This window comes from Nothobranchius furzeri, chromosome 4, assembly GCF_043380555.1.
Source record: "Nothobranchius furzeri strain GRZ-AD chromosome 4, NfurGRZ-RIMD1, whole genome shotgun sequence".
NCBI lineage: Eukaryota > Metazoa > Chordata > Actinopteri > Cyprinodontiformes > Nothobranchiidae > Nothobranchius > Nothobranchius furzeri.
Genome location: NC_091744.1, coordinates 2,046,308 through 2,117,424, shown reverse-complemented (window position 1 = coordinate 2,117,424; position 71,117 = coordinate 2,046,308). Strand labels below are relative to the sequence as shown.

The 71,117-nt window shown below is 41.5% G+C and overlaps 4 protein-coding genes across 5 annotated transcripts in view; 3 read left to right on the top strand and 1 right to left on the bottom strand.

The window, feature by feature from the left end:
* The window catches only part of prkcaa (protein kinase C, alpha, a), a 205,196-nt gene extending 176,047 nt beyond the window's left edge, over positions 1–29,149 (bottom strand). For both annotated transcript variants that reach the window (XM_015968942.3, XM_070550006.1), the window contains exons 1-2: positions 28,793–29,149; positions 27,605–27,636 (exon numbers count right to left, since the gene is read on the bottom strand). In XM_015968942.3, the coding sequence (XP_015824428.1) occupies positions 27,605–27,636; positions 28,793–28,959 (199 nt within the window). In that variant the 5' untranslated portion in view covers positions 28,960–29,149. The remainder of the gene's footprint in view (positions 1–27,604; positions 27,637–28,792) is intronic.
* Positions 29,150–32,981: 3,832 nt separating this feature from the next.
* Positions 32,982–37,395, top strand: LOC107391632 (beta-2-glycoprotein 1). Its single transcript, XM_015969026.3, has 8 exons — positions 32,982–33,135; positions 33,228–33,407; positions 35,108–35,204; positions 35,287–35,363; positions 35,472–35,657; positions 36,250–36,429; positions 36,885–37,082; positions 37,170–37,395. Exons 1-8 carry the CDS (start codon positions 33,066–33,068, stop codon positions 37,277–37,279), a joined length of 1,098 nt encoding a protein of 365 aa, XP_015824512.1. The 5' UTR covers positions 32,982–33,065; the 3' UTR covers positions 37,280–37,395.
* A 4,098-nt stretch (positions 37,396–41,493) lies between these two features.
* Positions 41,494–58,083, top strand: LOC107391641 (beta-2-glycoprotein 1). Its single transcript, XM_015969037.3, has 8 exons — positions 41,494–41,657; positions 46,873–47,049; positions 47,397–47,493; positions 47,719–47,795; positions 47,973–48,161; positions 57,067–57,246; positions 57,375–57,572; positions 57,939–58,083. The coding sequence occupies exons 1-8, from the start codon at positions 41,597–41,599 to the stop codon at positions 58,001–58,003; spliced, it is 1,044 nt and encodes a 347-aa protein (XP_015824523.1). The 5' UTR covers positions 41,494–41,596; the 3' UTR covers positions 58,004–58,083.
* A 326-nt stretch (positions 58,084–58,409) lies between these two features.
* nol11 (nucleolar protein 11) lies at positions 58,410–66,992 on the top strand. The gene is made up of 18 exons (XM_015968932.3): positions 58,410–58,592; positions 58,976–59,089; positions 59,386–59,442; positions 59,582–59,730; positions 59,976–60,033; positions 60,141–60,282; positions 60,369–60,575; positions 61,074–61,150; positions 62,077–62,200; positions 64,346–64,437; positions 65,033–65,098; positions 65,185–65,369; positions 65,489–65,614; positions 65,735–65,968; positions 66,058–66,136; positions 66,217–66,309; positions 66,399–66,506; positions 66,592–66,992. The coding sequence occupies exons 1-18, from the start codon at positions 58,446–58,448 to the stop codon at positions 66,703–66,705; spliced, it is 2,172 nt and encodes a 723-aa protein (XP_015824418.1). The 5' UTR covers positions 58,410–58,445; the 3' UTR covers positions 66,706–66,992.
* Positions 66,993–71,117: the final 4,125 nt, after the last annotated feature.

Sequence of the window (71,117 nt, the reverse complement as noted above, 5' to 3'; positions counted from 1 at the left end):
TTAATCACTGGCAACGAGTGAATAGGTAAATGTGTAAAACAATAATGTTTATAAATGGTGAAAGTTTTGTAACCGTTTGTTACAAATTAGGAAATGCACTTTGTCCTCATGGGCTCCCATAGAAGGAAACATGGCATCTAATATGTCGTCGCCCAAAGACCTAAGCCAGCTCCCATGCATTATAGGCTCGATTTTTATGGTTATATGTTACAAAACCGCCAATATTTTTCAACAACTGGGCATCATTTAATTAATTTTCAACAACATTTCGATGAATATTTCCAGAGATTAACGGTAAAAACTACACATTGTAATTTAAACAAATGTTTTGAATGTTATTGCCAGCAAAGTAAAAAGATACAGTTAATCTTATCCAGTGTTGGGAACGTTACTGTAAAAAATAATTATAGTTACTAATTACTTTGTCAAAAATTTGCTTAGTTACTGAGTTAGAAGGTTAATAAAAGTAGCTAATTACCATAAAAATAACAATTTCGTTACTTTTAAAAATGTAAATATGCTATTAAATCAGATCTCCTTTTAATAGACCTCACTGCGTTTACTATGAATTACTACAATACTAAACATAAATGACAAATAGACTCCAACACAATGAAAAGATATGTCCAATTGTTTATAATAAAAATGAATTATTTAAACAAATGAATACCTAACAGGAGGAACTACATACACAAAATATTACACTAATTTAAACTATTTAAATATCACTGTGTGATATGAAGCAAGACCCCAATCAACTAAAATGTATAGTTACAAATAGGAAACACTGGCAAAGGGTTCCTGAGCCTTTAAATGCTCTCTCGTTACTTTACTGAAATAAATGGAATTTTGCACAATATTCAAATATTTTCAAGTTTCATGTATAATTGTGTGTTTTCATCAGCATTTCTATTACTCATAACTAAAATGCTTAAAAATGACACTAGAACCAGTACAAACTTGGGTCAGACCCAAATTTGAAAGTGCTGAAGCTGGGTGGTACAGACACAGTTCTGGTAACACCATCGACATACATATATGGACAATGGGTTTCCATAGACTCCAATAACACGTTTTTGTACTAAAATGGGAGGTGGCCACCACCGCCATTTTGACCGTGTCACAGGTTTCATCAAGCCCAGACAATTCCATAAAAGGGAAGAGAGGAGGAGCTGAGGGTGGGGCTGTAAGGCTGGGATCAACTGACGACACCCAGTCGAACTAGCTCCAAGCTAACCTGAAGCTAACCCAAAGCTAATGCGGAGGTGGGAGCTAAGCTAACGGAGGTAGCAGCCTAGCTACAACCGGAGTTAACTGTGCACAACACCAGAGCTTCTGAGTCAGAGATACGCCGGGCTGACCGCTGGGTAAAACCGGGTGGAACACATTGGTCTCCGAGACCTCCACAAGCCATCAGCCGCACAGCAGACTAGCGCCGCTGTGATCTGAGATGCGTAGAGCTGCCGCTGAGGAGAACAGGGAGGAAAGGTTTCCATCCCAGAGCTCCACAAGCAGTCAGCCCGCGCAGCAGACAGAAGCCGCGATCAGACAGAGATGCACCGAGCTGCGGGGAGGGGAGCAACGGGTAGAAAACATCGGTCTCCCGAGAGCTCCACAAGCCGATAGTGGGAACCCAGCTCCACCAACATGTTATATTTCAACCCATTTTCTAAAGTGCAGCATTATGTTAAGTGCACTGGGTTTTACCCTATTACATTTAAATTTCATGGTTAAACAGTACATGTTAAATCTAAGCTCAGCTCGGCAGTGACCTAAAATACATTAATATAATTTTACTTACCGAAAAAAATGAAGTGGAGACTCCTTGGACGCTCTATTAGTGCAATTAATGCCACAGCAAGTCATTTTGTACAACAATTGCACAAAAAATATCCAAAAAAATAACGCATAGACGGCACAACTGACGGTCTAAGTTGAGAGACTGAAACTGACGGAACAGTTTTCAGGTGAGGCCGAGGCTCAGGCTGAGGCCTTTCCCCGGAGCTAGCTCTGTGGTCACGTGGGTCTGATGCTCATTAATTATACAGAATTTTAGGCTTTTAATACACTTAAACAGAAGAGTGAGAAACAAATTCACCCCCCTCAGAGTTGTCATGAGTGTAAACTAGATCATTTAAACCAAAAACATGTTTTGGTACCAGGCTGTAAACATGTTTATTTCTGCTGTGAAATTGGTATTTTTAACATGGGAGTCAATGAGGATTTGCTCGCTTCTGACACCAGCCCCTAGTGGATGAGGGTGGAACTGCAATTTTTGGTACTTCCGGGTTGAGACCAATTCTAGAGCCGCATTGTGGGGGCTTGGGTAACACCCATATGCCCATGACTTATTCTGAGACTAATTTGTGACACAGCACGACTAAAGACATGATCAGCAACACCAACTAGTTCCAGCTGGATGACTGGAGGATGATCCAGGAAGATAGAAGATAGTGACGAGGAATTAATGATCTGGCGTTACAGCGGTGAACAGGTGAGCGGATCTTCCTTACATGGAAAGTCGTGCTGCAGACTGATCACGTCTTCCTTGTTTTTTTTACTGGCCGTGATGTACTTGGATGTAACCATCCGGCCCTTTAGCTCCCGATCAGCTGATGACAGCTCAACACACCTCACTGCTGAATTATAGTCACACACACATTTTCTTATGGAAAACAGATGCAGCGTTATAACCAAAGAATACTTTAGTTAATCAGATCAGACGTTACTGAAAAAAAACTTCCGTTAGTAACACGATTGTTTTAAACTCTGTTATTCCCTTCACTGATAATAACTGTTAAAATGCAACAACGCTTGCAGAAAAATATTAATAACTCAAACTGTTTGCAAATGCTAACATAAAATGTCACAAAGACATGTTCAAATGTACTCTCCTGTGAGAAAACTGGGAAGATGTTTAACTCAAAATTCTCCACTAGCTTAGCGAGTCAATTTGCCACACATAATGGTAAAAACTAAATAAATCCTAAAGAGTATTAGTATTGATGACTTTCTGCACCACATTTTTCATCACACTGCTGCCTGTCTTAAAGGTTTGCCCATTTCAGTGTTCTTTAAGCCTGTCATTTGAAGCTGACGGGAAAAATGCTATTAATTAATGTTAGATCTACTCAATGTGCAGTTGCATGGATCCACAATAACACTAAATATGGGCGCTGATCAATAAACAATAAGAGCAAACTTTGCTTAGCTGTTTATCCCTGGAGGTTCCTAACGGCTGGTAGCCATCTGTTTAAAGCAGGACACTTAAAACTGAGTGCTTTTTGGTAACAGCAGACACCAACACCCAGCTTAAGGACAACACAGCTGACCAAAAAAGGCTCTTTTTTGCATGCAGACATGTCTGTGCAGTAGCATCAGTTCAAAAGTCCTGGTAAGACTGGTTTCCTGCTGCTCGTGCTCGGACCAAAAGGTTACTCACAGTAAACCTGCACACTTCCTGCAACAAAAAGACTGAAAAGTAAAGGATTGTTTTCTGATTTACAGAGAAGCTTCCTGTGCTCAAACACCTATTATGCACTAATGCCCTTAAATTATATTAAGTGAGGGTAAATTTAACAAAAAATGCACTTTTTTGATCTGTTTTGTGTTTAGTGAATTTGTTGTTGTGCATTTCAATTTGTTGCGCGTTTAGTGATTTGTTTTTGTGTTTAGTGAATTTGTTGTTGCGCTTTTCAATTTGTTGTGCGTTTAGTGATTTGTTTTTGCATTAAGTGATTTGTTGTTGCGCTTTTCAATTTGTTGCGCATTTTTTGATGTTTTTGTGTTTAGTGAATTTGTTGTTGCGCTTTTCAATTTGTTGTGCGTTTAGTGATTTGTTTTTGTGTTTAGTGAATTTGTTTTTGCGCTTTTCAATTTGTTGTGTGTTTTGTGATTTGTTTTTGCATTAAGTGATTTGTTGTTGCGCTTTTCAATTTGTTGCGCATTTTTTGATGTTTTTGTGTTTAGTGAATTTGTTGTTGCGCTTTTCAATTTGTTGTGCGTTTAGTGATTTGTTTTTGTGTTTAGTGAATTTGTTTTTGCGCTTTTCAATTTGTTGTGTGTTTTGTGATTTGTTTTTGCATTAAGTGATTTGTTGTTGCGCTTTTCAATTTGTTGCGCATTTTTTGATGTTTTTGTGTTTAGTGAATTTGTTGTTGCGCCTTTCAATTTGTTGTGCGTTTAGTGATTTGTTTTTGCGCTTAGTGATTTTTTATTGCATTTAGTGAATTTGTTTTTGCGCTTTTCAATTTGTTGTGTGTTTTGTGATTTGTTTTCGCATTAAGTAATTTGTTGTTGCGTGTTTCAATTTGTTGTTGCGTTAAGTGATTTGTTTTTGTGGTTTGCACTTCAGGGCCACCGTACTGGGCAATGCCATGTTTCCTTCTACGGGAGCTTGTGAGATCAAAATTCATTTACTGATTTGAAACAAACGGTAACAAAAGTTTCACCATTCATAAACATTGTTTTACACATTTACCTCTTCACTCATTGCCAGTAATGAAAGGGAGTCTGATGTGTGTGATTTTGCTGGAGGTTGCACTCCCAGGGATTTTTGACCCATAAGGCCATCCATTGGTAAGGTCTTACTTGAACACAAAAATACAGCTTACTTGCAATGATTTAGGTATATACTGCCCCCTATTGCCAGGGAAAATACACACCATCACTTTAAAGAGATATTTTGCTGTTTTGGCTTGCCTTTAGCACCCCCTAGTGTCAGTTTAGTGAAACCAAAAGTGAAACTTATCTCCTCACTTAATGTTAGTCTTTTTAACATTTTAATCTAACTGCTGAAATGTCTCCTTAGCCTTCATTGGTGTCTACAGTAGCAGTCATCACTAATTGAAACAAATCAGCTTTGTTCACGATCTAAAATATGCAAGAAATGGGTTGGAAGCAGACTGCTATGCCAGGCATGTCAGCTCCATTTTACTAAGTCCAACAGAGATCTGAGTGGCACTCTGAAGTTGCAAGTGTGATCTTCTGTCCACGGGGGCAGTCATTTCATTTAACCTTGTAAAGGCAATTTGAGCAAATAATGGCTCAAGAAAATGATTTAAAACTATGAAAAAGCATAGTATGCCTTTAAAGTGACACTGTGTATTTTTCCTGGCAATAGGGGGCAGTAGACCTAAATCGTTGCAAGCAAGCAGTATTTTCTGTGTTGGAGTAAGACCTTACCAACGGATGCCCAATAGGGTCAAAATGCCCTGGAGAGTGCAAACTTTAGCAAAATAACAAGCACATCAGACTCCCTTTCATCACTGTGGACAAGTGAAGAGGTAAATATGTAAAACAACAACATTTAGGAATGACAAAAGTTTTGCAATCATTTGTTACAAATCAGTAAATGCATTTTGTCCTCATGGGTTCCCGTAAAAAGGAAACATGGCATCTAATGTAGGGTCGCCCAGACCCACTCTTTTATTTTAGACCTGATTTCTATGGTTATATGTTATGAAGCCGCCAATATTTTCCAACAACTGGGCATCATTTCATTCATTTTCAACAACATATTTATGGATATTTCCCAAATTTAATGGTAAAAACTACACATTGTCTCTTGTGAAGCACTTTGTGATTCTATGTCTGTGATAAGTGCTATATAAATAAAATTTACTTTCTTACTTACTTACTTTAAGCAAAATATCAACAAAATGGGGTCTGAGGACTAGAAATGACCCTCTAAGCAAACTCAGTGTGGCTCTTGTTATCTTACAAAACACTATTTGAAATAAATTCACAAAAAAACTTGATTTACTATTGCATATTGAGAATGTTGAAAAAAATCTCTGTATCGTCTTTTTACCAATTTACAACCAAGAGAGCCTTCTGAATCAAAGCTTGTCTTCACAAGCTTGGACAAAATTCGATGTGCCAAAAAAAGGAAACTGGATTTTGTAATAAAAATAGCGCCTGTAAACTAAAAGAATGTTGTCCAATTGTGGCAACTATGCTAAACTTAGCATCAAAATCGGGATATTGTGGCTTCTGGTATTTTAGCCTTAATAAAATTCTTAAAAAGCACTAACTAATATAAAAACATGGAACAAATGTTGGTTAAATGTTGTCATAAAAAATTATAAATGGCCTGTATTTGATACGGCACCTTCTAGAGTCCTGGAACCCCCCAAGGTGCTTTACAACACAATCAGCCATTCAGCCATTCACACACATTCACACCCTGGTGGTGATGAGCTACATTGTAGCCACAGCTGCCCTGGGGCGCACTGACAGAAGCAAGTCTGCTGTACACAGGCGCCAACGGTCCCTCCGTCCACCACCAGCGGGCAAGGTAGATTAAGTGTCTTTACCAGGACACAACGACAGCGACAGATAGAGAGGGACACACCCCGGACACAACTTTGTGTGTGTGTGTGTGTGTGTGTGTGTGTGTGTGTGTGTGTGTGTGTGTGTGTGTGTGTGTGTGTGTGTGTGTGTGTGTGTGTTTGCAGATGATGTGATGTTGGAAGCAAATGGCAAATGTTTCAATTTTATTAGTTGTCCTCCAATCCCATGAAATAAATCAAAATGGCCTTTACCAAAACATATATATTTTCCACTTGTGACTAAGGTTTTTATATTTTGAAAGAGACCAAATCTCTGATGCTGGTATACTTTTAAAATGCTGTCAGTGTTTGCTACAACGATAGTAGAGAAGTGCATCCATGTTCAACAACCTGCATTCTGTTTAACTGTCTGTTTCTACCATAGTAAAAATGACCATTGTCCATTATTTCACTATTATCCCTAAAAGATTTCAGTTTATCCATGAAAGTTTCTGCAAAAAATGGCATTAGCAATTTTATGGATTTCTCTTAATGCTGGTGTTTTTTCGGTTCTGCCTCGAAGAGCTTAATTTTGATCAGTGGTGCAGATATTTGAAATTCTATCAAGCACATTGATGCACCATCTTAGGCTAAAGTGAAATACAATTTTTGAATGCTAACTGACAAAATGACATCAGTTTAAAAGCTTCATGAAGCCCATCATCATGAATCCTTACTGAACATATATCTGAAAGGGGCTTTAGATGTCAATTTAATATTCTAAATGGACAACCAAGAAATTAGTGAAACAGCAATGAAGGGTCGGTCTAGCAGGAAATATTTATAATTTAAGTCCATAAGGTAGAACATTGGGAAAAAACAATCTGGTTGAATGGATAACATGGAACACTATGTAGGGAGCCTAAGTCACATCCATCTACTTCTGCACCACGGGTCCCTGGAAGAACGAAAAAATAAATGCAAGTCAACGGGGCTAAAAACGCTATTTTCTAATTCTGCTTGTTTTGTGCCATGGATTTCACATATGATGTCCATCCATGAATTTTAAAGACCCATTTTGATACCAAGAACGCACTTATTTTTGAACAGGGGGGGAACCTTATTTTAGGTTTTGTGTGAAAATAAGTCCAGGACTACAAATGCGCTTCACGAAAGTGACATCATCAAACCAGACAAGGAGAAAACTGAGGGAAAATGGCTGTAAGTTCAGCAAACTTCCCACAGGAGGAAAGAACCACCATAAATCTGGTCATTTGGTAAGTATCAGCTACGCTAGGGGAGAGGAGATTATGTGGTGACGTCACATATGCGATGTGGCGGTTTCTAGTTTATAGTCATGATATTTATGAACTTTTACAAGCTGATAAATCTCAAAGTACGTGACAGGCGTGGTCGAAACACCCATCAATAGTTTTAATTTAAATTGCAGTACAACGTATATGTGATCCAGGGCGTAAGGCAAAGCAGATTAGAAAATGGCTCTTTTAGCCCCGTTGACTTGCATTCATTTTTTCGTTTTTCCTGGGACCTATGAGCCGACCGGCAAGGAAGGAGACTAGGTTCCCTATAGCTGCAGTTCTTAGCTGCTATACATTTAAAAAAATAAAGAATTGTTGAGTTTACTTAACCAAATTATGTCAACTGGTTCCACTAAACTTGCTTAAATATAAAGCATAGTATACATTGTTACGTTAAAAGTAAATGTATATCACTCTTTACATTTAAGCAACTAGGTTTAGTGGAACCAGTTGACATAACTTGGTTAAGTAAATTCAACAACAAAATATTAAGTCATGATTCTTATTGAAAATGCAGGATTTGCAAAGTATAATGGTAAATCAGTTAAAAGTTATATTACCTAGTCTGAAAATGGGATAAACGTTGACAGTTTAGTGTGGTAATACCATGAAAATACATCATAATGAGCTATTTCATTTATATTCATAACAGAGGGATCATGTGTGATTTGTGAGCCCTTGACGGCCCAAAATGAGATAAGAAATTGTTCAAATAATTCAGGTTTACATGAAATGGGTTTGCAAAAAAAAATTCATGAATAAAAAAACTAAAGGAATAAACGAACTAAAGACCAAGCATGATGAATGTATGATTTGTATTCTGGTCTCATAAAACTAGCTAGCCACAATAAAAATAAATTACAACCACCCTTTACGAGCCAAAGTGGAAGCTGAGACTGAAATACTTTGGCTCACCGTGGTGCATCTGGGCCGCTCAATTTGAAGCCATCATGGCCCTGCTGCCAAAAACATCCTCCTGCAGGAGCTCAACATCTCCATGCAAACACAGAACAGGCAGCACAACACAAATCTGCCTGCAGAACATTCTCTGGTCTGCTGGACTTTACACATGTCAGCATTAATATTAAAGATGTATTTGGAAAGCATGGGCTTTAATCCATTACAAAAATAAAGATGTATTTTTTTTTCATTAGGTAATGTTTAAGATTCAATTCAGGAAAGGCCAAACTAGGATGTTTTCCCCACCGTATCTTTGTCTTCCATCTGAGGAGATAGCATCAGGAAATTCTAACTGCTCAGATTCCAAGTGACATAAGCCTCACAGCCGGAACTCAGACGTCATCCCACCCGTGATTGCTCAGTTGGGCCCCTTCCTGAACTGAAATACCCTTATCATGCTGTGAAGCAGATATGACCAGCAATACCATGCAATCAGGAACCAAACAGAGATGTAATATCCCATAAAATGTAGATGCTCGTGGATGCAGCTCCCTTTAGCAGAAGCTGTCCAAGAGACAAACAAATGTGCATCAACGCCATCTCTGCAAAGGCACAAAATCAATCTAATTAAGATTCTATAACAAGGAGGGACACACTAACAAAATCAATTAAAAAGTCTTAATTCAGGGTTTCATTTAAAACAAATAAGACATCTGCATTTAGGGCTCATTTCATAAAAACTGAAATTTATATATTCAAATAGTGTCTCTTAGGTAGCTAATATGACTAAGAGCACAGATTTTTCTAGAACTACAAGGCATACTTTGAACCCAGCTCTACATTCCCCCCAAATGCACAGAAGGAAAGAAAGTGATGAATAATGCAGGCCGTCATAATGGATTAGTCTAATCTCAATGCAGTTGCTCTTAATTGATTGTTGCGAAACCGGAAGAGAGGCGAGAGGCTTTCAGGGAAATCCAAAATGCCCAAACACTTAACAGTGTTGGTTAAAACCAAGCTGTTAGCCTGCAGCGTCAAAGTGGAGCTCTTCCACGAGGTTTTATTTTTTATTGCACCTAAACAAAATGGGCTTCCCTTCCATATTTGGAATTCATGCCGAACTTCACAGTTCTGTTTTGCGTAGTCGTAGTTTATAATACAAAAAAAAGTTATAGTAGTAATTTAAACATTTTATTTTGTTAATACGATGTCACATTGTATAGCTTTCTGGTTTCCTGGTTTTCTTCTGTCATAAATGACATGTCTCTTTCGTTGTGTCTCTTAAAAGGCACCAAGGTCCATTATGCAGGTTGTGATCTTTAGGAAGTGTCAATCATGGTGACAAAAGCCGCTTATAGATAAAAGTCCATCTTCGTTTAAATGAAAGGCGTGCTGACCCATGAAGGGGAAACAAAACTACTGATGCTGACTCTCAACTTTCTTACATGCTATTTTTAAAAGTCTCCAGATTCTCATCAGATGGAGAAGAGAAATAAAATTTAATAGCGATCTTTTAAGATGGTTGACACCTTTTATTTCTTTAACCAATTCAGTATAGCGTAAAATGTGTATTTTAATCAGACTAGAAATCCAGCCAAACCGTAGCAGTAGCAGAAGATCCGCAGATCAGTCTCCTCGCTCCACTGTAGCCTCGGGGAGTCTACCGCTGACAAAGAATTTTGTGTCTAGCCAATCACAGCGCTCTGCGTTTGTAGAGAGATGTTGGGCAGGCTTATGGTGCGTACGATTTACCTCGGAAATCTGAACTCGGAACTGGAAATCACGTCACAATAGAGTTGACGGCGTTCTGGTTGTCTTCATCAGAGAAGTCGGGATTCCAATATGGCAACGTCCACAAAAAAGTGTGGTTTTGTCAGCACTCTACGAAAACAGATGAATACTAAACACAAATGCATCTCATCTGCAGCTTAGAGTTGCAGTGCTACACGCACCATTCATTTTAAAGGCACTCTTATAAGTGTGTCTTGTAAAATTAACACATTTCAGCCCAAACTTACTGTGGTTGATACAGAGAGCGGCCATACTGATGTCAAAGTCGGGGTTTGAAAGCTTTCCCGACTTTCCGACAGGGGGGTCCGATTTTTTTTGGGGGGGGGGCTTTTAGTTTATTTTTCCCACTCGGAAGTCGGGATTTCTGAGTTCTGAGTACAAATCAACGAACCATTAGCACCAGAGCTGTGACAGAATGGCGATCATTTAAAAGGGCTTTGGCATCAACTTTGGACAGTTTACACTTGGACTTCTCTCTGAGACATGAGCAGATAGATGTAGTTAAGTCTGTTGTCAAACTGCTGAATCTTGCTTGTGGTCTATTTATTAGCCTGAAATTATGCATTTTAATATCAAAAATTCTATCATTTTATTTTATTCCATCCTGTCTTGTCCTTCATTTCACTCAATTCACTTTCAATTTTTGTTGTTCGTCTCTCGAGTGAAGCATTGCTCTTTGTGGGTCTGTATAAATAAAGCTTTAATGATTCACATCCAATGCATTATAAAAAACGTGCAATCAGCAAAATGTATGCATTCCCTTTGTCAAAGGCTAACTAGATGCATTGCACTCATTTTTAATTCATTAGAATTGGGATTACTTCTGGTGGTGTCAGCACAAGCCCAGTGTGTTTTATTTACCTTTAGACTCACTGTACAGGTCAGAGGAGGTGCTTCTATTAGATAAACGTCTAAAGCACCAATTACAGGACCTCAATAGCTTCAACTAACTATTTACAACATCAATAAGTGGGAAAGGTTCCCTGTTAAACCTTTGGGATATTTTAATGTCAACATACGAGATAACAAAGAAGCAGAAACAATTCATTTTGTCTGTACTTGCAGGAAACCCTCTCTTGTTTCCTCACATCTGCAGAACCGATGTGTTCCCTGACAATGTCTTTCTGTAAACCAAATGTGGACATCTACAAAAACAGAACAAATGTCCTCCTATAAACAGAATGCATGAAATGCATGGCTGTGTGTATCTTCAAGAAGCTTCTCTAAATATAGCCTGTGCCGAACTCTGCTCCCGTCACTCTCAGTCTCGTGGACACACACTGTGTGACATGGTGTCTCCTCTCTGCTCCTCCATTCCAACTATTTGAATCCTCGTGCATCTCCACGGCTGTCAAACTCTGAGATTATGGCATTAAAGTTGATGTGAGGGATGTTTAATTCCAGATGGCACAATGGTGCATTATGGCTTTAGAAGAGCATCCTGCAACAACAAATGCTTAACTGATGATTTCCTGTTTACAATCAGGAGATGGAAGTGTGCGTGTGTGTGTGTGTGTGTGTGTGCGTGTGTGTGTGTGTGTGTGTGTGTGTGTGTGTGTGTGTGTGTGTGTGTGTGTGTGTGTGTGTGTGTGTGTGTGTGTGTATTGTTCTGTGCAAGATAGGAAAAGTACCTCTGACTTTTACCCGGGGGTACAAGTCAGACACTGGATTTTAAAAACATACATTAAAAGGAAAGATAAAGGCTTTTTTGCTGCAGACTATGTGTCAAAGCAGTTTGCAATGAATCTGTTTTAGTAGCAAATAGGCTTCAGAACTAAAGACAAAGAAAAAACTGAAAATTACTGCGAAAGCAGAAGGGATAAAGCAACAGATGTTGCAGTGTGGGCGTGGTTTCTGTCCTGACTAAAGCTCAAAGCTTATGGGTATCTTACAGTTTATGAGTCCTTCTGGTCCTGGGATTCCCATAAGCTCTGGGCTTTAGTCAGGGAGCTAAAAGTTAATGTGTGAGAAAAAAAAGTTACAAAGCAAAGCAAGGAAGATAATTTGTTGAAGTCACTTCAGCCTCCTGGCAGTTGTTTTTTTTTCTAACTTAAAATGCTGATGACAAAAACAGCCTCTTTTGTTTTAGTTTTGGGTTGATACTGCCAGCTAAAACGGCACAAATGGAACTTTAACAAACTACAGATGCATGTGTTTAGCCCTGAGTTTCACAGTAAAGGGAAAACATCTGTGTGGGTTTCTGCAGCTTCAAACTGTAATAAACTTTGCTCTCACCCACAAACACACAGATTACAGTAGATTACAGACGTTTAGCCATCTGCAACAAACTGGTTATGTTTCTGCACCCTCGGTTGAACGACCAGGAGAATCACTGTTTTTTAAGCCCCCCTCCCCATCGGAGATCAAAACGCTGTAAATTACAGTGTAATGGGGAGGTTCCGGTGCATTTTCAGCTCTGGGAGTTTACAACAACAATTTTAAAGCAAAGCCAACACTGTCTATTTTCTTTCCTTCCATTCGGCTTTACCAGAAACTCTTCCAGTTTTTCAAATGCCAGGTGTTTGGCGACGTATGCTGATGTCATTTCCTACTCAGTTACATCCAGTCAGCTTGAGTTAACCACAAGTCCCGCTCAGTGACTCTACTGGGTTATTTCCGAGTACATACCACAGTTCAGGTATCAGCGGGTCCATGAAATGGCTCGGAAATTGGTCCTTTCAGGCTGGCCCAGTGAAATCGAGACACCCACATACAGGGAAGGTATGACCTATAGAGGGTTGTGATTGGTCGACCAAACCGAAAGAGTGCTGTGATTGGCAAGACACAAGTCGGGCCAGCTGAGGTTCTAATGGAGCGTGGCTAGACCGACATGCAAAATCCGTTTCCTTCTGCTACGGTCTTTACACATCAAATACTCTCAGATGTTAAAATTCACACTTTGAAAAATATTTTTCACGCGCGGTCACGTGTGTGGTTTTATTTTTTTCCCCCCTTTAAGGCGGTCATGGCAGCCATCTTGAATTGAGATGACTCCAAAGCCCCCTTCAGACAGGCCATGAAAAACGGAAATGTTCCGGACTCTGTCCGTAAGACCTTTGTGTCTGAATACAAACATCCGGATAACGTGTTCCGGAATTTATCCGGACGAAGCCCCTAGTAACAGGTCCGGACTTGTTACGGACAGGGTGGCTGCTTCAGACTGGTGAGGTAGAGTTCCGGACAAGGGGGAGGGGGAGGAGGAGGGGACCGGGGGACGCTGTGCGCACCTAGATAGCTCGCTCCTGTAGCATGCGGTGAACCACGGCAGCTCGCCTCCTACGGTACCGCCTAGACGTGCGAAGAAGCGCTTCACACCGCTTCAGTGATTCCTTTAACCATTGAGCTTCATCATCCAGGTCTCTTATGCGTCTTCGTGTGCGCAGAATTATGCTTAAGCGCCTCGTGATTTTTATCTTGAGAGGCGCTATAGAAATTATATTTTCTTCTTCTTCTTCTTAACATAAGTCCGATTCTCCCCCCCACCCCCCACCCCCACCCCAACCCCCGCCGCCGTCAGACATCTGGAACTTTTCCCTGCTGTGTGAACGCAGCCGAAAGGACAAGTTCCGGTACAAAAGTGGTGTGTCTGAAAACAGTTCCGGTTAAAAACCGGATTGAATTGTCCACAAATGTTCCAGAATGTCTGTCTGAAAAGGGCTCAAGAATGAATCAGTTAAAACATTTAATGGTTTCTTCCTGACGGTTCAACAAAAACCCGTCACAGAGTAACAGGCAAAAGCATTAACACCTGTCACTGAAAGGCATCATCTCATCTTTTAATTTAACTCTTTTCTTATCGACGCTGGTGTTGGAGGGCTGGAGATGGGTTTTCTTAAGCAGAAAAACAATGTCCTGGCTGTTTTAACACGTTACAGTTGTAAATTTAGCTAAATGAGATGTAAAATTCATCAATCTCTTCTAAACTATGAAGCTGATGAAGGCGCAAGCCTGGATTTTGGTAGGAGAGAAAAGATGTAGCTCTTTTTACTATCAAAGTTTGACATCACACCCCTGGATATTAAAAGATGAGAGCCTTATTATCGTCTAACGTTATCAGTCAGTTCTGCTTTGCTGGGAGGCTTTTATGCAATTTTAAAGTCTCGTTACAGCCCTGATGCAAAGTATTCATGAAACAACAAAGGGGTCATTGTGCTTTACAAAACAACATGCAGGTGTGTGTGTGTGTGTGTGTGTGTGTGTGTGTGTGTGTGTGTGTGTGTGTGTGTGTGTGTGTGTGTGTGTGTGTGTGTGTGTGTGTGTGTGTGTGTGTGTGTGTGTGTTTCATTCTCTTGAGGGGCCGGGTTCTTTCAAAACAGCAAAGCTCATTAGCTCCTCACACCTTGAGAGAAAATTAAAAGGCCTCAGGTGAATTTGGTAACGATAATTCGCCAATAACCCACTGAGAAACACATGCGTAGGCCATTTTCATGAAGTCGTTACTCGGGCTAACTCAAGCAGAAATCCAACAAATGATCTGTATTAGAACCAGCGGTTTGTTGAGCAGAAAATGGGATTCAAGCGACTAAAACATCACAGACTTTTTTTGAAGCCTTCTGGTGTTCCAACATCTCTTACCATTTGCTCATTTTAGGCTTAAAAAAGAAAATGTATCTGAGAAGAGCTGAAATGTTAATCAACACAAAGATGTTGTTTGCAGGATTGATTTTTGCATTTGTGGTCGTTTGAGCCAAAGGATGACAGAAAGACATCTTTCTAAGCAAGGCGGCATCACCCAGCAAGCGTTTTTAGATGGATCCAGAAGCAAGTGAGAAACATAATTGTTGAAAGGATCAATAATGAGAGACGAACTCTAAAGATCGTTTCATGTTTTAGCTCAAAGCCACTGGAAACAATTAGTCTGGCATGGTCAGACAACATGTGATGTCAAATTTAGTCTCACTGAAGGATCCATTTTCAATACATCTGCGATAGAATAGAATAGAATGCCTTTATTGTCACTATAAAGGTGTAAAGTGAGATACAAAGCATCTCCTACTCAGTGTAAAACAAACATACTTGGGGGGGGGGTACAGTTCTGCAGCGCTATGTACATATGGAAAGTAAGTGTTAAGCCGGGCGTACACTGTGCGACTTTTTCACTCGCAGCGCTCAGCTTCAGCTCAAACTGTACGACTTCCTCGTAGGGCAGATCTCACGAGTCGTGTGCTCACACTGCACGACCCAGTTCTCGGATGCGACCTGACTGCTCACACTGTACGTCTGGTAGCAACACGTCGGCCCTAAAAATATGCTAAAAATAGCAGTTTTTACTCAACACGTCAGACTTTTTTGTCTTGCCTGTTGTCCTTCGGGAGTGCTGCAGGAGGACACACAGGGATTTATGGGGGTTGGATGAGTAAAACGAAATAAAGAAAGTGAATCTGTGTTTTGTGATCAGTTTAATTTGACATGAACACGACAAACACGCTTTCTTGACAATCTTTGTGAGTAAAAAAAAAAACGTGTGGAAACAAAAACGAACAGCGTGTGTTATTAGGGAAATAGCGAGCGACCGGCCGGCGTTGATGCAGGATTGCGCATGCGCCGTGAGCGGTTCTGATACTTTTTGGATCGTAGCTGCTCGCTGCGCCGCTTCAACAGTGCGATACACTCACGAGGGACGAGCGAAATATTAAACACACCAGAAGTCCCTGCGACCTCACGACTGCTGATCGGCGGCTGGTCACGTGGTGTTAATCGCCTCTCGTAACCCCCTGTACACTACACGACCGCTCGGCGCAAAACTCGCCCCGATGTCGTGGATTCTCGCACGACTGGAAAATCGGCTCAAAAAAGTGAAAAAGTCGCACAGTGTACGCCCGGCTTTATATACAAATTATTGCACAGTATTGTTACAGTTCTGCAGCGCTATGTACATATGGACAGTAATATTATGTATATACAATTTATGGGCTCGACACACGGGAGGCGACATCGCCTCTCCTCCATTCATTTTCAATGAGCCATGCGCGACAAAGCGATAATCGCGGGTCTCTCTCCTACCAAGCGAAACGCGAAAAACGTGCGTGTGAAAGTTTGCACTCGTGCACGTGCTGTGCACGGACGACCCAGCGACGCGATCCCAGAAAGTTTAAACATTTTCAACTTTTCATCGCCGTCGCTCGGACGAGGACCAATCAACGGAGGTTTCATTCACTGACCAATGAGCGGACAGGATGCTCCGCACATCTCCGAGCAAACATGGAGGAGACGTTGATTATTATTATTTTTTATATAGTAAAATCAGAAGTAAGATTTCACATAACTCTAGCAGCACCTTGTGAAACATCATATCTACCACTTTTTTTTAAACTCTGAACCGCTTAAATAACCTTAATTCCCTCCAACCTGACACAGCCAAACAAAACAACGGAAGTTTCGATTTCGCCATGGAACAGAACGCGTAGACGGTTTTGCCGCTGGCCGCTGCCGCGGATCGCCTCCCGTGTGACAGGTAATAAAAGCGACAGCGACAAATTTCGCTGATCGCGGTCGTTTGTCGCCTCCCGTGTGTCGAGCCCATTATTGCACATGGAATTTGGTATCAATAGATAGTGGTGGTCAATGGAGGAAGTGGGAAGTGGGGGGTGTGAGTTCAGGGTGGTTATTGCTTTGGGGAAGAAACTGTTTTTGAGTCTGTGGGTTTTTGTATTAATGCACCTGTAGCACTTCCCTGAGGAAAGCAGTCTGAACATGTCGAAGCCAGGGTGGGAGCTGTCCTTGATGATGTTTGCTGCCCTACTGAGGCAGCGGGAGGAATAAATGTCCATCATGGAGGGGAGAGGACAGCCGATGATCTTCTGTGCTGTCTTTACCACACTCTGAAGCCTCACTCTATCCGCCTTGGTGCAGCTGCCATACCATACCGTGATGCAGTAGGTTAGCAGGCTCTCAATGGACGAGCGGTAGAAGGTCAGCAGCAGGTCGGAGTTTAGTTTGTACTTCCTGAGGACTCTCAGGAAGTGCAGCCGCTGTTGGGCCTTCTTGATGACCGCTGAGATGTTTTCCGCCCAGGAGATGTCATCAGAGATGAGGACACCAAGGAACCGGAAGGTGTGGACCCTCTCCACACACTCCCCGTTGATGTAGAGAGGGGCCAACTCGGTGCTGTGTGTGTGTGTGTGTGTGTGTGTGTGTGTGTGCGCGCACGTGTGTGTGTTAAGCCCCGGATCTTCTTCAGTCCTAAATCCGCCCCTGCTCCTGATTGTAAACAGGAAATCATCAATTAAGCATTTGTTGTTGCAGGATGCTCTTCTAAAGCCATAATGCACCATTGTGCCATCTGGAATTAAACATCCCTCACATCAACTTTAATGCCATAAGCTCAGAGTTTGACAGCCGTGGAGATGGTCTAGATGGTCTCTAGTATATGTGCATGCCTTGTGAGTTCATCTCTGTGGGAAAAAAGCTCTGGCGCTCCTGTTTCAGGAAGTAAATGTTAGTCAGAGCAGAGGTAAGCTGAAGACGGCAAGTTTTAAAGTCTTATTTCCTGTTATTTGGACATCTTGCATCTGATTGGCTAACCGCAACACAACTCTACCACTGACTATACTTACCTTGCAGCACATATGTTTTATCTCCACAAACAACACAAGCCTGAAGGAGTTCTGCTGTGTTGTGGACTTTCTGCTGCTAATGGTTAGCTTCTAGCCGAGACATGCTCTGCTTTCTCCTGCACGTTAAAACAACAGCAACCTTTCCCTCCACAAGCCAAGATGGCTGAGTCTACGAATGCTAATCTTCAGTGTCAAGAAAACTTGTCTCGCTTTTCTAATCTGAGTGTTTCATTGTCTTTTTCTGATTTGGATCGGTGACTAATCCAGAAAATAGAGGTAGAAGACTATTTTTACTATGTTTCACATAAACTATTTAAACCATCTAGCTCCTTTAAAGCCATACTAGGCAACTTTTTTCTATTTTTAAATCATTTTCTTGAGTCAGTATGTGCTAAAATTACGCTTTATTTGGTTGTTGAAAGGCCACCCAGCCCCTATCGCCCCCTGTGGCCAGAATATTCCACTTGCAACTTCAAACTGGGACTGTGTTCAGTGTGTCCTCCAGCAGTCTAAGCCTATAGCAGCATAACTACAGAGATAGCTCTGGATAACCTAGCCTTTTAGATGGAGGCATGTTGGAAATTGAGAAAATTGAGCTGACATGCCTGGTGCTGCTGTCCGGTTTCAGCATGTTTCCTGCATGTTTTAGATCATGAACACAGCCAATTTGTTTAATTTAGTGATGAATCACTCTTGTTGACACTAAGGAAGGCTGTTAGCTGTTACATTTATGGGCTCGACACACGGGAGGCGTCAAACGACCGCGATCAGCGAAATTTGTCGCTGTCGCTTTTATTACCTGACACACGGGAGGCGATCCGCGGCAGCGGCCAGCGGCAAAACCGTCTACTACGCGTTCTGTTCCATGGCGAAATCGAAACTTCCGTTGTTTTGTTTGGCTGTGTCAGGTTGGAGGGAATTAAGGTTATTTAAGCGGTTCAGAGATAATAAAGTGGTAGATATGATGTTTCACAAGCTGCTGTTAGAGTTATAAGAAATCTTACTTGTGAGTTTACTATATAAAAAATAATAATAATCAACTTCTCCTCCATGTTTGCTCGGAGATGTGCGGAGCATCCTGTCCGCTCATTGGTCAGTGAATGAAACCTCCGTTGATTGGTCCTCGTCCGAGTGACGGCGATGAAAATTTGAAAATGTTTCAATTTTCTGGGATCGGGTCGCTGGGTCGCCTGTGCACGACACGTGCACGAGCGCAAAATTTCACACGCACGTTTTTCGCGTTTCGCTTGGTAGGAGAGAGACCCGCGATTATCGCTTTGTCGCGCATGGCTCATTGAAAATGAATGGAGGAGAGGCGATGTCGCCTCCCGTGTGTCGAGCCCATAAGGCGTTAAAAAGACAAACGCACAGCCAGAAGATAAGTTTTGCTTTTGGTTCTACAAACGAACACTAGAGGGTGCTAAAAGCAAGCCAAAACTGCCTCGTCTCCCTTTAACATCATTGGAGACCTAAGTCAGTGAGTCTTGCTGAGTGTGTTTATATTAGCTTGCCAATTAATTTTTAGCATTTTCATTGATTTTCAAGTAACTTCTTTACATGAAAAAATAATAAAATAAGTTACTTGCTAAAGTTGCTCATCATTGGGTAGCATATATTGGAAAACATTCAGATATTTGAAAAAAAAGTATCAAATTTGCTTCATACAAAAATAGTCTAATACTCTTGACAGAGGAAAAAGAAGGATCCCAAATGCATTCTGACCATGCAAACGAAACGTCAGCTCTTAAAGTTTCATAATAATCCAATCTTTTCCTCCCTACAGAGGCAGTTTGGTGTAGAACCCTTGATAGGAACAACTTGTGCATATTATAGTCACACGTCTATCAGTTATTACAGACACAGGTGCTCTGAAAGAGAGCACTTGACCCTCTAACCCTTTGGTTGCTCGGTCCTCGGCTGAATTCAGCGACTCCCCGTGAATATATTTAGCTGACTGAATATGAATCAGGTCACAGAACAGGATTAACTCTGGAGGATTAAACCTCCATAAATCAGAACTTCACATAATAAAAAAAAAAGAAATACTTCATCAACCCCAACAGCCTGACTTTAACTGTCTCTGGATATCGAGATCTGAAAGGTAAATCGGCTGATGGACGTGAGTACAAACTGTGTTTCTGTGTTACAGAATCATCAGAGAGCAGATCTGAGACACCCTGCTGCAGAAAGACAGCCAGCTGGGCGCTTCAAACAAGATCCCACAGATAAAGTCACTAGAAGAAGACAGACGCTGTTATTTCCCTGTTTTCGCAACATTAACGTTGCTGTAGTATGTTAATGTGTCATGTTGAGTGTTTAACATTTTTTTGCCGTGTTAGGACCCCTGTCTCGCTGGATGAAGAAATAAAATAGGAGAATGTGGTCTCTGTGAGGTCTTTCGGGGCCTTTTAAGATGTTTTTGGAAGCGTGCTTCTTTGTAAAACATGAGCAACCCCAGCTTGGAGAAACAGTGTTAAAGGTCGGCAGGATTGATGAGCTAACGGTTAGTCCCAGCACAGGTGAACCAAATGCATTGCTCTCAGAGGTGAGAGAGCATTCTATGCTAATTGCCCGTTTGTGATGTCACAAATACGGACTTTTTGAAACAGCTAAGGTTAATTTAGCAGAATACCTTTAGTTTTTGTTATATTAAAAACATTGACAACGGTGATTTACAGTTTTATTTACATGGTTATTTAAAAGTGTGGATTACTTGTTTAATCAATACATTTGCATGGGGTCTCTAGTAGGAATGAATGACTTGCAGGCAGAACTCAGGGCACACAAAAGCCCACAAAGCCCTGGCCCTGCAGGACCGGTCTGGGACATCAAGGCTGAGGATTTGAAGTCTTACAGTGCATTTGATTTGTCCTCGGAACTCAGAAACCCAGACTTCCGAGTAGAAAAAATAAATGCCCCCCAAATTCAGACTTCCCAGTCGGAAACTCGGAAGGTTTTCAGAACTCCAACCTCTGAAATGGCTGCTGTCTGTATTAAAAACAGTAACTTTTGGGTGAAACGTGTTTATTTTACAAAACGCACTTAAAAGAGTGTGTTTAAAATCAATGTTACATGTAGGGCTTGCAACTCTAAATTGAACATACTAGGAGTTTTGTTTGCAAGTTGAACATACAGCTTAAAGCGTTGTAATTAAGAGGAATCTACAAACAATGGCTACTTGGGAAATAGGCGTCGCCATATTGGAATCCTGACTTCCCCGACTATGGTAACCAGAGCGCGGGTAACTTGGGTGTGACGCCATTTCCAGTTACGAGTTCTGACTCCGGAGGTAATGGGATTGGATAAAAGCAACGCGACTCTGCCACCAACTCTGTTTTCTCAGGGACATGGATGTTTTATCTCCACAAATAACAAGCCTGGAGGAGTTTCAGCCATGTGAGTGAGTTGATAATGCTAACGGTTAGCGTCTGTTGAAAGAGACGTTCTCTGCTGATTTTGGAAACTAAAACAACAACAGCTTGAGTCGAGGTGGGTAAGTCCAATTCACAGTGTGACGTAGATCTGTCAGGCTTTTCAAATCCTAGAGTTTCACCGTCTGTTTTCTATCAGAAACTAAAACAGGAGATAGGTGTAGGAGACTATTTACATGTTAACCCTGCATTAAAAACTCAAAATGAAAGATTATAATCAGAAATAATTATTTAAAAAATGGCTTTTCAGTCAACCCCACTTTTAAAAGTGTTAATTCCACCAGCAGCAAAATGGAGTTGTTCTGGTGAATTCAAGGGTTAAAGTCTGCAGGGTTACTTTTATCTTTCTACCACGTCATAACAATGAAAATTTGGAGATTGTACCAGTTTTAAGACAGGAGCAATACACCTGGATCTTGGCTGTAATCAAACTAAAAGATTAAATATGACTTTATAACAGGAACTCCTACAACATGGATTAAAAAATCCATGTAATGAAGGATTAGTTGCACGGTGCAAAAGCATTGACACAACCTGCAGCTTAATGTATGGCAGCATTGTTTTGGCACCATCTTTACTTCTGTTTTTGTTTGTTTTTGGGGGGGGGGGGGCTATTTATTTTTTGATATATTCATTATTTTATTGCATTTTAATCATCATAACATATTTAAAAACTCTTGACATTCAGATGCCGTGTTTAGCTGAATCAGCATTTTAAAATGTTAAATGCACATAACTTTATAAGTCTGAACAACCAATCGAACGAGAAAAACAAACATAACATTACACCCGACCAAAGGCGACGTTATTTGCCTATTTTATATTTACATATTTACAAAACATGCTCACAAAGTCAACATGATAGATGATGATCTGCTTTAGGTGATAAAATGTTGTTAGTTCAAGCTTTTTTATTTTATTTTTTTAATATCCTTAATGGTGTAAAACAGCAAACAACAGGCTATTCTTAGAAAAGAGACATTTGCTGGGCTGGAAAATAAATGTCACTCTAGTTATAGAAATGCCATTCAAGCAGTGACTGAGAGGCTCCCTGGCTCTGCTGGAGAATATGACCCTCATTTTATAGGATCCTAAGTTTAATATTTGATGATGGAGCTCGTGGTATAAAAACGCGGACCTCTCTGTCTTTGAATAGCTGCAGAGTAACCAATCGCCGTCATCTAGATAAGGCAGGATAATTATTAATGCAACAGGTCAAGGCAGGGATTTATGATGAGAAGAGGAATAAAGCTGCTTTTCAGAGGTGGCGCTGAAAGCAAGAAGGAAGAGCTCCAGAGGAGCGTTTGCGTCTTTCGACATGTTGTCCTTCTAGCAGCTTGTCTTATTATCTCCCTTATCGAAAGCTGTGAGAGTAACAAGGAGGAGAAATGAAAATGACAACTAGCTGTGAAAGCAGAGGTTTAGAAACATGCTGACAATAATGTCAAGTTGTGGAAAAACATGTTGGTTTTATCAACACTTCAGACTGACTCATGACTGAGACTGGTTTCAGACAAGGGTGCATCTCTCTCCTGTGAGAGCAGATCACATTAAAGCGTGGGTGTGAGGTTGTTAACAGTCATGCCCCAGAGGAAGACATGGATTTACATGCACACACGAGCTAATATGCATGTTCCTATGCCGTTCTGTTGCTCATACGCCCCAGAAGACGCTGTGAACCATCAACATTCCTCTTTAATTATGAGTAATATTTCAGATACAACCTCTGCATGTCTGACACTCCTAAGAGAGGTGATTCTGATTCACCGAGATCAAACTCCGTCCACGGTAAAGTCTTTATCTTCAATCTGTTTCCGATAGACGGTCCGACTCCTGCACCAGTGGAACATTCCAAATAACTCCTCCAAATTAGATCATTAACCCAACATAAAACAGAGCTGATCCTCTAAGAGAGAAAAAAAAACATTAAACAACTTTGCAGGAGAAGAATTTCTTATTAATTCCCAATAGTGTCTAAAATAGAAAATGATTAATCAGCGCATGTGCTCCGTAGAGTTGGGACCACTAACAAAGCTCCTGATTTTGATGCTGGCTCTTCATGAATACCAAAGCATTTATGAGGCGTAACCTCCATCCAATAATCATAAAGAAACAAATATTATAAGACGAAAAAACATTTAGAGCCAGATGCTTTTGATGATACATGGTTAAATAAAAATGCTGTGTTGTTTTACGATTATGAAATATATCTAGATTAAAAGAAATGAAAAATTATTATTGCAAACTGAATCCCCATCTTAAAAATATGCTCTGTTTGTGCATCAAGAGTTTACGGCTTGTAACGTCTTCTTCTGCTGTTCATGCAACTGTACTATTGTCTCTCTAGTGACACCAGCTGCTTCGGACAGGTACTGCAGGAAGAGTTGTGTATTTTAAAGGAGACATGTTATGACTTTTATTTGTTTAGTTGTAACCTATGTCTATGTAAAACATTTTATGGAGTTCTTTGCATAAAATCCTTCTAACATAAAGCAATTTCAGCAGTTTAAATCTCGACACTTTCATTACCTTCCAGAATGAACTGTTGAAAATAAGCTGGGGATTGCCACACCCACTCCTCCCCGGCTCAGGCTGCTATAAGCTGAGATGCTCTAATATGCTAGGTTCCCTGTTTGTGACATCACAAACGGGGACTTCTTGAAACAGATATTTTTAGGCAGATAGTTCATAAAACCAAACACTGACAGACAAAGAATGAACTTTTTTTAACATTTGGAGTGTTTATAGAGGCAGTAGACACCCACATGGCAGCACAGAGGTATACAAACTGCGAGTTATGCATATGTCCCCTCTAATAAAAACAAAAACCATGTTGACAGCATGGCTATAAATGTATATAACATGCTTTAGATAAGTATTATATACATAAACTATATGTAGTGTCACCTGTATGTTTGTAAATAAATGTACAACCTACTTTTCTGTTGTTTGTTTTATAATTTTGAAAAGCTTGACTACAGAAAAGGATAATTCTAGTGATGGGAAGCTGAAAATAATATTTTTATTATATTGTCATAAAGCAGTTATTTAAGTGGTGATCTATGTAGTTGCTTGTTTTTATGTTTAGCAAAAAATAAGGATATTTTTGTTGCATTTTTCATCCAAAAACGAGGGTTAATGAAGTCTAAGAAACCCTTTAAATACTCCAAATTACATGAGCAGTCAGACTATCTAGACAAATGCACTGGGGTATATTTGGAGGAATGCTTTAAAATTGTGCAGGGCAGATTTTATTTCCTGATATTTGGACATCCCGCCTCGGGCTGGATAACAGCAACGTGACTCTACCACTGACATGCAACATGGATATTTTATCTCCACAAGTAACACAAGTTTGAAGGAGTTTTGCTATGTGGTGAAGTTGCTCATGCTAACAGTTAGCTTCTACTAGCTGAGATGTTCTCTGCTATTTCCTGGATGCTAAACCAACAACAGCCTTCTCTGTCGCGAGTCAAGATGGGTGAGTCCATAAACATTGACAGTGTGATGTAGATCTGTCAGGCTTTTCAAATCCTGGCACTTCAATGAATTTTCGACCAGAAGCTAGAGCGGGAGATAGGTGTGGGAGAGTGTTTTCATGTTCAGCCTGCATGAAAAACTCAGAGTGAACGAATTTAATCAGAAATAAGAATTTAAAAATGGTGTTTCAGTGATCCACACTTTAAAAAAATGATTGCTGTCCAACCTTAGTGATGTCACTGTATTGAATGTACAATTTTTAGTTCAGTTTTTTGCTACGAAAACTGACTCAAATGTCTGACATGATTTGTTTCGTAGCTCCGCACAGTCTGTGACTTTGGCAAATTTTCCACGTTAAACTAAGAAGCTGTTGGGAAAAACCACCTTCTAAGACGCTGATGATGATGCTGAAAAAACTGAGAATCCAGTCTATATCTGTGCACTTTGCAGCATCTTTCTATTACTTTCTTCGCATTCTCCTCATGTCTCAATGTTTGTTAAATTGACTCAATTGCCAATTTTTTTGGGGTCTTCACAATCAATATCTTTGTGCTTTCACTGCTTCCACTTAAAAAATCTCTTTCTACAGGCTCTGCTTCACTACAGGAAATGTAACCTCTGATGTGAAGCACCTTGTAGATAGAAAGTTTTGAAATACATACGAAATTTCATTATTCAATGTAACAATCTGCATTTCAAATGTCCTTTTGCTCACAGACAAATGATAAATTACCTGTATTGTCATGTTCTGTGCCCCTTTTGTCCACAGCTCCCTCCTGGTTTCCCTCATGTTCTCCATTCTCCCCACCTTTTGGTTTAGTGTTTCAGTTCTCCTGCCTCCTTTAGTGTGTGTGTGTGTGTGTGTTTCCTTTCCCCACTTAGATCATTTACTTTCTTCTTTTTAGATCACCCTGTGTCCTTGTTTCTATTATGTTTTTAGTTTAGTTTGGTTATATTACTAGCTTTGGTTTTCAGGATTATATTTGGTTTTTCCCTTGCTTATTTCTGCTTCTCCTCAGTTCATTGTTTTCACCTGTGCCCAATTCCCACACACCTGCCCCCTCATCTCCTATCACCCAGCGCCTGTGTATACACCCTGCCTGTGTCTCTCTGTGTTTGTCGGTCCATTGTTGTTTGTCACAGTGTTTTGTCTCTCTCAAAGTTTCTCCAGGTTCGTGCTCATAAGTGAGCTTCTGTTTTGTTTCTTGGTCATTCTGTGTTCCTTGAGATTACGCTTGGTTTTGCGCCTTTGGATTTATGTTCATCCTCCTTTAATAAAAGGAATTTATTTTCTTAAAACCACTCCTGCCTCGAGTCGTTCTGTTGGTTTCTGCATCTTGGGTCCAACTCTCCTGCTCGCAGCTTGACATGTATAGCGCCTTTTTAGGGTTCTACAACCCCCCAAGGTGCTTCACAACACAATCAGTCATCCACACACACACATTCACATGCTGGTGGGGATGAGCTACAGTGTAGCCACAGCTGCCCTGGGGCGCACTGACAGAGGCGAGGCCTGCCGAACATTGGCGCCACCGGTCCCTCTGATCACTACAAGCAGGCAAGGTGAGTTAAGATACAGCCGTCAGTCAGTTGTAACCGGCGCAACTTGAAGCTACCAGTGCGGTCTATTCCTGATGTACACCCGTAGCTGGGTGTCTTAACTACATTCACTGGCATGCCAAGGCTGTTGGTGGCAGTAGTATCCCAAAGTGTCTGTGTCTTTGCTGAAAACAGTTCCTTGGACTTGGATTAACTATGTAGCGAGCTGTAACCGTCCTCAAAGTAAGACTAGATAGCTTTAACATCGATATCAGTGATCGTTGAGTTAAAAACTTGACCAGTTTCATATTTGACACCACTCTCTGCTGACAGTTTTGTGGAGCGGATAAGTGTCCAATAGAGGGTTGTTTTTTTTACCTCGTCTACAGCTGTTAGCTGTAATGCTAGCGGTTAGCATTTTCAGTTGGCATCATGGCGTAGCCTGGAGGTAAAAGGAAGAACGTAATGCCTTTAGAGGCGAAGCAATGAGCTAATTCCAGAGTGAACATCGAGGTGACCTACACTAGCTTGAGGGCGCTAATGGAGGCTACAAAATCATGGACTGATGGTGACCTGGCTTTGTTGCTACTGGACTTGTAAGTAATAATATTTTTTGTTCAACAGTGTGGATCTTTTCACTTTGTGGTTTATTTTAGTATTAGTATGCTAATGTTGGTGTTAGCACATTAATGGTGCTAGCTAAAACAGGTTGCAGCAGGGTTTTTTAAAACAGTTGTAATTCCACTTTTAACCAGTAGGGCAGAGGAGCAGGAAACTCTCTAGTGTTCCTTTAATGTCGTCCTTCGCCAGTGGTCTTCGACATAGAGCAGTATTTGAGCTCGGTAAACAAGAGAGTGTAAGCACAGGTCGCATGTCAGAACTTTTTGTCACGAGCAATGATGTAGAAACCAAAACCCGTAGTTATTCACGTCCACAACTAAACCGTGACAACGTAGAATTTACGAATCTCCTTTTTGGTCAGAGCTTTTGAAAGAATCTACTTTCATACCATATATTTTCACTTTCATCGTAGTCAAATCTCTTTGTTTTGAGTGTGTGTGCTACGTGTGTGTACAGGGTCTTTTACATTAGCGTTTACAAAACAACAACAGCGACAAACAGCCAGAATCACCCTCACTACAAATATTCACACATCTTTTTAGAGATGAAAAGAGCCAAAACCACGAAGGAGTTAAATAAATAATCTAATGACTCAATTTCATGTTCAGATGTATCAAACACTTTTAAAAACCACACACAGCCACTCCAAATGTCACACACGACACAAACATGGGTTTCTGTCAGCTTTTCTTTACCTTGGCACTGGAATCCTTGCTTTCCAAACCCCCTGTGGGAAAAAGGAGAGCATGAACTGAATTGTTCTTTGCTGTTTAAACACTGAGTTGACTCATTCAGTCACACTCAGACATCCACAGATCTTTAGTCCAGGGACACACTGTTAGATAACACACATCTGGATTCAAGTGCTATAGAAGTTTTTATACTTTTTTCATTTAAAAAACTTCCTAAATGTCGGTAAATTAGCGGGTATACACTTTTATTTCTGGGGTAAAGTGTCCCATAATCACGTCATAATGTGCATTTTCCCCTACGTCAACCAACCCAATGCCAAGTGTGTGTTTTGCACTAAGGAGTGGCACAGAGAGGAGAACGGGTCACTGTGTAAACCTGCCAACATACATGCCACCAGCAATAAAAGGCCCAAGATCACACTCCCACCTCCAACAGGAGGGGAGTGTAAACGTGGGCGTTGCTCCAACCAAGCTGCCTGCTGCTTCACTCCTCTCACTTTTAAGAAAACGCTGCAAAAACTGATCCAGATTCTCCCAAAAATGCTCCAACACGATCTGGATTAAACACTCTGAGATGTGTGTTCATTTGTATAGAAATCTTTGATTAAATAAGAAACCGTCTGTAAATGTTTAGAATTAGAAACGTTTTGCGTTCAGGTTTATCCAAAAACCAAAGTAAATGTTGGTCAGACAGTTTCAGCAACAAACACCAGCTTCGATGGCTCGCCTGTGTCAGGAAAGGGAAAATATTAGTCATCCAAGCGTTGGAGCAGGACGGTGATCTGTTCAGCAGCGAGGAAGACTTTCACAGGGAGAAAGTTGTCGTTTTAGTTCCTGACTCCAGTTTTTCTTTCATCTTTTGCACCAGAGGAGTGGTTCTCCCTGAGATCCTGGTGACAAAACTACAAAATGTTCAAATAATAATAACCACTGGATTTATCAGGCCAAGAAATCACTTCTGATTGAGATTAGAGGATTTTCTCATTTTCACGCCAAGTAACCTCTGATGACGTAAACTCCTCCCATAGAGTGGCAGGGCAGCTTGGTGGAAAAGGTGAACGAGCCAAGCGTAAAGGTAAAGTTCTCGTGATGGGGAAGTGGTTCCGAAGTGAGGGGAGATGTTGTGTTAGGTTATCCGACATGCAACAGGCAGCAGCAGTCGGGAGGGTGGCGGTGAGACCGAGGGCTTACCAGATGAAGTCGGTGCAGTGGCTGCAGAAGGTCGGCTGCTTGAAGAACCTGGCTATGAATTTATGGTTCTTGATTTCGTGGACGTTTTTTTGCCTCAGCGCACCTTTTCGAGCAAACCTGTTGGCTACGTCCTCGGTGGACGACTCGATCAAACTTACATCAGCCATGTCTCCTACAGGAAAAAGCAACACAAACCAATGCAGCAGCCTTGTCCCTGCTGTCCCGAGTGTGGACGAGCTGTCCTCGGAGTGGAGACACGAGTGAAGCGGCGGTCTTCACTGGAGACTCTGAGCGCTTTCCCAGCCTGTCGGTGCCTCTGGGCTGCTCCACTCACTCTGACAGCTCCGCTGTCTGTCTGTCAGGGCTGGAGGTGTGAGACAGGCTGTTTCCGCTTGGTTCCTTCAAAGTAAAAGTCTGCTATTGAGTTTTATTGTTTGTTTTTGTTTTCAACAAACTCAAATGGGTTAATGTTGTTAGTCTAATTTACGAATTTACTAAAATATTTATGTTCAGTTTTTAAACATATAGTGTAACATGGAATTAGCTAAATAAAATGTTTAGGCTGAATCATGGAAAATAATCTATGATGATGATGATGATGATAATGATGATGTGCAATGACAGCTCAAAATTGTAGCCACAAGCACAAAGGATTTCATGATGCTGCAGAGTTTGCACTATTTGTGCATCCTTTTCATTAATCTTCTTAATCTAATTTCAAAGATAAAAGTATATCAATATCTTTCTGTGATTTTTTTTATCAATTTTTAAACTCAAAAATAAAATCTTTATTTTTTTAATTATGTTACGATTGGTTACATATCTGACCAGTTGCTTTCCCATATACACTCATCTTCATCTTAATACATTATTTGTATGTTTGCTTGTTTTTTCTATTTTTCTGAAACTGTTAAAAGCACATATAGTGCATATTAAACTTAAATCTAGACAGCTTTGAAGTGCCAGAGAGTCTAGCCTTCGATCTGTGCAGCGTTTTATCTTTTTTTCACAATGGATGCTGTTGTACATGAAAGCATCACACACCTCCATTTTAAATCATTTAAAAGAACCAGAAAAACCTTTCTGAATATTCATTTTTCTTCCTTCATGAAGAACATGTCCGCAAATCTATAATAATAATAAAAATGTTGACAAGAAAGTGTTTAAAGCATACACGAGCAAACCTTATTAGTTTATATTTCAAAATGTATTACAGATGCTGATTTTCTCATAAAGTCATTTTGGAGAAGTGACAAGATGTTTTATTTTTAAAAGCTTTTTCCGGTTATGCTTTTACGCAAGGCTTTGCCGCTTGACTCCTCTCCTCTGCGCTTCCTTCCTTCTCACTCCGGCTGATGTCACGCAACAGGATCTGCTTTGGGAGGAACGAGGTTCTGGTCCCCGCTGGAGGATCTGAGGGCTGAGGCGTCCTCGTGTGGAAAAAAACCGCATTACATAGATAATAAACCGATTATTAATTACTTACAGATTAGTTTTGATGTAATAAGCTGAATATAATAAACATGTGTGTGCACATGCAGATAAAAAGATATCACTATTGTGTTTTGAACTATTACAACTGATGAGAACTGTTATGGTTTATTCAGAAACAACACAATATTAATTATTATAGTTGTTCATTTAATATTTTAGAATAAAGTGAAACGTTTAATGCATGAGGTGACTCTTGAGCAGAATATGTAAAGTTTGGTCAGTTCTTGTGCTTGTTGAGTCTGCGGTGTCGTGGAAAAACCCTGAACCCTGAGGACAAGGAGACAATCGCAGGATTACAGCAGGCAGGTGTGGGAGTATAAAGGCTAGAATGAGATGTGGCATTGGGTTTGCTTTCTTACACAAGCAGACTTCAGGTCATGTTTTGCATGAATTTGCAAAATGCTGAAAGTGTTTGCTCTCTGTTTTAACTTTGACCTTTAGGCTGAGAACTCCCTGGAAATCCACACCCACCCAAGAATTCAGGATATGCAGTCACTGTTACTACATGTTTAAAGAAAAAATGCTGAACACAAAGGAAAAATTATGTTTCACTGAGTTAAATCACAAAAACAAGAGTTTCATTTGACTTCTTTTGGTTTGGTTTTATCAATCAATCAATCAGATTTATTTATAAAGCGCTTTTCAAACAATGTGCTACTCAAAGTGCTTTACAAAATGACCCCAGATTCCCATAACAGGTTAAAAACATTAACAGACATATGCAAGCACACGCACACACACACACACACACACGCACGCACGCACACACACACACACACACACACAAGTAAAAATTATATTTGGCTGAGTCCAGATGAGCCAAGTAAGTAAGGCAAGGAAACGCCGTCAGAGGAGCCGTCTGCCCCGGCAGCATCAGGTCTTCCACACTAAGTCAGGGCGCTCAATGGAGGGGGAGCATAGACCCCCACCTATAGAGCGCCCAGGAAGCTACAGTCGACCACCGCTCCCAGGGCAGAGGGCCCCTACAGAGGAAACACTGGATTAAAATGAGTAAAAATATAACAAAAGAGCTAATATAAGGGACAAAAGTTAGAAAATAAGTAATAAATAAAATCATACAGACAGTAAAATCATAATATTAAATAATAAAACTGTGCTAAAATATAATCATATAAAACATGCAAAGCAAGTAATAAAATGTAATCATGTAAAATGAGAAATAAAACTGTAGTAAATATTTAGATAAAAGCTAACCTAAATAGGTGGGTCTTGAGCCTGGACTTAAAAACATGAACGTTCTCTGCGGTCCTGAGGTCCTCTGGCAGCTCGTTCCAGAGGCGAGGGCCATAACGCTGGAAGGACGCCTTGCCATGAGTGTGTGTCCTAACTTTAGGGATGACCAGGAGACTTCTGCCAGAGGAGCACAGAGGCCGTGAGGGTTCATATGGTAAAAACAGACCATTAAGACACTTAAAAACCATTAGAAGAGCCTTAAAATGGATCCTGACACATACGGGGAGCCAATGTAATGATTCTAAAATTGGTGTCATGTGCTCCCGCCTCCTGGTCTTCATCAGGACACGTGCTGCCGAATTTTGTAGAAGTTGTAAGCCTGAGATGCTCTTTTTGGGAAGACCAGAAAGCAGGGCATTGCAATAGTCTATCCTAATGGTGATAAAAGCATGCATCAGCATCTCCGTATTGGCCCGAGAGAGAATGGGGCGGACTCTGGCGATGCTCTTTAGATGATAAAAACCTGTTTTTGTGATATTTTTAATGTGTGGGATAAAAGTCAGCTCAGAGCCAAAAATCACACCCAGGTTCTTCACTTGTTCAGATGGATTAAAAGACAGAGATTGTAATTTCGGTAAAAGCTTCTCTCTCTGGGCCTCAGGACCAATGACTAAAACTTCAGTTTTGTCCTGGTTGAGCTGGAGAAAGTTCTCTGCCATCCAGGAATCAATGTCTAAAATACAGTTAAAAAGTGCATCCATTGACCGAGAGTCATCAGGACACACGGAGATGTACAACTGTGTATCATCAGCATAACTGTGAAAGTTAACCCCGTGTCTCCTGATGACTCTGCCAAGAGGGAGCATATAAAGATTAAAAAGCACTGGGCCTAAAATTGAACCCTGGGGCACACCACATGTAATCCCATGGACCCTAGAGGAACAGGCATCCAAACTCACCATGAAAGTCCTGTCTGTGAGGTAGGATGTGAACCATCTATGTACAGCACCAGAGAGGCCGATCTGTTGTAAACGAGTTAAAAGAATAGTGTGGTCTACCGTATCGAAGGCAGCACTTAGATCCAGTAGAACCAACACTGTCAACTTCCGTTTGTCATAATTTACTCAAAAATCTTTTAAAATCTTCAGAAGGGCCGTCTCGGTGCTGTGGTTATGTAAAATATTAGAAATGTTCCTGTTTTTATGCCATTCTTCTACCACAGACGTGACTAAATTTAATTTTATCTAAAGGAGACAGTTAAAACTAGTATTTTGTTCATTCTACTGGAATAAACGTTTCATGTCCTCCAGATTTATGCTAAAAATAGTTTTGTTGTTGCATTTTGTCTCCATTTTACAGACTCTCCATGTGACCTTCTGTCTATTTGCTTTTGTCTCAAATCAAAGTTTTCAATCAACTTTAAACAAATACGTTTGTATGCTAAACTTGTGATCTTTGAGCTCAATCACTATGAGCGCAAGCTGGCCTTTGATTGGATGAGACCATCACTGGGCCAGCAGCCTGTGGCTCTTATCTAGCAGCTCCCTCCCCACCCAGAAACAGGAGCAACACCGATGTGAAGAAGATGGTTCCAACTTTGGCTCTGCTTCTCCTCAGCCTTTCGGCTTTGTCCACAACCGTATTGCCTGCAAAAGGTAAAACGGCACTATTATTTCCATATTTGTTACTGAGTTTATGTTGCTGTGAAACCTGGATGGTTCAGGCTCCTTTTCTTGTCTGGGATCAGTTTGCAGCCGACCTCCTATCCCTGAAGGAGTCAACGCTTCAGCTCTGAAACGTGTGTTTGAGGTTGGGGAAGAGGTGACCCTCTCGTGTGAGCGAGGGTACTCGTCTTCAGCAGCTTCGTCTTCGAGAATAACCTGCACAGCTGCAGGGGAATGGACGCAGTCGAACCTGGCCTGCTCCCGTGAGTTCCGATTGTGCTCCTGATTCATATTTTAACTTATTCTCTTATAATTAGAAAAAGTGGCACAAAGTTCTGTATTTCTCTCCTTCAATCAGATAATTGAGCAATTGAAGATACAAGCTGAAGATACGCTGAATTCAAGGCAATATAAAACAATGTCCTTTAAAAAGGTTCAATCTTTTGCAGATCCACGTAGAAAATAATTATCTGTACCAAACCATTGTTGAAGTGCAGAGAAATGCCAAAACATGGGTAACAGAGAACTGAAACAAACAAAACTCCATTTATAAAGATAAAAGACTGATGAGGCAGCATTAAATAATGCTCATAGGGGAGTTCAGTCATGGAAAAAGGAGGAAAACTGAAGCAGCAAAACCTGAAATCCTATGGCACTTTTACATCTGGGCCAGCGCGGACCAGACTGGGTCGCTTTTAAAGTGTTCCTATCTAGGTAGCCTCGTATTTTTCCGCACTCAACCAGTTGGTTTTTCAGCCCACAAGGAGGTCTGCTTCAGGCTGAACAGGTTCAACACACCCCTACCAACTGATTGGCCAGCTCAAATACACACTTACTGCTAGAGGGATCCTTTGATTGGTGGATAGAATCAAGCAGTGGGAGCTTCCTGCATGAGTGATTCCTTATAGTGATGGGAATTCCGGCTCTTTTTAGAGAGCCGGTTCTTTTGGCTCAGCTCACCAAAAAGAGCCGGCTCTTTCGGCTCCCAAGTGGCTCCTCAGATTTTCAGTTGTGTAGAGTGCATTTATAACCAAAATAATGCTAAACTAAATGTATAATAATTTACTAATGTAAAAAAAGCAATATATCAAATGTTTATCATTTCTATGGATTTATTTACTGAACACTTTAAGAAATCTCCACTTTCCGACTGCTGGCGCTCATTTTCTCACCGTCTTCGTCGCGCTCTCCTCCCCCTCGCTCGCCTTTTTCCTCCTCCTCATTCCCTCTTGTCTCCCTTCACCCGCACGTGCTCTGCTGTGTGTCTGAGTCTGATCCTCCCTCTTCCCCGCCCCTACTGCTCTGTGTGGACAGTCTGGACACACAGTTACACATGTTGACCAATCGCCTGTAGCTTTCACCAAGGCGGGGGGGGGGCTCCCAATGACGAGCCAGCTCCCGTCTTTCACTTCAAAGAGCCGGCTCTCAGAGCCAGTTCGTTCGCGACCGACACATCACTAATTCATTATCATTCTGGATACTGAGAAGTCAACGTCACCTCTGACTGAAGCTGCGTCTCTCCTCGCTGCAGTGAGGAGCGCGCACCTACATACACAGAGAGAGACAGCGCTGTCTTGAGCTGCACGGCCATCATTTAAGGGAGACGTCACAGACTTTTCCGCGCGTCTTTTTCCCCGCCTACGCGCTCGGAGATTTCCCCATTCCCGAGAAGTGTGTGGGAACAAAACCTACCAGAGCGAGACCCAGTTTGATGCCACCCAGTCTGGTCCGTGCTGGCCCAGATGTGAAAGCGCCACTAGAGAAGCAACAAGATAATAGACCGGCAAACTGAGAAACAAAGGACTACCATGCAGGAAGTGTCGATGAGCTGATGAGACACATGTATGATGTAATGATGAGAGAAAAAAAAGGCACAAGAAGACAGAAAAATATCAGTAAAGGCAAATCTAAAACAACTACTGAATATGAAAACCTAAAAATGTGAGTTTTTCTGTTTCTACAGCCAAAATGTGCCCAATTCCTCGAGTCCTGCAGCCATATGCGAGGGGGAGAACAGAGGCTCCTTATAAGAGTGTTCTAAACTACACATGTGACGATGGGTAAAAGGAAAAACACCAAATTATCACTTTCTAAATGGATCATTACAAAATGAACAAGTGAAACATATTTTCTGTTTATCAGGTATGACCTTCAAGGATCCAATGAGAGCAAGTGTTTACACGATGGCACCTGGAGTCACCCACCTCCTGTCTGCAAAGGTAAAGAAAAAAAAATGGGCTCCATCTTTCGTCACCTGAGGGGAACAGAACAGTTTTTATCATTTTAACCAAATCTTATTAAACAGCGTTAACATTTTGAACACGCAGCTGTGAACTGTCCCCTTCCCAAACCACCAAGAGACGGAAGAGTCGTCCACGATAAGCCAGTTACAGGAACTACAACCATCTATGGACACAGCTGGATGTATGAGTGCAATCCGCCTAAAGCCCCAACCTACGAGAGAGGGTTCTGCATGGCTAACGGAACCGCAACAGAACCACCAGTTTGTCGAGGTTTGCAGATTTTCACTTAAACCATTGGTTTTTAATATGGAAGATTTTCTTTTAAAGGGGACATATAATGCAAAACTGACCTTGTGCATCCTTTGTGCTGCCATGTGGGTCTCTACTGCCTCTATAGACAATCAAAACATAAAAAAATCCTTCCTTTTTTGTTAGTGTTTGGTTGAGGAATTATGTGCCTAAATGTGCCATTTCAAACGGTTCCTGTTTGTGATGTCATCAATGGGAAAATAAGCATGGAAACCCTCCATCACCTGCAGAGGAGCAGCTGCAGTGGCTCTACTGAGAGCCCTTCCCGGATATCCGAGCTTCTCAGCTTATAGCAGCATGAGCAGGGAGTGGGTGGGTGTGGCAAGCTCCAGCTTGTTTTTTTAAAGTGACAGAGCCCTGAAACGGGTCATTGTGGAAGGTACTGAAACTGTCCCAAATAAAACTGCTGAGATCACTTGATGTGAGAGGAATTCAGAACGTCATCAACATGTTTCGAATCGACCTTAGAATAACTCAAGAAAAAAAGTCATATGTCTCATTTTAATCATTATTAGATCTTTGTACTATGTTTGTCTTCTTAATGTAATTTCAGAGGTGAGCTGCCCCATCCCAACGAACATACCCTACGGCTACATCACGTTTGCTGTGATGAGACAACATGGATACAAGGAGAAGGTTAGGTACGCCTGCAATGAGCACTACACTCTGGAGGGTGAGGCTGAGATCCAGTGCCAAAACACAGGAAACTGGTCCTCAAAACCAGTCTGCAGGGGTGAGTCAGAGGGAAATCAGGTTTGGCTCCATGCCCTTATTTTATAGATGTTGTTGCAAACGCTATACCTGAACTTAAAGTATCAACATTAAATCTAAAATATAATTAGATTTACCAGGGTTTCCCCCAGCGCTTTATAAGCCTGGCGGCGCGCCAGGCTTTGCTTGGCCACCCGCCAGGCTAAGCGTCATGCCCCGCCCCCCTCCCTGACCCTACTGTGTCCGCTGACAAGAAACGGTGCAACAAAACTAGAGCCCTCCATCAGCTGACACTGGTGAGAAACAGCAGCGGTATGTGTGCAATCTACCCCCACCACCCCCACCCCGACGGTCGAAGCCGCCAGGCTTAACTCACTTTCTGGGGGAAACCCTGCTTTACCCCAATGCTAAGTTTTGTAGCCCACATGCTGGATTTGTGATAGAAATATTTTAGGGTCCGTTTTTCTTTCCATCCAGCTCCCTGCACGGTTGGTATTAAAAGGGGCCGTATCTTCTACAACGCTAAGAAGCTCTGGATTGAAGAACTGAAGCCAAACAGAGTGCTCCACAGAGAGCCCGTTGTCTTCTACTGTCTGAATAAAACCGAGAAGTGTGGCTATCCTGTGGCCAGCACCTGCAATGATGGCAACCTCCCAATCCCAGAATGCTTTCAGGGTGGGTTGATACCAACTCAGCTACAGACCAAATATTATATTATTACACATAACATGGCTTTCTCTTTTGTTTTCTTTTAACTTTAAGAACCAGGAAAAATGGAGTACAACTTGAAGGCTAAAACGCTTCCATCAGAAATCAGAATGTGCACTGCGTCACCCACCCCAAGGCCGACCAGCTCTGCAAGACCTTCATAACAAGATTACATATTTGACAACTGAAACTAAGACTACTTTTGATGAGGCCTGCTGTTAATTCTCTTGTTTTAATGGCAACAAATAAATTACAGAAAACTGTTGAAAAAGTTATTAAATTGTCTGTTTATTTATCCTCAAAAAGCCAACATGAACGAATCAGAGCTGAAGAAACGGTGAAGCTCAATTTGTTTTTTCTGTCTGAAGAACAATCATGCGAATGATATATTGACACTTAAATGTTGAACAATTCTAAGAACTGTAGTTATTTTTATTAATTTATTTTTTCTGAAAATCTGTATTGATGGTTTAGGCATGGGCATAATTTTTTTTTTGGGGGGGGGGGGGGGGGGACAGGGGGGACATGTCCCCCCCCCCCACTTTTTCCAAAGTCAACTTTTGACCCCTGCACTTTTTACCATCCAAAAATAATATTACGCTATATTAAATTGACACTGGTTGAGCTCTAGGACCAAGCAGAAAACAACCATTTGTGTTGAAGCCTGTTTCCCATTAGAGCATACTGTAAATACCCCCCCCCCCCCCCCCCCCCCCCGTGTCCCCCCACTTCTAAAGTGAAAATTACGTCCATGGGTTTAGGCATAAATATAGAAAGAGTAATCTGCATTTCTGCATCAGATCCTTGCACAGGAAGTACAAAAGGTCACAGATGTGAAAAAGGAAGCTCGTGTTCTTACATCTAAAGAAGACAGCTGCAGAAGGGAACAGCTCCATGGGAATCTAAGCTCCTGTGAATGTTGAGATAATTATTTAAATTCAGATTATTTTGATGTCAAGCCTTCGGCACTAAGAAACTATGTGTAAGCAGAGTTAATTCTTTTCTGTGCACTGAGAAGTCACATATCACTCCATTTATACAAGTGCACAAATAAAATGATTCCATTTGCAGATGGCATCATGAATACTTCTGGACGTACCAGAATCACGGTGACTCCAGATGCTGCAGAGGCCTGGAAACAAAAGTAACACTGAAGTATATAGGAGTTAACTAAAGGGCAAAAGCTGAAGCTTCTCAGTCAACCAGGTCATGGTAATCCAAGGGGTTCCAATGAAGGCAACTGGAGTCGACTTCTTTGGTTTCTTGAAGATGTTCCGCTTCTCATTCTAGAAGCTTTATCAATTCTGACTGGCACATGGGGGAGTCGGTCTTATAAACATTGTTTGTTGTTCCTTTAAGCCATAATCAGCAACTTTTAACTATTTTTAAATCATTTTGTGAGCCAGTATGCGTTAAAATGTTCCTTTAATTTGATTTAAATCAATTCAGTTTATTTATACAGCACCAAGTCACAACAAGAGTCGTCTCAAGGCACTTCACAAAGTAAACGTTTCAATACTTCAGTTCATTAGGCAAGTCAGTAAAAAGTTTCCTATCTAAGGAACCCAGCAGATTGCATCAAGTCACTGACTGACGTCAGTGTGAGCAGCCATCCTCCACGACTCACTGGGGATCGAGAAGACAGAGCAGATACACACACACACACACACACACACACACGCACACACACCAAATACCAGGTAGTGTTTCTACAGCTACATTGTGATTTCTTAGTAAATATTAGGGCTGGGGGTAAACGATTATTTTTAAAACGATTATTCTGATGATTATTTTATCGAATAGTCGACTATTCTAATGACTATTTAGAAAATTAATCTAATGATTATTTTTCTATTGCACAATTAACGAAAACCAGAAAATCTCCAATAAATTCCTCAAAAAAATGGATAACTTCTTACTGTAAGAGAATAAACACTACAGGCCTTCCATTTTGTATAACACTGCGTTTATTGTGTTGGTTGGTTATGTTCTGGTGACGTGTAGAACTTGGGAGTGCAGGCTGCTGCCTGAGAGGTGGTAGAAGATGGAGTGTCTCCATGCTGCTTTGTTTTGGTCACTTATGTGCGTGAGGCGAGTGGTCTTACGACCCTTCCTGGGGAGTTTGGCTCGTGTGCAAAAAGGAAGGGACAATAACGGGATTTAAAAGTTAAAATGATGATCAGTTTTATTTACAACTACAAAAAAATCATAAATCTTTCCATCCACAGGTTGGGAATAGTAAAACTAATTCTGCCTGTGGGGAATTAAAACAAAAGTACAAATAACTAGGAATGTCCCACTGGGCAAAGATTACTGGGTTCTGGACCAAATAGGATCTCCAAAGGTCCAAACTCTAAACTGGGTGGTTAAACCAAACTCAGGGTGATATTTTAAACTAAACCGAAAACCCACAACACTCTAAATGTAATAAAAGGGAGATCTACACCACAGAAACGATGAACTCTAAACCAAAACGTAACAGCTTATCCCAACGCAAGAAGCTGTTAGCGAAGATGCTAACAGTAGCTTTACCAACGTTAAGTTCAAGTTACCAAGTTTAAATAAACCAAAAACACCCAGCAAACACGGAGGAGAGACTGCTACCACCAAAACAGCTCTCCTAATGTCTGAAAGAAGCTCCTTTATGAAGGGAGAAACGCTCCCGGTGATGTTCTACATCTGCGGTAGAGACGAAGCAGCGCATCTCACCCCGGAAGTTGTTGTCTGTTGCCGGGAGACGAAGGCGGGCAAAACAGGAAAATAATCTAATAGTGGACGGACGTTGTTCCGGGTCTTCGGTATTTGTCGGAGATGTTAGTGAAGGCGGAGAAGAGGGCGAACTAGAGGAAGAACAGGCAGATTCCTCCTCTATTTACAAACTCCTGGGGATGCAACAAGTGGGCGCGGTGCGTCGACTTCCGGATCTGACGTCGACAAATTTTTAGAATCGAGCCGTCGACTTCGTCGAGGCTTCGCTACAGCCCTAGTAAATATTCTATTTAGTAAGAAATAAACTTTATTATATTTATCCTAGTGAATCTATAATTAATTCAACAGGCAAACTAGTAGTAGCACATTCCATGTTAAAGAAGGTAAAATGTTATTATCAGGAGAGGGAAGTGGTCAGCAGCAGTGTTCAAGCCGATGGCCCCCTCCATGAGGCCACCACAGCTCAGCAGAACATCTTTGTAGCTTCTTCTGGGGAGAAAAACACTTAGAGAAACAATAACGTTAACCGCTGAGATAACAGGAAATAATGCAATTAGGTAGAAGTGGTAGAAGAAAGTAGCAGAGTGTGGACAGTGGTCAGTATGTCCTCCAGCAGTCTAAGCCTATAGCAGCATAACAGAGATAACTCTGGATAAGCTAGCCTTTTAGATGGAGGCATGTTGGAAATTGAGAAAATTGAGCTGACATGCCTGATGCTGCAGTCTGCTTCCAGTACGTTTCCTGCATGTTTTAGATCATGAACACAGTTAATTTGTTTAATTTAGAGATGAACCACTCCTGTAGATACTAAAAGGTGCTATAAGCAAGCCAAAACTACCTAGTTCCCCTTTAACGGGTTGGAACTACTTATGAATACTCCCCACCCCGGGAAGTCGTTGATGCTGTTAGGCCCTATTGTGTCGGAAAAGTTTATTTGATTAGATGCAGGAGGGTGTTTTGTAATTAGGTTTAGGGTAGCATTGTAGGTGCTGGAAAGTTGAAACCTGAGGCCTTCTTCTCTGTTTAGTGTCTGTTTTTATTCTCAAACGTTTATCTTTTCTGTCCAGAATGTGAACTTTGTCCTCTTCAAGAGTCTGTCCCTTGTCCTTCAGGTGTCAGTGGATGCCAGAGTGTTGACCTGAAGAGGTGGGTCTCTTGTGTTGTGCCATACGCTTGTGCAGCTGTTTAGTTTCCCCAATGTAAAGGTCTGGACAGACAAAAGGCAACCAAATTCTGAAGAATTAAACACTTTTCTAGGTTTCAGTCTCACACACACACACACACACACACACACACACACACTTGAAAAACATAACAAATTCCATTTAGTAAAATGTAGCATTGCACCATTTTAGCCAAGAAATAAATCAACAAATCCAAGAAAATAAAAGCTTAACTTAAAAACTTTAATCTAAAACAAAAATCTTACTAATTTTATTTATAAGAGACTTTTCCAACACAAATGAAGTCCCTCATCTGTGAAGAGTCAGATGTTTACAGGGAAATGAGCAAACAGCCAAAGTGCTGTGTGAAGAAATAAAACCCTCTCCTTTCCTGCGGGTGTGAGACTTTTCAGCTGTAAAAGACCTCCCTATAGTTTTCATTTCCAGTAACATCTCGCCATTGTGACATATTCCAACTGAAGCTCTTATCTGTTTACTTTTAGGGAGAAACAAACAGCTGTGAAACAGGGCAGAGAGTCAGTATCTGAAGCAGAAGTCACTGAGAAGAACAAACGTGCTTCTGAACGTTTCTACACACAACAAAAAGAAATGGGAGGTGTGATCATCTTTATCTTGCTCCTGACTTCAGTCAAGTCCCAGCACAATAATGGTGAGGCTACTTGTTCCTGAAGACTCCATCAAGTTGTCTAATTTTTGCAGTCTCATGTTGTTTTAATTGTCTCCATGCTTTTGTTCTAAGCAGATATTGACGCAGTTTAAAATGTTGTGTTTATTTGCTATGAATGTTTTTCTTCTTTGAGGAATTTTAGGAAAACTACAACCAAACATTCAATCGTGTGGAGTAAAATTAATTTGTGTAAGTGATAACTGATATTTTCATCTGTGTGTTAGAGTTAGGGTTGTGATGAAAGGTACTTCAAAAATGTAGCAAACGCTGCCCTGATATGTTATATTTTGATTAGAATAGAATAGCGTAGAATAGAATAGAATAGAATAGCATTTTCCTTTATTATCCCTCTGATGGGAAATGTTGGTGTCACAGTAGCAATTAAGTTCATTATAAGGAGGGTAAAATATAATAAACAAGAAAAATAACTGAAATACCTAAAAGATTCAAAGATCTGAATGTACAGACCCTTTGACGCATGACATCACGCACCCACAGCCCCGCCCCCTAGCTTCTGGCTGAAGGGCAATATGTCGGTGTTACACCAAATTCTGCGACCCAACACAATTTTTGACCCCAGGGGGCAGTGTTGCATTTTGTTGTGTCTGTACATCCTAAATTGGCATAAAACAAGAAGATGCTACGTTAAAACTGTAAACTGCGTAAGATTTGAGGAAGTTGTGCGGCGCAGACCATTGGCACACATTTTGATAGTGGCTATCACAGAATGTGACCACCTGCATCTCAGTAACAATGCAGATGTCAGAGGTCAAATGCACTTTTTTATAAACTACAAAATCAGAGAAGTTACCAGAAACAGTTTGTGTGATGGAAAAATCATTATAACTGACGCAACAAAATGAAACACTGCTTCCTGGGGTCACAAATTGTGATGGGTCGCAGAATTTTGTGTAGCACCGGCACCTCCCCGTTGGCCACTGTTGTGTTTATTAAATACGAGTGAAATAAAATCTATCAGCAGGGTTAACACACATGGAGCTGTGGGCTGCACAAGTAAAGAAAAGAAGGGCAGTAAACGGAAATTTTTACTAGTTCCCAGCTCATAAAATTAGCTGAATGCAATGGTTAACAGCCATGCAGAGATTTGTAGAGAAAAAACTCACCGACATCGTGGCAGACAAAGTCTTATGAAAGAATAAAAAGCAGAATATCTGCCCCACATGTCCAGACCAAGCCCCCACATTGTGGGACAGAAATTGAGGCCAATGCGGAAATGAAATAAATTGCAGTTCCACTCTCATCCACTAGGGGCTGGTGTCAGAAACGAGCAAATCCTCATTGATTCTCATGTTAAAAATACCAATTTCACAGCAGAAATAAACATGTTTACAGCCTGGTTCCAAAACATGTTTTTTATTTAAATGATCTAGTTTACACTCATGACAACTCTGAGGGGGGTGAATGTTTTTCTCACTCTTCTGTTTGAGTGTATTAAAAGCCTAAAATTCTGTATAATTAATGAGCATCAGACCCACGTGACCACAGAGCTAGCTCCGGGGAAAGGCCTCAGCCTGAGCCTCGGCCTCACCTGAAAACTGTTCCGTCAGTTTCAGTCTCTCAACTTAGACCGTCAGTTGTGCCGTTTGTGCGTTATGTTTTGGATATTTTTTGTGCAATTGTTGGACAAAATGGCTTGCTGTGACATTAATTGCACTAATAGAGCGTCCAAGGAGTCTCCACTCCATTTTTTTCGGTAAGTAAAATTATATTTATGTATTTTAGGTCACTGCCGAGCTAAGCTTAGATTTTAACATGTACTGTTTAACCATGAAATTTAAATGTAATAGGGTAAAACCCAGTGCATTTAACATAATGCTGCACTTTAGAAAATGGGTTGAAATATAACATGTTGGTGGAGCTGGGTTCCCACTATTGGCTTGTGGAGCTCTCGGGAGACCGATGTTTTCCACCCGGTTCTCCCCTCCCCGCAGCTCGGCGCATCTCTGTCTGATCGCGGCTTCTGTCTGCTGCGCGGGCTGCCAGCTTGTGGAGCTCTGGGATGGAAAGCTTTCCACCTGGTTCTCCCCAGCGGCAGCTGTGCGCATCTCAGATCGCTGTGGCGCTTGTCTGCTTTGCGGCTGCCGGCTTGTGAAGGTCTCAGAGACCTCTGTGTTCCACCCAGTTTTACCCAGCGGTCAGCCCGGCGTATCTCTGACTCAGAAGCTCTGGTGTTGTGCACAGTTAACTCCGGTTGTAGCTAGGTTACTGCCTCCGTTAGCTTAGCTCCCACCTCCGTGTTAGCTTTGGCTTCAGGTTAGCTTGTAGCTAATTCGACCAGGTGTCGTCAGTTGATCCCAGCCTTACAGCCCCACCCTCAGCTCCACCTCTCTTCCCTTTTGTGGAATTGTCCGGGCTTGACGGAACCTGTGACATGGTCAAATTGGCGGTGGTGGCCACCTCCCATTTTAGTACAAAAACGTGTTATTGGAGCCTATGGAAACCCATTGTCCATATATGTATGTGTCGAAGGTCCAGACACAAACAAGTTATAGCCATATGAAGACTTATATGCTTTTTTAATATAATTTTTCGAGGCTACAGGACATGAGTAGCCAGGGGAGACGGCACCAGCTGAGAAAAGGCAACAGCAGGGAGCTGCTGTGCCGACTGCCGTCAAGCCAGCCCTCAGTTCGGAAACGACTGACAAGCCCTCCTTCGAGTTTTACGGGCACAACTACAAGAGAAATTACGGTGACCTCGTTCGAGAGTGTCTTTCAAAATAAAAGCGCAACTGAACTGAACGTGCAAATGAACACTTTTTCTGTATGTGTTCAATTTTGTCTAAGAGAAAACGGCATTTTAATGAAAAAAATTTAAATAAATACTTTTAAGAAAAAGAATGAAAACGATTTAAATAAAATTTTCTGTAACATTGTGTGCAAGAAAAACTACGTTGTTAATGATTTTTGTCTATTTTAAAAGTACTTTTAATTAAAATAACGAACACAATTTAAAGATCTGATGTGACATTTCAAAATAAAGTGCAAAGTAGTCAAAAATGACAATTTTCCCCATATTCAATGGTTAGTTTCTCAAAAAATGTCTGATTGCGAAACATCATTCCACATCAGTCCGGAAGTACACATCGAGTACTACATCTTCCCCGACTTTCATAAAGATCTGATGTGGCATTTCAAAATAAAGTGCAATCCAATTTATCAATAATGACAATTTTCACCATATTCAATGGTTAATTTCTTAAAAACTGTCTGATTGCAAAATATCATTCTACATCAGTCCGGAAGTACACATCGACTACTACATCCTCATCGACTTTCATTAGGATCTGATTTAGCATTTCAAAATAAAGTGCAATCAAATTTGTCAATAATGACAATGTTCACCATATTTAATGGTTAATTTCTCTAAAACTGTCGATTGCAAAACATAATTCCACATCTTTCCGGAAGTACACATCGAGTACTACATCCTCCCCGACTTTCATAAAGATCTGTTATTGGTTTTGTGTTTCAGTTTATGTTGCTCGTCAAAATAAACGAAGAATCTTTTCATCTCTAAAGATGAACAGTGTTACCGCGATCCTTCAGCATTAATTCGCAAACAGTACAAGAGATCCAGTTGCACCTTCATTGCAAGTGGCCGCCGGTTCTGAGGACTGTCATCTCACAGCTTGTAAGCTCTTTCAAATGAATCCAGTAGCTTTGTGCTAAACGCTGCTAGTTTTGAGATGTTTCTTTTATTATTATTATTTTTTTTTTTTTTGTTCATTTGCACAAAGATGTGTTAGATCAGGGGTGTCAAACTCATTTTAGCTCTGGGGCCACTTTGAGGAAAATCTAGTTCCAAGTGGGCCAGACCGGTAAATTAAAACCTGCTTCTCCCAGTCAATGAGAGCGCACCATCTGTAGCGAGGCTTACAGCGCGGGACCATTGCACTCCAACCCTGTCCAGCGCTCCAACGAGTGCGGTGAAAATATCAGCTGCTGTTGTTGCATCCATCATGGGCACCAGCTCAACAAAATCCTCTGTGACGGTCAACATGTCATCAACTCCGCGGATGAAAATCGCCAGTTGAGTAACATCTGTAATGTCCGTGCTTTCATTAATAGCAACTGAAAAAGCATTAAAGGACTTTACTTTTTCCTTCAATTGGCTGTCCAAATCCGCTGAAATATCAGAAATCCTGTCTGGAATTGTGTTTCTGGTCAGGCTGATATTTGCAAAAGCTTGGCGCTTTTCAGGGCACACAATCTCCGCTGCCTTCATCATGCACGTTTTTACAAACTCCCCCTCACTAAATGGTTTTGAAGCCACTGCAATTTCATTAGCAGTCAGGTAGCTAGCTTTCACTGCAGCATCACTGATATCTCGGCTGTGAGTAAACACAGCCTGCTGTTACTTCAGTCCGGCCAACAGTTCATTCACCTTCTCTCTTCTCCGCTGTCCTTCAAATTTGTCATATTTTTCGGCATGAAGATTCACATAATGGCGACGAAAATTATATTCTTTCAGCACTGCAACATGCTGTAAACACACTAAACACACAGCTTTTCCGTTCACTTCCATGAAAAAATAAGGGGATGTCCATTTTTCTTGGAACAACCTGCACTCTGTGTCCACTTTTCTCCTTTTTGACAGAGACATCTTGGGCTGAAGCACAAAATGTAGACGCCGGATTAGATATCGGGGCCAAAACAAAGTAGCTCGTCAGAACACCTGTTGCACTTGGTTGACGTACTTGCCCTGGCTGAGGATAAACGGCTTGCTTGCTTAACACAATGCCTATTACACCATCTAGTGAACGTATTGGGAACAGCAGGTTTTTAATTGAAAAATTAGAGTTTATTTTCACTCTACATTGTAAAGTATGAAAATAAAGTTTATACAACCATTTCGCGAGCCATATTTAACCCATTTGCGGGCCGAATACGGCCCGCGGGCCGTATGTTTCACACCCCTGTGTTAGATAATCTAAATCAGTTATATCTGCATCCCTAGGTTTGATTTTGTTAGCTTAAATCGTGGAGTTTCAGTTCTGGATTATGGCTGGAGATGGGGGGTTTTACCCTCCATCGTTGTGTAGATGTCCACAGTTAGCCGGATGTAACCAATAGCTTTCAAGGGGTCTATGCACAGTTTTCAAACCAGTTTAAAGAGCACCTGCATCTCTTAATAAAATTATCTTTTTATTTATTTTTTTATTTATTTATTGCAGTTTGTTCCAGACCTGAGCTGGATGACAACATCGACACTTCTGGGATCCAGAGGTTCATCAGTCCTGGGGTGGAGGTGGCGCTTTCATGCAAGCAAGGATACACTCCAGTGTTGGGCCCTCGCAAGATAGTTTGCACTGTCAGCGGACAATGGACAAAAACCAAATTCCAATGCATACGTGTGTCTCATTTTTTCATTTGATTATCACGTTTACAAGACATGTTATGGAAAATGCTTTTTTTTGTAATCCATCCATTTCAAACCACTGCACCATTTGGGTTGCCATAATAATTTTTTTCTAAAGTTAAAATGATAAATGTTTTATATATTTGTTTTCATTTTTTATCTTAATCCAATTCTTTGCACGTTTTCTTTTGTAGATTGGAGCGGAATCAAATTTATTTTTAGATTTTAGATCATCTGAAGATTGTTGATTATAATTTTCAATGTAAATGCATTTTATTTTTTGCATCTTTTATAAACTAAAGGTTTTATCTGCGCCTTCTCTATTTTTCTCATGTGCAGCAAAGCTGTGTCCATATCCTGATCCAGTCACTAATGGAGAAATGTACTACGAAGATACAACTTACCAGAGCATGATCAACTACACTTGCAATGAGGGGTAAAGAAATTAAAACCTCCTTGTTCCTTTTTTACTGTTGAATTGCATGTGTGCGAGTGTGCGTGTGTTAAAAAATACTTAGATGATTATATTTCAGGGCGAAATCCAATTTTTTACCATAAAATTGCTGATGTTTACAACCAATTTTCGCCTGGTGTGAGCCTGTGTTTCATTTTTATTTGTTTCATTTGCAAACAACTGACCAGATTTTATAACACTGGACAGATATATTCTGACTGGCTCCAGCTTTTCTGTGTGCCAAGCCAATGGAACGTGGAGTTCATCTGCACCACTCTGCACACGTACGTGATCTAAAATCCCATTAAATGAACCCAGAAAATTAAACTTTCATAATGTTAAAGACTGAATGTAAAAACGTGCAAAAACTGAGCAAGCCATGCAGAAATGCACACATCACATGCTGCATGAAAACCTGAAGAGTTTGAAACATTAACTGTATGTTTTGTTTCTCTTGTTAGCTGTGACATGTGGTCTCGCTCCAATCCCACAGTTTGGGCTGGTCATTTACAGCAGGAGGGTCAGAGGGGGCACCGTCGATTATGGCATGGTAGCAACATACTCTTGTCTGCCTCCATATGCAGTTTTTGGAAAGGCAACTGCTGAGTGCACAGCCTCTGGCTACTGGACCGAGACACCTGAATGTGAAAGTAAAAATTTTTTTTCCAACAACTCTGTTCAGATCCTTTAAACAGCACCTTGTTTTCTCAACAGATGGTTCGTTAAAAAAAAACTAAATAAACAGTCTAATCCATGGCTAAAATTTAAATGATGCCATTTCATAAAATATTTATTGGCTATAGAAAAGTTCCATTTAAAGGGGACAAATAACGCTAAACTTGTTTTTTTCATCATTTTGTTCTCCCATTGGGAGTAGAAGGAGTCACCGCTCATCTGGGTAAGGTGCTGGATCAAAAGTGGAATGAACAAGATAAGAATCCACACACTTCATTCTGCGATGTGAGAGTTTCATTAGTCAAGCTTTCGGTCAGAGACCTTCATCAGGAGTTGTTCACACAAAACAGTCCTTAGTTAAACAGGTCAGTTGATGTCAAACACCTGTGTGGCTGAATACAGCAAAGCATCATGGGAAATAGAGTCTCAGTCAATGAAAACAGTGCACTTAACATTAAAAAATATTCTAAATCAGCTCAAGAAGGGAGAGATTTATACATTGCAAACATCAATCTAAAAAAAGCCATCATTAAGCAAGGCAATGAAATATATAAAAATACAGCAGCATTTGCTTTCTTTAAAGAAACACAGACATCTCAAAATCCGCATTTAAACCTAGTGGTTGAAGTGTTTTCAACGTGTAGCTCCAGAGCAGTTCCCTTTGGCAGAGTTTTTATATCACCTCCTCTATGTAATGAAATATGTTCAATCCCCTGGAATCTGAGTGAAGACACGGTGTGAAAAGTCATTGAAATGGCGTGCTACTGGATAGGACAAGTCTTTTCTTCTAATTGAACTCTGATGTTCACTGATCCTCTGTTTGAGCGGCCTTGTTGTTTTTACAATATAGACTTTATCACAGGGGCATTTTAACAAGTAAATTACATTTTTGAGTTACAAGTAATTATGCTCTTAATAGAGAATTGTTTTCCTGTTCTAGGATGCCGGAACTCAGATGTTTTCACAGTGTTATGGCACTGAGCACAGTTTCCACAGGGATAGTTTCCTTGCTGCAAAGGAGCGAGAATTGACTGTTTTGGAGGGGGCAGAATATTGGCTTTCACTACTTTGTCCCGTAGATTGGGTCCCCTTTTGTAGACAAAACGAGGTGGATGTTGGAAAGCCCCTTTCAGGGCTGGATCCCCAGCCAAGATGTGCCAGTGTTTTAAAATAGTTTGCTTAATTGTATATGCATGGGGGGTAAAAGTAGTGATACATGTTACAGACTGGTGTTTTTCTTTGTTTGTACTTCTTTTTTTCAAAAGTTCAGATCTGGGTTTGGATAGTGCAGAGACATATGCTTCCTGAATACACTGATTAGCGCAGCCTCTGTCTTGAAAGTGTTGCTTTATTTCCAAACTCTTCTCCATATAGTCTTCATCCGAATGGCAAAGGTGCCTTAATCTAAAGAATTGGCTTTTAGGAAGACCATTTTTTAAGGAACCTGGGTGAGCGCTTGATGCGAGTAACAGGATATTGCGATCCTTTGGTTTCTTGTATAATGAGGTGATTAAACAACCATTTTTTATCTCCACCCACATGTCAAGGAAAGGGACACGTACTGGATCATACTGGAGGGAGAATTTCAAATCTGGGTTGCAGCTGTTCAGAAAAGATATAAAGTTCACCAATTCATCATAATCCCCCCGAAACAGGCAAAAGACATCATCCAAATATCTAAACCATTTGAGGATTTTATGGTGGAATAAATTCGTCTCTGGATTAAAAACAGACATCTCTTAAAAACATATTTAAATTGGCATAGTCTGGGGCAAAGGTCGAACCCATTGATGTTCCCTTTAATTGAAGGTAGAAATCCCCAATAAAGGAGAAAAAATTAAGTTTCAAAACTATGGATGCCAATTCAATTATGAATTCATTTGAAGGCAAGTCAGTGCAATCCTGTACATAGAAGCCTAGAGCATCCAGGCCTCTATCATGGGATATGTTGGTATAAAGACTTTTTACATCAAGGGTGACTAATACAACCTCTTTTTCTAGATTATCAATTTCTGAGATTTTATTTATGAAATCTGATGGAAGATTATATACACATGACTTAATGAAATGGTCAACAAAATCTGATAAAGGCTCCAGAAGGGAATCATTGCTGGCTACAATGGGTCTGCCCTTTGGATAAACCAGACTTTTATGTGTCTTGGGTAGCATGTCGAAGACAGGAGTGACAGGATGTTTACAGTTCAAAGAGTCATATTTATTCAGAGATATCCATCCATGTTGTAGGGCCCTTTCGGTATATTCAGAGATTTTTTGCTGGACACCTTGAGTGGGGTTAGTTTTTAGTTTCGTTTAGAAACTGGTATCATTTCGTTGGCGATAGGCTTCTTTTTCATAGTCATCCATATTTTGTATGAGAATTGCACCCCCTTTGTCTGCAGGTTTTATAATGATTTCAGGGTCCTTAGAAAGTTCCTGAATTGCCAACTTTTCATCCACAGAGATGTTGGAGTAACCAAAAGTCTTTTAGTGATTCTCCAGAATTTCTGTCTCAACAATTCTACAGAAAGTTTGTATGGAGGGGTTTGAGCAAATGGGGTTAAATTTGCTTCTTTTTTTGAAGACGAGAGGTTGTGAAACTTGCGATTCAGGGCCATCAAAAATATCTTTAAGATTAAACATTCTGAAGAAGTAGAATAGTCATAGTCGTCGTCTTCCTCTGCTTATCCTGCATCCTGACCAGATGCCCAAACCACCTCAACAGACTCCTTTCGATCCTGAGGAGCAGCGGTTCTACTCAGAGCCCCTCCCGAATGTCCGAGCTCCTCACTCTATCTCTAAGGCTGAGTCTGGCCACCCTACGGAGGAAACTCATTTCGGCCGCTTTTATCCGTAATCTCATTCTTTCGGTCATTATCCAAAGCTCATGACCATAGGTGAGGATTGGGATGTAGGTCGACCGGTGAATCGAGAGCCTGGCTTTCTGGCTCAGCTCCCTCTTCACCACGACAGATCGGCTCAGCATCCGCATCACTGCAGACGCCGAACCAATCTGCCTGTCGATCTCCCGATCCCTCCTACCCTCACTCGTGAACAAGACCCTGAGATACTTAAACTCCTCCACTTGAGGTAGGACCTTTCTCCCGACCCGGAGTTGGCAAGCCACCCTTTTCCGGTCGAGAACCATGGTCTCAGATTTGAAGGTGCTGATCCTCATCCCAGCCGCTTCACACTCGGCCACAAACCTACCCAGCAAGAGCTGAAGGTCAGAGCTGGATGAAGCTAGGAGGACCACATTATCCATAAATAGCAGAGACGAGATTCTCCTGCCACCAAACTCGACACTCCACACCACGGCTGCGCCTAGAAATTCTGTCCATAAAGGTAATGAACAGAACCGGTGACAAAGGGCAGCCCTGGCGGTGTCCAACCCTCACCGGGAACAGGTCCGACTTACTACCGGCTATGCAGACCAAACTCACGCTCCTCTGGTAAAGGGACTGAATGGCCCTTAACAGAAAACCACCCACCCCATACTCCTGGAGCATCCCCCACAGGGTGCACCTGGGGACACGGTCATAAGCCTTCTCCAAATCCACAAAACAAATGTGGATTGGTTGGGCAAACTCCCATGCCCCCTCCATCACCCTTGCAAGGGTATAGAGCTGGTCCACAGTTCCACAGCCAGGACGAAAACCACATTGCTCCTCCTCTATCTGAGATTCGACTATCGATCGGACCCTCCCCTCCAGTACCTTTAGTTTTAGTTTAGTTTATTTGTCACATGCAAGTTAGCACAGGGTCAACATTGCAATGAAATGTGTTTGACGAGCAGCGGTCTCTCAGCAGCATAATACAATAGAAAAAAGAACAAGGTATAATACAGTAAAAGCAAAATATTAGAGAGTCATACTTAAAAGTAAAAGCTTACTAAATAGATAAGTAAGTATAGATGACTAAATATAAATATATCTAAAAAAAAAAGTGAGTAGTAACATTGAAATGAAGTAACCAGTGCAGGTTAAATTTTACTTGTGGAGTTGCAGGGTAACATCTGTATCCTGTGTTGTGTGTGTTTAAGTGTAATGGTTGAGGTGTCGTATGGCTTGGTGGTAGAAACTGTTTTTAAGTCTCGTAGTCCGAGCAGGCAGACTCCTGTAACGCCTGCCAGATGGTAATGAGGAGAACAGCTGATGCGCTGGGTGGCTGTGGTCCTTGATGATGCTGTGTGCTTTCCGGAGGCATCGCTGGAGATAAATGTCCTGAATGGCAGGAAGCCTTGTGCCAGTGATGTGCTCTGCTGCTTTCACCACCCTCTGTAGTGATTTACGGCTGCTGGCAGAGCAGCTTCCATACCAAACTGTAATGCAGCTCGACAGCAAGCTCTCAATAGCACACCTGTAGAACTTTGAGATGATACTCGTGTTCATGCCAAACTTCCTTAGCCTCCTGAGGAAGTAAAGCCGCTGGTGAGCTTTCTTGATAACAGCGTCTGTGTGGAGGGTCCAGGAGAAGTCCTCAGTGATGTTGACTCCAAGGAACTTGAAGCTGCTGACCCTTTCGACCATGACACCGTTGATGTGGATGGGTTGGTGTTCCCTGACTGGTCGTTTCCGGTAGTCCACTATCATTTCTTTGGTTTTGCTGATGTTGAGAGACAGGTTATTGTCCAGGCACCACTCGTGCAATGCCGTCACCTCCTCTCTATAGGCCGTCTCATCATTCCCTGTGATGAGGCCTATGATGGTCGTATCATCCGCAAACTTGATGACGATGTTGGACTCATGTTTTGCAACACAGTCGTGTGTGAACAGGGAATATAGGAGGGGGCTAAGCACACAACCCTGGGGCGTACCTGTGTTTGGGATGAGTGATGAGGAAGTGTGTTTACCCACTCTCACCACCTGGGGCCTGTTTGTAAGGAAGTTTAGAATCCATCTGCAGATCGGTGTTCCCAGGCCAAGGTCGACAAGCTTCGTGGCAAGTTTTGAGGGTATAATGGTGTTAAATGCCGAGCTGTAGTCGATGAAGAGCATTCTTGCATATGTATTCCCTTTCTCCAGGTGAGTGAGGGTGGTATGTGTTCCTAGGGCGATGGCATCCTCTGTGGCTCTGTTTGTCCTATAGGCAAACTGAAGAGGGTCCAGTGTGTCAGGGAGAGAGGAGCAGATGTGACATTTGACCAGCCGCTCCAGGCACTTCATGATGACGGATGTCAGCGCCACAGGACGGTAGTCATTCAGACAGGAGACCACTGATTTTTTTGGGAACAGGAATGATGGTGGATGCTACCTTGGAGTAGACCTTTACAGGGAGGCTGAGCAGTGTGATCCCCCTATATTTGGAACACACCCTCAGGTCACCCTTCTTAAATACGGAGTCACCACCCCGGTCTGCCACTCCACAGGAACTGCCCCCGATGACCACGCAATGTTGCAGAGACGTGTCAACCACAACAGCCCTACAACATCCATAGCCTTGAGGTACCCCGGACGAATCTCATCTGCCCCCGGGGCTCCGCCGCTGTGTAGTTGTTTGACTACCTCAGCAACTTCTGCCCCCGTGATCGGACAGTCCATTCCCAGGTCTCCCGGCTCTGGTTCCTCCTTGGACTGCATGTAGGTAGGATTGAGGAGCTCTTCAAAGTATTCCTTCCACCGTCCGACTATAGCCCCAGTTGATGTTAGCCACTCCCCATCCCCACTGTAAACAGTGTGAGCAAGTTGCTGCCTTCCTCTCCTGAGGCGCCGGACAGCTTGCCAGAACCTCTTTGGAGCAGATCGATAGTCTTTCTCCATGGCCTCACCAAACTCCTCCCACGCCCGAGATTTTGCCTCGGCAACTGCCACTGCTGCACCCCGCTTGGCGCTCCGGTACCTGTCTGCTGCCTCCAGAGACCCACAGACCAGCCACGCTCTGTAGGCCTCCTTCTTCAGCCTGATGGCTCCCCAAACCTCTGGTATCCACCAGCAGGTACGGGGGATGCCACCACGACTGGCACCGGCCACCTTGCGACCACAGCTAGCAACAGCCACCTCAACAATCGCAGAGTGGAACAAGGCCCATTCGGAGTCAATGTCACCCCACTGCTCTCGGGACACGGTCAAAGCTCTGCCGGAGGTGGGAGTTGAAGACCGTCTTGACAGCTTCTTCTACCAGGCGTTCCCAGCAGACTCTCACTGTGCATTTGGGTCTGCCAGGTCTACGCGGCATCTTCCCCTGCCATCTGATCCAACTCACCACCAGGTGGTGATCAGTTGACAGCTCCGCCCCTCTCTTCACTCGGGTGTCCAAAACATACAGCTGCAGGTCAGATGATATGACTACAAAGTCTCTCATCGACCTGCGACCTAGGCTGCCCTGGTACCAAGTGTACTGATGGGCATCCTTATGTTCGGACATGGTGTTCGTTATGGGCAAACTGCACCTTGCACAGAAGTCCAATAATGAAACACCACTCGATTTCAGATCAGGCGGGCCTTTCCTCCCAATCGCACCCCTCCAGGTCAAGCTGTCATTGCCCATGTGAGCATTGAAGTCCCCCAGCAGGACAATGGAGTCCCCTGACGGAGCACTTTCTAGCACTCGTCCCAGGGACTCCAAAAAGGGTGGGTACTCTGAATTGATATTTGGCCCATAAGCACAAACAGTCAGGACCTGTTCCCCGACCCGAAGGTGCAGGGAAGCTACCAACACACAGGCAGAGTGCCCCAGACAACATAGCTCCTAGAATCATTAGTTCACTCAAACTCCTCCACCACAATAAGGTGACGGTTCAAGGAGGAGTAGAATAGGTCTTTTTTTTATCTCGAACGAGTCCACTGTACATGTTGGGACAAAACTGAGTCTTTTGGATACGGCAGAAAATTGATGTGTGGTAAGTACCTTGTTGGACAGGTTGGTTACGGGATCCTCCCCCGCTGGCGGGTGTAGGGTTTGGATCCAGGTGCAGCGTTTCTTCCCCCGCCTCGTTTTCTTCTGTCTTTTCCATGTTGATTGTTTTTTGATGAACTCCTTGTGGATCGGTTGTATCCTCTATTGGAGCTGGATGGGTCTGTATTGCTGAGGGGAACGCTCTCTTCGGTAGTAGTGTCGGAATGATAGGACGTCTGTCGTCTCTCCTATGGATTCCGGGTGTTCTCCTTGTGAAGAAAGTTGTAGATCCTCCCTTTTTGACAGTCTAAGGTATCCCCTCTTGAGCTGATTTAGAATGTTTTTTAATGTTAAGTGCACTGTTTTCATTGACTGATACTCCATTTCCCATTATGCTTTGCTGTATTCAGCCACATAGGTGTTTGACATCAACTGACCTGTTTAACTAAGGACTGTTTTGTGTGAACCTCCACAACTCTTGATGAAGGTCTCTGACCGAAAGCTTGACTAATAAAGCTCTCACATCGCAGATTGAAATGTGTGGATCCTTATCTTGTTCTCCCAATGGGAAAAAAGACATTGATCTGTGTTCTGTCAGAATTCGGTTTTAGGAACTTTATGTGCATAAAACAATCCATTCCTAAAAATCTGCCCCTCCCCCATGGAAAAATGCTCTGGCAGCTTGGGGAGCAGTGGCTCTACTCCAAGCCCCACCCAGATGTTAGAGCTTCTTAGTTTATAGTAGCCTGAGCAGGGGATGAATGGGCGTGGCCAGCTTCAGCTTGTTTTCTTAAAGATACAGAAATCTTAAAATACCTTTCAAATTATTATTTCTGATTATAATCAGTCACTGTGAGTTTTTCCATGCAGTCTCCTGCACCTATGTCCTGCGTTAGCTTCTGATAGAAAATAGAGAGTGAAACTGTAAGATTTGAAAAGCCTGACAGACCTACGTCACACTGTCAACTAACATAGAGTCACCCATCTTGACTTGTGATGGGGAAGGCTGTTGTTTTAGTTTTAAATGTGTAGTTGACTGAAAAAACATTTTTTAATGATTGTTTCTGAGTATATTCAGTCACTCTGAGATTTTCATGCATGCTGAACATAAAAACAGTCATCCACATTTATTTCCTGCGTTAGCTTCTAATAGAAAACAGACGGCTAAATGCTAGGATTTGAAAATCCTCACATATCAATGTCACATTGTGAATTTGCATTCATGGCTCGCCCATCTTGGCTCGGCCCGCCCACAGGAAAGTTTTAAAAATGTTTTTGCAGCAAGAAAAGAGAGCAGAGTGCCTTGGCGGTGGCGACTGTGGCTGAAAGTATCCTGTTAGCTAATCAGAATTTAAGTGTGTGCTTATCATTAATAATAATGAGTAACCCTGTTGTTTTCAGCCCACCACTGGACTAGCAAACTTCTACATTTCAGAACAGAAGCGTAATAGTTTTAAAAAAAAAAATTGATGACTAATGAGGCATTGATCTAAGCTAGAGACCATTGCTAATTCTTTGAATGAATGAGTAAACCACACCTTTAGTGTCTAGGAAACAGCAGAGAACTTCTCGAAGCTAACCTCAAGTATTAGCAACACACAGCAGAACTTCTTCAGGCCTGTGTTATTTCTGCAGATAAAACATCCACGTTGCAAGTCAGTGGTAGAGTCACATTGCTGTTATCCAATCCATGTCCAAATATCAGGAAATAAGACTACAAATCCTGCCGTGTTTTACCACTCTCTCCTGCAGCAGACTTGCCCGCGCTAATCCAAGTGTTTCCGGGCCAGAGTTTGTGGGCTTTTTTTGTCCTGAGTACAGCTTGCAAGGCATTCATTCCTACCAGAGATCACTGCAAATGTACTGATTAAATGAGTTTCCCACACCTTTAAAGTGGCAGAACTCTGAAACGGCTCATTCTGGAAGGTACTTAAACTGTCAAGAATAAAACTGCTGAAGTTGCTTCATGTGAGATGGGTTTAGTTCAAAGAACTTCAGAAACATGTTTTGTATTAATTGTAGAACTATTATAACTCAGTTTTTCTACAGTGGTGATGTGCCCTCCACCTGAGAACATTGAAAGAGGCTACGTGTCAAACAATAACAAGTTAGAGTATGACTTCAAGGAAAAAGTCCGTTATGGCTGCCGGGGTGATTATGTGTTGGAGGGCAGTCTGGAGGTTGTTTGCCAGAGGGATGGGAAATGGTCTGAGAAGCCATCCTGCAAAGGTGGGACTCTGAGCTTTTTCCATCACACTATCAGATGCTGGCTTGTGATATAATCAGTAACTTTTTATCTGTTTTTATTAATGCAGCTCCATTTAAATTATATTGGATGTTTTATTTTTCCTTCATAGCTCCCTGCAGTGTTGGCATTCAGAGAGGAAGAATCTTATATAAAGGTGTAAAAACATGGATCGAGGACTTCAATCCTAACGTTGTCTTGCACAAAGACGTTGTCTCAGTCTACTGCATGAACAAAGTCATGAAATGTGGCTACGCTGTGACAACGCAATGCATGGATGGAACTTTAAATATCCCAGAATGCTTTGAAGGTAAGGCACATTTAATCAGAGAAGATAAAACCGTACAATTTTAAAAATCCTGAAAGCTGTGGGTTGTTCTTCTGGCTCCCTTGAAACTTGAACTAATAGAAACAATAAAATGTTGCTTTCAGTCTGACCGGTAAAGCAAAATTTTGTGGCCATGGAAATTAAAACAAATAAATCAAAGAAAGTTTAGCCAACATGCATCATAAAAACAACAATGAGGCCTGGTCCTTTACTTTGAGCATTGTGCAGACACTCCTAATCTTGTTTTTTGTCATATGAATCCTATTTCAAATTTTAAATGGAATCACACTTAAAAGAACCATGACAAACAGATTTAACTTACTTTATTTGTGTGTTGTGTTTTTACAGAACCCAATGCGATTAACTACACCGTTCATTCAAATTTACTCCCATCAGAAATTGAACAGTGCTGAAACAGTGGCTGATGAGTCTGCGACAGTTTCGAATAAATGTTGTTTTTCTGTCGATTCAATAAAGAATATACTTCGACTAACTTGTCCGTCCATGAACGTAATTGGATCACACATACTCAAATGACTTGTTTTATTAAGTGTGTGTGTGTGTGTGTGTGTGTGTGTGTGTGTGTGTGTGTGTGTGTGTGTGTGTGTGTGTGTGTGTGTGTGTGTGTGTGTGTGTGTGTGTCGCCCTGTGGTTTTATTTTGTGATGTCAGTGACAACGTGCTAAGAAAAGAAAGGCTCCCTTGTAAGGATTCGAACTCACGACTGCATCAAAGGCGTCATTCTTTTGGTTTTTCGTGCTAAACAGCGCCCCCTAAAGGTTCAAGTGTGAACGGGAAGCGATTCGTTTGGACATTCTCGCGATATTCTGCGAGATCCACTTTCTTCTCGTCCAGCATGGCTGCGTTGTGTGAGGGGTACACGTTGTGCGGACTTGTTCCAGCTCAAAATCGGTTATGTTCGGGTCTTCGGGGGATCGAAGAGGAGAGAGACAGCGACCATGTCATCGTGACGGAATCAACTAGATGCGCGACGCTCTACAAGGTAACATTTAGACTCCTTATTGAGAATACTTGCGACCTGGGCCAGCTGATCAGTCAGTGAACTCGTGTTAGCATACTCGACTTGTTTCAAAGACAGTCCCTGATTCAGCACATGCGATAACACAGATACAATAAATGTTTGACATGGTACACATTTTAATGTCATTTAAAGTGGGAACAACGCACCACTGAGTTTGCAACATAGCCTCAAAAACAGCCAAGAATAAGCTAATATTAGCTGTGCTGAAATCATGCACATTCGCCTAAAGACATATCAGTCGTTACTAGATATATAAATAAAGTAGTTGTGTTGTAAACTTTTTAAAGAGTCCGTTACTAACATGTTTTCTTCAGAAGTGACTCTTTGCTCTTGTGTTTTGGCAGGTGTCAGACCAGAAGCCTCTGAGCAGCTGGACAGTGAAACAAGGACAGTCTCTGACCAGTTCAGCTGTTTTTAACACTAAAACCAGCGAGTATGTAGCGGTGTCGGACAACAAGGTCAGTTTGAGCTGTGAGACATCCTGATCAGGCTGTTTTACGTGCCAAAAGTGTGTCCCTTTAATAACATTTGCTGAATTAGTTTCCAGTTTTTGTTCATCTGTCCTTCAGAGTTTCAGGTTTATTCTCAAGGCAACTTAAGTCGTAACTGTTGCTTTTGTCACGATTTCCCTCTTTGCATGATCTGTTTTTTTAACCATACAATTTAAGTGACACATCCTACAAGTTCGACGCATAATAACTGATTTATTTATTTCTCCTCGATTGTATTTCACATTATTCTCCTTTTATTCCAGGTGATACGAATATGGAAGGAAGAAGACATACTGTTAGACAAGGCTTTCAAAGCAACGGTAAGTTTGCAGTAATAATAATTACATAATACCAGAAAATGCAGCTTTTCCCCATCACCTCACATTTTAAAGTCTCGTAGGACGTGTTGACAACTTTGAATGCATCTACGTTTTCTGGTTCTGTGTTTTTTCTGAGCAGGTGTCGGCGGATGTCTGGATGGTGCACTGTCCACGAGGAGGAGAGCCTGTGGTTTTGTTTCAAAGAGGAGATGTAAGGCTTTTGGACTCGCTGCTGGCTGCTCCCCACCAGCCCGTACAGGAGGTCCTGGCTCAGGAAGAGTCCATCAGGTGAATATGACGATACGAAGATTTCATACATTTTGGCTCACAAGAAGAGGTTGACCAACTCTTTTTGGTTTGAAGCCATTTATAATTTTTCTGTATGCTTATAGTCTTGTGCATAACAAGCTTCACTTATTTTTGAGTGACTTATTCTGGCATCCAGTGTCCAGATTGATGGGTTTTGGGTTTTTGTGAATTTTCAGTCACATAGAGAAGATTCCACTTTGTACATGTTTTTTTTTTATCTTTAGGTGGAGCACCAGCATTGTGACAGAAATGCAACAAATGGTCATTTTCACAACTGAACTGGTAACTTTATTAATATTTTCTCAAACCAACTTCCTGAACATGAACTCTTTGTTGTCCCTGCACCATGGTGGTGGTTTAGGTTTGTAATGATTTGTTTCTGCCCACAGAAAGGAGATCATTTCCTTTGCCTGCAGAGACTGAACCCAAATTCTTTACAGAGGTACCACCTGGAGAGGGAGGAGCCGGGCCTCTCACCCCTCAGCTTCTCAACCTCCTACAGGGATAAACACATCTGCCTGCTGTACCTCTGTAAGCCCTAATTCAGTGTTTGCGTCTGACCAGGTGTCTGTTTAATAAATGATCTAAGTTTCTTTTACTTGTTTGTCCTCATTCAGACCCTAACGGTCACGTGTATGAGAGTTTGATCTCTGTTCGGGGTTCAGGAGCCGGCGAAGGCTCCGAAGCGCTCTCGCTGCCGCGTAGTCTGATCCTGAGTCTTCCTGTGGGCGATGACCTGCTGGAAGCAGCTGCAGCCGTCGTCCTGGACGATGCTCACGTAGCTGTGGTGGGGGTTCCACACCCTTGTGCCGGACCCGGTAAAGGTAAATGGAGATTGTGTCACCTGGGTAAAAGAGTCAAAAAATGTTTATTCGTTTAGCTAAAGACACTGATATGCTACTAGATTTAGTGACTAATGGATTTCTTTCTTCAAATCAAGTACAATTAATACATTAAATCTCTGTTTCAAGGAACAAAGTCCCTAATATTGTGGAGTGTAGTTAAAAAATTTTGCCTGCAGACTTTAGCGGGCTGTTGCTCCAAGACAAAACTCTTTGTGTGTTTCTTACTTGATTTATGACTCCATGTGTTTTCCTTCATTTGATCTGTTTGGTATTATCTTTAGTTATCGTTTTCACATAATCAAGTAATCATTTAAATAATTTAGCATCACAGCAGTGCTTCTTTTCTTCTCCAGATCAGTTATTCCACTTTTTTGGCTTGATTTTGCTACTTAAAACACCCTAAATGAACCGGAATGCTAAGCTAATACAGCTCTGGTCATAGACTGCAGTTTCTGATGGTTTCTCTGTCCTCGTCAGACTTTCTCTGCATCTGGAACACAAACTTTCAGACGCTTCAAGCTGGTAAAGAAATGGCGGGTAAACTCTACGGGCAGGTAGGAATTTATTTTTTTTCTGTTCAACTTTTTTATTGTTATTTAATGAAATGATGATAAAATCATAAAGGTGATTTTTAGCAACACTACCAACCACAGGTCACAGACGGGCCAGGGTTCCCTGTCCTCCCAGCTGATGGAGGACTGTATGACTTTGGTAGATCATTGCTTCTGCTCTCCACTGTGAGGAGGCGCACCACCCCTCCTCACAACTATACAGCAGTTTACAAAACCAACAACTGTTGCATGAGTTCACCAGCGGTATGGAACTAGGATTGGGACAATATTACATGTAACTTGTACCAAGCTTTGTAACCTGTAACGTGTTTTGTAACTAACTTTCGTTTTGTAACACGTAACATTTGCTACCTAACATGAAGCTTTGGTTTTGTAACTTGTAGAAAACAATCAATGTTCGAGTTTCAAATCACAACTCACAAAACACACATCTCAGTCTACAAGTACAAAACATTTTGTCTCAATTCTATCTTCCTTCCCAAAGAACCAATGACAGGCTTTGTCTGACCAGCCAATCATGAGTCTTGGATTCCTGTCAAAGACAATTCCTGTTGGAAGGAAGCTAGAATTAGGACAGAATGTTTTGTACTTGTAGACTGAGATTTGTGTTTTGAAACTTGTACATTGATTTTTTTTCTGCAAGTTACAAAATAAAAGTTTCATGTAACATGCCGAAGTTACGTGTTACAAAATGAGAATTACATGCTACAAAACTAAAGTTACGTGTTACAAAATGAGAATTACATGCTACAAAATTAAAGTTACGTGTTACAAAATGAAAGTCACAGTTACAAAACATGTTACAAGTTACATGTAATATTGTCCTAATCCTAGTTCCATACAGCTGTAGACTGGTGCCCTAAATCGTCTCATTAATGCTTTTGTTATTATTTCTCTCTCTGATATAGCTGTGGAGTTATTCAAACAAGTTGTTTATTCCACATGGGAAAACCCTGTCCGTTATACCGTTTGCGTGTCCCAAATCGTGTCTCGCCTCTGCTTTGGGGAAACTAAAGCAGGCCAGGGCTGAAGGTGAGTGAACACTTCTTTGCTGCTTCACAAAGCAAATGGTTACAAAATTCTGAGTAAATTCATGAAACACAATCAGTGTGGAAGTAAAATCCGACAATACTTAGGATGCATCAATAGTTTTTTATTTCCTGTTTTACACATTAAACTAACACTTAAAGTGACATTGTGTAGTTTTTACCATTAATCTCTGGAAATATCCATTGAAATGTTGTAAATGAATTAAAAGGTACCTAGTTGATGAAAAATATTGGCAGTTTTGTAACATATAACCGTAAAAATCTGGTCTAAAATACATGGGAGCGGGTCTAAGTCTCTGGGTGACACCATGTTGGATGCCATGCTTCCTTCTACGGAAGCCCATGAGGACAGAATGCATTTACTGATTTGTAACAAATGGTTACAAATCTTTCAGCATTAATAAACGTTGTTCTTTTACACATTTACCTCTTTACTTATTATAAGTGATGAAAGGGCATCTGATGTTCTTGTTATTTTGCTGGAGGTTGCACACTCAAGGATCTGTTGGTAAGGTCTTACTTGAACACAAAAATATTGCTTGCTTGCAATGATTTGGGTATCTACTGCCCCCCATTGCCAGGGACAATACACACTGTCACTTTAAGTTTCCTGCTTCTCCCCCCACTGGTTAAAAGCAGAATACAAACTGTTGTAAACAACCCTGCCAAAGCCTGTAGCCAGTGCTACAAGCCAATAAGTAAAAAGATCCACACTGACAAAAAAAATAATCTTATTACCTACAAGTCAAGAAGCAACAAAGCCAGGTCATCATCAGTCTGATTTTATGGTATCTTTCATAAAACAATGGCGCCGTAAAGCAGAAGCAGCATCAGGGAGCATTTGGTTGTTCAGAAGTGGTCAGCTTGTGGCGGTAATGTGTTTTTCACAAAATATTGCAAGACTGTGGTTTAAAGGGTGTGTGGGGGGGTGGTCTCTGTGCTGTCGACGCGCTGTCACAGACATTCTTTTAGCTTTGACATAACTTGTTTTTTATCCTGATTGAAGCAACGCTCTTTGTTTTTTTTCACAAGCCTCTTCAAAGGTGTCTGTCTTCCACAGTATCTGTGAACTGTCTGGTGATTTGTGCTTCAGCTCTAACGACCAAATGATCCCAGATCTCTGCATCGCTCCAGTTTGCCATCTCCGCTGATTCTGTTTATAAATGCAAAACTGGCTGGCCATTTTTAGTAGGGATGTCCCATTCCGATATCGGAAGTAATTCGATATCGACCCAAAAACACTGTCGGATTATATCGGACTGCATCAGAAATCTCCGATATAAGCAGTTTAAGGTTCACATTTTAGTAACCAATGGTTAAAAAAAAAATTTTTTTTTTTACTTACTTACTCTTATTGGATCTTGTTCTCCAGCTTGATCAAGCCGTCATACATTCCACACTAGGAATTTAAATAGGTAAAAGTATGTGTGACTTGTGCTGATTTCATATCCGATTGATATCGGTATCTGTCTATACTGCAGGCTGCAATATCGGTATCGTATCGGAAGTGAAAACGTTATATTGGGACATCCCTAAGTTTTTGTTTCATTTGCAAAATTGTTGCCTGCCAGGGCTCGGCTGACATTCCACTCGCATCGCCATGTCGCCGCGGCGTTTTCATAAGACACACCATGGCGGCAATATTACCCGGATTTGCCGCCATGGTGTGTCTTATGAATGAGACCGTATCCCCCCATAGCTCCCTCAGCTAGTGTAGGCTGATCCAATGTTCACACTGGTTTTAGCTCTATGCTTTCTCTCCGAAGACATTGCTCTCTTGCTTATTCTCTTCCAGGCTCCGCCATGATGCCAAGAAAAAACAAAATTCTTCTTCTTTTTTTAATCGATGGTCGTTAAACTTAAAAAGCTAACTTCTTCCTTTTATACCAGCTACTGGCAACGTAAACAGCTAATGTAGTTAAGCAGGTAGAGACGTCCCACTAGTAAATCTACCCAAAGCAAAACAGCGTTAAGTGCAGTTTTAGGTCTGCAGAGTGCTGTTCCATGTGAGGTTGTTTAAGTTTCTGCCTCAAGAATTACTGAAACCAGTTTGAAAGCAATGGCCTAAAGTGTTCAGAACTCTTTATTATTGCTTTAATGTCCTCTCTCCGTCGACTTTCTCCACCAGATTCCAGACCTCCGGCTTTGGTGCCCTCTTGGAACAACATTCTGCACGGAGAAAAGCATCAACCTCCTAAAACAGCGGAGATCAGGAAGACTGTAAGTTGGATTACTGATGAAGATGCTGGATTAAATGGTGTGAACGCCACACAGCTTGAGCAGTGATGGTTCAATAGTTTAGCAGTAATAGGAGTAGTAGTTATGTGATCTTTAAAATATTATCTTGGGGCGACGGTGGCGCAGGAGTTAAGTAAGTAAGTAAAGTAAGTAAAAGTTTATTTATATAGCGCCTTTCTCAGATATAAATCACAAAGCGCTGGAGTTAAGAGCTCGCCCCGTAATCGAAAGGTTGCAGGTTCAAGCCCCGCTCAGTCTGTCGCTGTCGTTGTGTCCTTGGGCAAGACACTTAACCCAAGTTACCTGCTGGTGGTGGTCGGAGGGACCGGTGGCGCCGGTGCTCGGCAGCCTCGCCTCTGTCAGTGCGCCCCAGGGCAGCTGTGGCTACGTCGTAGCTCATCCCCACCAGTGTGTGTGTGTGTGTGTGTGTGTGTGTGTGTGTGTGTGTGTGTGTGTGTGTGTGAGACAGTGTGTGTGTGTGTGTGTGTGACTGTGTTGTAAAGTGCCTTGGGGGGTTCCAGGACTCTAGAAGGCACTATATCAAATACAGGCCATTTACCACTTATTTTCTATACAGAGAACCACTCGTAGGACCCAGTCGTCACCTTGTTTAACAACTGACCAAGTACTAGAACTGATCAAGGTATGGGCCAACATTTCTATATGTTTTCATAAATGGCTCACAAAAGATATAGATTTGTAGAAGTATAAAAGATGTGCCTCCTGCAGACAGCATCAGCAGAAGAGGTCAAAAAAGAAGTGGAAGGCCTCCTGACCAGGCAGGACGTCCAGGACCTGCAGCTGTCTTTGGGGCAGCTAGCAGTAACCCTCGTGTCCCGAAGCCTGGCTGAGCCGGCTTTTTATACTCCCAGCACCCTGCAGCAACTGGTACACACCCAGTGCCTCTGTCACAGGTCGGTTGGATGTGGAAGTTGGATTAAAATATAAAAAATATGTCCTTTTCCACCTAAAAGAAGAGGAGTTTAACATGTTGTGTTTTTAGTGAATGTAGCTCTCCTTTCACGTTCAACAGCATCTGCCCTGATCTGGTGGCTCTGGCTCTTGAGAAGAAGGATTACTTTCTGTGTCAGCTCTGCTTACAGTTCTTCCCCGACATCCCAGAGGTGATCACATGCGCCTGCCTCAAGGCTTTTATCAGGTGAAGCACTTGCTTGGCCCTTATCTAATTTCTACAGATAAACACTTTAATTTGAGACTTTGATGCGACCAAGTCTGTTAAAGATAAATAATAATAGTTTGTTTCCTTTGATTTTCTTAGTTTGCCAGACGCAGATGCTGAGAGGTTGAGTCTAGAGCCTGACGGGGTGTCTTTTATGCAAATACTAATCTCAAGAGAGCACGATCAGGTTGGCCTGCAGAACGGATTTACTTCTACTTCCTGTGAGGATGAGGACGCCGGAAGTGGTCAGCAGAGAAGAAGAAAAGACGAGGAGAATGCCAGAAATCCACCAGAACCAGTTTGTCCAGTGGGGGTCCACAAAGCAGCTCTAATGTATCCCAAACACAGATCTTATGCGTAACTAATGTGAGGATTTGACAAAAAAATGTCTCATTAAAGAGATCTTAACTGAAACTCTTTAGAAATGAGGTCCTGCAGGCGGCATACAGCGACACGTTCCTTCTCCCACACCTTAAGGATCTTTCCTCTCAACACGTCATCGTGAGTAGCAGCTAGTTCCAGTTCAGCCTCCAAAACGAACCACAAAGTGCTAAATCTGCAGTTTTCTGTCATCCGTGCAGCTTTTCCTCCAGTACCTGCAGTTTCTTTACCAACAATATTCTCTTGAAGCTTTCCCACAGAAGCACAGCTTCAGGTCACCAAGTCAGAATCAGGTGTGTTTCCCGTTGACAGAATAAGTGTTGACTCACCACTGGATGCAATAAATCAGATTCTGCTGATCTGGATTTTTGTTTGAGTGCAGATCATGGATTGGGTTTGCATGCTGTTGGATGCCCATTTCACAGTTCTAGTGATGACTCCAGAGGCTAAAGGCTTATTGCAGAACCTTCACAGATTTGTTGATTGTCAGGTAACCCCCTCAGACATTGTCTCTTCTCTCGTTAACGGGCTTTTTAAAGTTTCTCCAACACCAGGAATCCTCCTCTTGTGTCCAGGTGAAGCTGTTTCTTCAGCTTGGAAAGATCGAAAGTAGCCTCCAGCAGATAAATGAGATGAAGGTGAAGGAAGACGTCGGGGCGTACTCCATCGAGGTCATCGAGCTGTTTTAGACAAGTGAATAGGAGTATTTTAATCAATTTCCACTCTTTCTGACTCACTGGGTTACAAACTGTAAGTGGTCCAGGAATCCAGGTCTTTTACCGTTTATGGTAAAGGATGGAATACCGTTGGCGCTGCGACAGCTGCACATGTCTGTGAATCCTTTTGTAAATGCGTTTCAGCTCCTTGAATGTGTTTTGCATGTTAATTCGGTGTCTGCTTACGTCAGAATGGCTATTTAGTGAAATACGGACTAATGCCACCCACAGGCACCAATAAAATAAAGTTTTTTAAACTATTATAATTGTGACATAACATCAACCACAAAAGTCAGTGTTTTTGTTAGAATACATCTACGTGTAAATCTGTTTTTTTTTTTTTTACATAGAACTAAGCCTGTTGAATATGCAGTTTGTGTGACATTATTTCTATGAAAAGATGCTGCACAACGCCATGTTAGTGAAATGGTCATTAATCACTTGTAATTCAAATCAGTACATTGTTTTTATGCCTTTATACAAAATGTTCTTTAGATAGTCCACAACTCCAGACATTTAAGGCAACGAATTCTGGATAAAAAGTATTAGAAACTCATTTGAATAGAGAAAAAACACCATGGTCCAGAGGTTTTCACATTTTTAGGCATCTAATCCTAGCCTGACAAGCCAGACTATATATGTGAATATATAGTCTGGCCACGACCATAGACGCCACGACCCATTGAGGGCTTTCAGTCGTGGGGCGGGCTCTACGGTTGTCTTTCAAACTTTCTGCATGCAATTGGATAGCACTAGGACCAATCAGAATAACGAACAACGTGACGTAATCACAGCGACGGAAAAGCTCAGGGAGGCAGCAATGGCATCTAACATCAATGATTTCTGTCGTTTTTGTATGAAAAACATGCGAATATCAGGTGTACTGGGACATTGCACTACCTTGTTTGATAAAAATAAGAAGCCGCCAAGTATACCCGACAGACTTTTGCTCGTTGGATTGGAGATTAAAAAACGATCAGGGAAGTCTAACCGTGTCTGTAGGGGTTGTGTCTCTACGTTATCAGGAGTGGAAAAATATCTTTCACTGTATTGGAGATGGGTGGAAAACGAGAAGGACGATGAATCCTGTGCAAGAGAAAGCGCGACAAACTCCGAAAAAAGAAACCGAGAACCGTCTCCTCCTAAAACTCCAAGGGCACTGAAAAGGTTTTGCCACAAAGCTACAAGTCCAGGAATAAATAATGTGAGAAGGAGTATTAATGCGGTAAGTTTGCTAGGCTACCACTTCTCATATACAAGTATATAGAGGTGATCTGAAACAGTACCGAACTACCTTAATTAATTTTATTAGTTAAGTTCATTATTGTCGTGATTGATGCTAGCAAGTTAGCCTTGAAATTTTGACTTTGCATAATGTGTCCTAGCTAATGTAATCTGTGAACTACAACAATATCATTAATCAGAGGGCTCCTATTACCCAGGCACGAGACCGCAGTGACAATGGAAGCCTCTACAATCTCTTAGTTGGCATATAATATATTAATGTGTATGCAGCCTCCATGCATATGTTTTATGTGCTGTTGTCTGCTTCACGTCATGAGAAATAGGTTACTTTGTGTTGTGTGTGCGTTTTCTGTGAAACATCGTGAGCTGGCCTTCCATAAATTCCAAATAATCTACATGACATTAACCGTGTGTGTGTGTGTGTGTGTGTGTGTGTGTGTGTGTGTGTGTGTGTGTGTGTGTGTGTGTGTGTTGAAGAGGCTGTGATGTGTGAGTCATTCTATGAAGTGTGTCTAACCTTATTTTACTATCTTTCAGGCCATCACCAAGCAGAATGTATGTGACACCGAGGAGTCTACGATAGTGGAACATATCACTAACAGGAAATGGGCAGCAGCGGCTAAGTTCATCATGAACCATAAAGACTTAACTCAAGAAGTAAAAAAAAACATACTTTCACTGCTTGAGAATGAGTGCAAGACAATTTGCAACCCCAACAACAATTTCATTTTGTGGAGGTCATCGCCAGAAGATCTGAAGTCCTTCTCATTTGACAAGCTTGAATCAGACCTACAGCGTCTGTCACCACTTCTGTTCTCTATCTTTGCTACCATCTGCAACAACTCCAGTCCTGTCATCTGTGCTGCTTCTGCTACTTTGCAACGCAAGAATTTGGTCTAGTTCACTAGGCTAATCTAATCCATGAAATTACAATTGCAAAAGAGTTGTGACCCCTTATTGTTGGCTAGGCTGAGCAAGTACTGCTAAAAAGTAAATTAAAGATAAAAACAAATAGTTTCTACCAGTTATTGCAATTGTGGAATTTTATTTTTTGTAATTGCAAATATATTCTATTGGGAATCAAGTTCAAGCTTAATGTTTTCATTTAAAAGGCATTTGAACAAAAGGATAGGTTTAACATTTTAAGAATGTAGATGATAGCAACAAAACTTGAGTAAAAAAAAATCTTGTCCTGTACTGGCCTCATGAATTAGACCAAGATCTTACCTTGTAAAATTTATATATATGCATGTAACTTCTTAATGCAATTATCTAATCAACCAACCACATGGCAGTTGCTTTAATGTATTTAAGGGTGTGGTACTGGTCAAGACAATCTCCTGAACTCCAAACTGAATGTCAGAATGAGAAAGAAAGGTGATTTAAGCAATGTTGAGAGTGGCATGGTTGTTGGTGCCAGATGAGTATTTCACAATCAGCTCGGTTACTGGGACTTTCACGCACAGCCATTTCTAGGGTTTACAAAGAATGGTGTGAAAAGTGAAAAACATGCAGTATGCGGTAGTTTTGTGGGTGAAAATGCCTTGTTGATGCTAGAGGTCAGAGGAGAATGGGCCGACTGATTCCAGCTGATAGCAATTTTGACTGAAATAGCCACTTGTTACAGCTGAGGAATGCAGCAAAGCATTTGTGAAGCCACAACACACACAACCTTGAGATGAATGGGCTACAACAGCAGAAGACCCCACCGGGTACCACTCATCTCCACTACAAATAGGAAAGAGGGGCTACAGTTTGCAAGAGCCCACCAAAATTGGACAGTTGAAGACTGGAAAAATGTTGCCTGGTCTGATGAGTCTCGATTTCTGTTGAGACATTCAAATGGTATTGTCAGAATTTGCCGTAAATGAGAACATGGATCCATCATGCCTTGTTACCACTGTGCAGGCTGGTGGTGGTGGTGTAATGGTATGGGGAATGTTTTCTTGGCACACTTTAGGCCCCTTAGTGCCAATTGGGCATTGTTTAAATGCCACAGGCTACCTGAGCGTTGTTTCTGACCATGTCCATCCCTTCATGACCTCCATGTACCCATCCTCTGAAGTCTACTTCCAGCAGGATAATGCACCATGTCAAAAAGCTTCAATCATTTCAAATGGGTTTCTTGAACATGACAATGAGTTCACTGTACTACAATGGCCCCCCACAGTCACCAGATCTCAACCCGATAGAGCATCTTTGGGATATGGTGGAACAGGAGCTTCGTGCCCTGGATGTGCATCCCACTAATCTCCATCAATTGCAAAATGCTATCCTATCAATGTGGGCCAAAATTTCTAAAGAATGCTTTCAGCACCTTGCTGAATCAATGCCACGTAGAATTATTCAACAGGACAGAAGTTAGAATTGTTTATATATTTTAGCTTTCTTGTAATTATATATTAATATTTCACTGTATTAACAATCTAATATTATCTGGGACACCCCTAAAGTGGTCTGTACCATGTGTTAGCTACCAATTGTCACGTGACCATGTTGACGTTGATTATTAATATCGTAGTTATTTAATCCTCTGGAGGTCTTTCGACCGTGTTTCAGTCGTGTTTCTCATTTATAGGTCGATGGTTTCAGCCACAAGCAGTTCAACTCAAAATAAGTACCAGATAGTTTTCACTTTTCCTTTTAAATGTTTTTACCATTAAAAACATGTTAAAGAGTAACTAAACTCCAAAATAACCTTTTTTGCTTATAAACTGTATAACTGGATCTTTACAAATCAGTCTGTCTTTTTCTGTGCATTTTTTGACATGTTTGCGTAAACTTGATTCAGTCTAGAATCTAGGTCTTAAAATGTCTTAGTGCTGCCCCCTGTGGGTTGAACTGTGACTACTGCATTTTAAATTTGTGATTGACCAGGGCTGGTACAATTCATGTCATCAGTACAGTCTCCTCCCACTCCCCCTCCCTCCCGGGATGGAAATTCCCAACACTTGGCCATGCCACTCCATCCCTCCTGGCAACGCCCACTTTCATAGCATTTTTCAAATCTTGACTAAGGGTGGAGTTACGTTTTCTGATGGTGTGCAGTCCCTCTTTAAGTATCTGTGGGTTGATGCTAACATTGTCAAGCTAAAATTTTGGGTTTTCTTTTCAATATATCGTGTTAAGGGTGTGTAGTT

What these genes read in the sequence shown, in the direction of transcription:
- LOC107391632 (XM_015969026.3), top strand. Translation starts at nt 33,066, where the DNA reads ATGGTTCCAACTTTGGCTCTGCTTCTCCTCAGCCTTTCGGCTTTGTCC. An exon ending in GTCGAACCTGGCCTGCTCCC is followed by an intron (nt 33,408 to 35,107) that starts GTGAGTTCCGAT and finishes CTGTTTCTACAG; the next exon opens with CCAAAATGTGCCCAATTCCT. An exon ending in CCCACCTCCTGTCTGCAAAG is followed by an intron (nt 35,364 to 35,471) that starts GTAAAGAAAAAA and finishes TTGAACACGCAG; the next exon opens with CTGTGAACTGTCCCCTTCCC.
- LOC107391641 (XM_015969037.3), top strand. Translation starts at nt 41,597, where the DNA reads ATGGGAGGTGTGATCATCTTTATCTTGCTCCTGACTTCAGTCAAGTCC. An exon ending in AACTACACTTGCAATGAGGG is followed by an intron (nt 47,494 to 47,718) that starts GTAAAGAAATTA and finishes AACACTGGACAG; the next exon opens with ATATATTCTGACTGGCTCCA. An exon ending in CGAGACACCTGAATGTGAAA is followed by an intron (nt 48,162 to 57,066) that starts GTAAAAATTTTT and finishes GTTTTTCTACAG; the next exon opens with TGGTGATGTGCCCTCCACCT.
- nol11 (XM_015968932.3), top strand. Translation starts at nt 58,446, where the DNA reads ATGGCTGCGTTGTGTGAGGGGTACACGTTGTGCGGACTTGTTCCAGCT. An exon ending in CATCTGCCTGCTGTACCTCT is followed by an intron (nt 60,283 to 60,368) that starts GTAAGCCCTAAT and finishes GTCCTCATTCAG; the next exon opens with ACCCTAACGGTCACGTGTAT. An exon ending in CGGGTAAACTCTACGGGCAG is followed by an intron (nt 61,151 to 62,076) that starts GTAGGAATTTAT and finishes TCTCTGATATAG; the next exon opens with CTGTGGAGTTATTCAAACAA.